The 70048-nt window shown below is 44.0% G+C and overlaps 6 protein-coding genes and 1 non-coding gene across 11 annotated transcripts in view; 5 read left to right on the plus strand and 2 right to left on the minus strand.

Annotated features, from left to right (window-relative positions):
* The first annotated feature begins 6361 nt into the window (after positions 1-6361).
* On the plus strand, positions 6362-15787 carry sytl4 (synaptotagmin-like 4). Its single transcript, XM_084469570.1, is given in 19 exon segments — positions 6362-6412; positions 7565-7689; positions 7875-8054; positions 9014-9229; positions 9505-9614; positions 9967-10108; positions 10219-10359; positions 10461-10599; positions 10902-10992; positions 11190-11275; positions 11372-11449; positions 11771-11949; positions 12734-12836; positions 13780-13941; positions 14285-14419; positions 14422-14431; positions 14434-14593; positions 14751-14959; positions 15268-15787. Coding segments are annotated over 17 exon segments (2253 nt in total). The 5' UTR covers positions 6362-6412; positions 7565-7689; positions 7875-7935; the 3' UTR covers positions 15441-15787.
* Positions 15788-15887: 100 nt separating this feature from the next.
* Positions 15888-22211, minus strand: srpx2 (sushi-repeat containing protein X-linked 2). Its single transcript, XM_084469571.1, has 10 exons — positions 22076-22211; positions 20336-20425; positions 19989-20180; positions 18924-19100; positions 18393-18516; positions 18182-18303; positions 17542-17721; positions 16954-17087; positions 16711-16832; positions 15888-16313 (listed from the first exon to the last, which is right to left on the minus strand). Exons 1-10 carry the CDS (start codon positions 22125-22127, stop codon positions 16133-16135), a joined length of 1374 nt encoding a protein of 457 aa, XP_084325697.1. The 5' UTR covers positions 22128-22211; the 3' UTR covers positions 15888-16132.
* Positions 22212-22842: 631 nt separating this feature from the next.
* tspan6 (tetraspanin 6) lies at positions 22843-26553 on the plus strand. Its single transcript, XM_084469990.1, has 8 exons — positions 22843-23045; positions 23869-24057; positions 24161-24235; positions 24332-24427; positions 24694-24846; positions 25042-25125; positions 25778-25859; positions 26172-26553. Exons 1-7 carry the CDS (start codon positions 22959-22961, stop codon positions 25844-25846), a joined length of 753 nt encoding a protein of 250 aa, XP_084326116.1. The 5' UTR covers positions 22843-22958; the 3' UTR covers positions 25847-25859; positions 26172-26553.
* An 897-nt stretch (positions 26554-27450) lies between these two features.
* Positions 27451-29356, plus strand: mid1ip1l (MID1 interacting protein 1, like). The gene is made up of 2 exons (XM_084469911.1): positions 27451-27611; positions 28046-29356. Exon 2 carries the CDS (start codon positions 28142-28144, stop codon positions 28646-28648), a length of 507 nt encoding a protein of 168 aa, XP_084326037.1. The 5' UTR covers positions 27451-27611; positions 28046-28141; the 3' UTR covers positions 28649-29356.
* A 10392-nt stretch (positions 29357-39748) lies between these two features.
* bcorl1 (BCL6 corepressor-like 1) lies at positions 39749-57466 on the minus strand. Of its 2 annotated transcripts, none has more exons than XM_084468974.1 (12): positions 57383-57466; positions 51497-51582; positions 48782-51391; positions 48442-48553; positions 47365-47871; positions 46067-46251; positions 45528-45794; positions 45236-45402; positions 44366-44511; positions 43106-43183; positions 41578-41749; positions 39749-41184 (listed from the first exon to the last, which is right to left on the minus strand). In XM_084468974.1, exons 1-12 carry the CDS (start codon positions 57414-57416, stop codon positions 40767-40769), a joined length of 4782 nt encoding a protein of 1593 aa, XP_084325100.1. In that variant the 5' UTR covers positions 57417-57466; the 3' UTR covers positions 39749-40766. The 2 variants fall into 2 exon arrangements, with proteins under 2 accessions (XP_084325100.1, XP_084325101.1); XM_084468975.1 differs by lacking the exon at positions 57383-57466 and adding an exon at positions 54046-54141.
* Positions 57467-65561: 8095 nt separating this feature from the next.
* On the plus strand, positions 65562-65634 carry AC3HAE_019442 (transfer RNA valine (anticodon UAC)). Its single transcript has one exon. It is a non-coding gene; the product is annotated as a tRNA-Val (tRNA).
* A 625-nt stretch (positions 65635-66259) lies between these two features.
* The window catches only part of cstf2 (cleavage stimulation factor, 3' pre-RNA, subunit 2), an 11390-nt gene continuing 7601 nt past the window's right edge, over positions 66260-70048 (plus strand). For 2 of the 4 annotated variants that reach the window (XM_084469903.1, XM_084469905.1), the window contains exons 1-7: positions 66260-66526; positions 66734-66812; positions 67250-67419; positions 68162-68298; positions 68756-68875; positions 69372-69485; positions 69640-69742. In XM_084469903.1, the coding sequence (XP_084326029.1) occupies positions 66445-66526; positions 66734-66812; positions 67250-67419; positions 68162-68298; positions 68756-68875; positions 69372-69485; positions 69640-69742 (805 nt within the window). In that variant the 5' untranslated portion in view covers positions 66260-66444. The remainder of the gene's footprint in view (positions 66527-66733; positions 66813-67249; positions 67420-68161; positions 68299-68755; positions 68876-69371; positions 69486-69639; positions 69743-70048) is intronic. The other 2 variants (XM_084469904.1, XM_084469906.1) reach the window with 1 other exon arrangement.

Here is a 70048-nt window from a genome sequence, read left to right on the forward strand (position 1 = left end):
GTTTGTGAATGTTAAAAGTTTTCTCATACTTTGCTAAAATATAAACGCTTTTACAAATATATCACGTTGAACGTCTCGAGAAGACAGACAATTATGCCTACATCACCTACAGGGCTCCAGACTAACTTTTTGACAGGTAGCACTGGTGCCACCTAGCTTTTCATTTAGTAGCACCAAAACAAATTAGGTAGCACCATATTTTTCTTTGTAAAGCGTGTTATTAATACATGACCTTATGTTTATGAAAGATTGACAAATAAATAGATAAAGAATAAAAATAAAGATAGATAAACGCCTTAAATTAAGCACATAACATGGAATATTTATATTTACACACACACACACACACACACACACACACACACACACACACACACACACACACACTTCTGTGTGTTTTTATAAGATACCTGGGCATGATGGCATTAAATAATTTAATTCTAACGGAAATTATAATTAACCTATAGAGCATTTTTCCATATAGTTATTATCATTTGGCTATATGAGACACACCCCTTACCTTCTGCATGGCCATGTTCAACCACAATATGGCCAATAAGAATATTGGTTTTCCATCTTCAACGATACGGGCATATATAATCTCGCACTCTTTGGTGGATTTGTCAGTGGAACCATCAAGCATGAACGAGAGGTAGGGGGCGGATGCGACTTTGTCAGACTTTGTCACTCAAGGGACTTTGTCCCTTGAGTGTGTCTGCTATAACTCCCACAAATTGTGCACACGCAGTGTCGTTGGAATATGTGGGGTTGACGTTCAGTCCGTTATTCTTCATTATTTTGTGAACGGGAGTTCCTCTTTAGTAATGATATTACAGATATATATTCCTCTCTTGTAAGTTGTCGCACTTGCCTTGATAGCATGGTAATGACGATTGATTAATGTTTGGTCTGTAAGATGGCGTACACAAAACACGTGACTACCTTTGAACCAATCCACGACAGAATTGTCCTGAACGTTCTAAACAGAGTTGGCGGAACTCTCTCTATATACGGCTCTGGCCCTGGGAAGCACTTGTGCTGAGGGATAGTGGATGTCACATATTCTACTCTGGCCACCTGTGATCGGTTCTTTTAAGCAATCTTACACAAGATGGCGTTCTTGAATGTCATTGGTACGCAAAGCACAGCCGTAGGAACGAGGCGCTTGCACCGAGTTCCGAAGTCCTGTGCTTCAAGTACCAATAATGACATTCAAGAACACCATTGAGTGTAAGATTGCAAATCAATAACACAAACTATCTTCATTATCAACAATATTGTAAAATGTTTTCATATTGTGGGTTAATTTGCCCTCAAATTCAAGCTTTCTGCCCGAGTTCATCTCCATCAGAAAATAGTTCCTATAGTAAAAGCGCCTCGTTCTTACTGCACAAGTGAAACAATGTAACAGTTGAACGTTGTTATGGAAACTAGGCTCATGAAAGTAGTTTCAGCTAGTTAGCGTAGCGATACTTTCTGTAATTAGGCACATTATTTTTGTCCGTTCTTTCACCAGGCATTTAAACACACTCTAGAATGGGAATTGACCAATCAGAGTGCTTGCTTAAACTTGTGTGTTATTGAATACCACATTAAGTCAGCTTTACAAATTTTCTCATTTTTCCCATGGACAGCACCAGATAGGCTTGAATGACGGGGATATGGATCAGTATACACCGGAATGGTCCTTCAACAACAAAGCTAAAATGACAGACAACTTCATATTGGATATGACAATCCAATTTGAGATGCCTGGCTCCCTACAAGACATGTAGTATGTGATGTGAGTGAATTGAAAATCATATTTCTTAATGTTCTCAAACAGGAAACTGATCCAGATGACGTAGCTGCCAAGGGAGTCACTGTGGGAATTCTGTATGTCCTGTGTGGCTGAAGCCTCATCCCCCAAGATCCAAAACATGGCACTCATCTTAGAGGAATCCATAGTAGTAAAGGACCTTCCGGATACTCCCATGGCCTACCTTCTCGGCCTCCTTTATGCACTCAATATTTCCTATCCGGAGGACCTTAAGTACACCTTTGAAACACGTGTTCCTGGATAATGGCCCAAAATGCTCTGTGTGCGATCTCTAAAGAAAAAGCTTTGTCTTGTCTAAACGTTGCAAAAAGAAAAGTGAAATAAAGAAACAGGTTTTCCCTCTTGGAGTCAGCTCTGATTAGCAGCTGTGAAATTTGACAAGTTCACATGATTGTTTTGTGTTGTTTTCTCAGACTAATTGCTGGTTAATAACTCAAAAGTTTGTAAAATGTGTGTTACACCCATTTGTAAGTTATGTAGTTATTGCTAATAAGGCAACGTGAAATTTGACATTGATTTATTTTATTTATATTTTTCTACATTGTTACATTGCTACATTGATTGTTCTAGCAAAATGTTAATGCAGAATGTATTTTCAAGTTAGACCTGAGAAGCCATACGTGTCAAGACAGCTGTGAATAACATGTTATGTGAATTTTAACAGAACTTTTTCATGTTAATTCTCTTGATGCCCATAGTCATCTCTGACCAGCAGCTGGCAAACTAATGTTTTAAGTGTTTATCACACATTTTATTGTCTTAAATTGTATTTTAGATGCATCTGAGCAGGGATTATTGTTCTAGCATAAGTGTAACTGCAGAATGTTTTTCAAGTTATACCTGAATATTTGGCCATATTGTTGAATTTGAAATTCACACTTTGATCACTGACTAGCAGCTGTGAATGACATGTCATGTGAAATTTAACACTGAACTTTTTCATGTTAATTCTCTTGATGCCCATAGTCATCTCTGACCAGCAGCTGGCAAACTAATGTTTTAAGTGTTTATCAAGTGAAGAATGGGGAGATCGCACACTAGGACTGAGAAGTTCCAAAAGTATTTTAAAACAACAATTACAGGACACATAAACAAGGGGAAACGTTTCGGGTCTAGCCCTTCATCCGTGTTCCTTGTACGTGATGCGTCACAGGGCGCAGCGGCCTTTTATAGGCTTGCCTGCCAATCACCTAATCACCCCAAGACACATGAGTGTGTTTGGGGTCACAGTGTATCCAAATCACCAAAGTTACACCACAGGTACTATAATATCACAATTATATACAAACATGTACAGGAGATATAACATTTGTATACAGAAACATATAGTCACATTTTAATAGTGATACCATATTTAAATTAAAAAATATATATATTTATAAAACATAACAATATTTAGAAAAAGGTACACATCACCCTTATCAAAAGCAATATCATCATAGCACGTAAGGTTATCTTGCGTCCATGTTGGCCTAGTCCATTATTCAACCAACTATTCTAATTACAACAGTTACAGCGAACATGTTAAGGTAAATTCATCATTGATACCACATAGGCGGTCTCCTAAGACCAGTTCAGACCAAAGATTCGCGATGCAACGAGACTCTTTAGGGACGTCGCAGGGGAAAAGTTGCAGCAGTGTGAACTGGTCGTCGCAAGGCGGCTGATGCCGTTGCAAGGAGTCCCCAAAGATTGAACATGTCAAATCGCCAGGTCCAGTTTTAGAACGCAACGATGTGGCTATTTCTCTTCAGCTAATCAGGACACAGCACAACAATTTAGGCTTATTGAATACAAGTTGTAGATGCTAACGGTATTATTTTTGGTTTTACACCGCACTTATTTAACATGCCCTGCAAATGTATAAATCAGTGTTCGAATTACGTGGGAGCCAGAGGGAACCGAGCTTCCAAAAAGGCAAAGTCAAAAAACTGAGGGGTCTCATATCTGAAGGTGTCTGCCATATTTGGCATTGTAATTTCATCTTAAACAACACTCATCCATCCCCGTGCAGTCTCTTACCATTAAAGATGTTAGATTAAAATATAGGCTAGCCTACTATACGTCACGTAGACTGACTCATTTCACGGATTCCTGTGAGACCGGGTTGCCTTAATTACATCGGTCGCATTTGTCAGGTGAAAACTAAATGTCAAGGGAAAGAGGCGGTGGTTGAAAAAAGTATTTCGATCGCTTATTAAGTTCACTCGTGGCGTGTAATGATTTATTCGTTTCCCTGTATCATTTCCTTAATTTAGAAGACAGTTAAAAAATAATAATAAAAAAATAATTATTTTAAAAAATGATATAAAAAAAAGGTAAAAAAAATTATAAAAAAAAAATAGCTCTTTTTTTTTGGACCTGCGCGCGCATGTCCAAAAAAAGATGCGCGTGCGCATGTCCAAAAAAAAGATGCGCGCGCAGATCCAAAAAAAGATGTGCGTGCGCATGTCCAAAAAAAAGATGCGCGCGCAGATCCAAAAAAAAAGATGCGTGCGCAGGTCCAAACAAAGATGCGCGTGCGCATGTCAAAAAAAAAGATGCGCGCGCAGATCAAAAAAAAAAGATGCGTGCGCAGGTCCAAAAAAAGATGCGCGTGCGCATGTCAAAAAAAAAGATGCGCGCGCAGATCAAAAAAAAAAGATGCGCGCGCAGGTCCAAAAAAAAACATTTGTGCGCAGGTCCAATTTTTTTTAATATTTTTTTTTTTATATAATTTTTTTTTTATAATTTTTTTTTATATAATTTTTTTTTTTTATAATTTTTTTTTATATAATTTTTTTTTTATAAGTTTTTTTTCAGAATTTTTTTTTTATATTATTTTTTTTTTCATAATTCTTTTTTATATCTTTTTTTTATATATTTTTTTGTTCATATTTTTTTAATATGACTCCCACGTAATTCGATTTATACATTTCAGAGCTGCCAACTTGCACGGTTTCACCGTGTGACACACGTTTTTGCCTGCTCACACACGCCACACACACCCCCCCGTCAATCCCGATCGTCGGTCCGTCCGTTACCCCCGTCAACAATCACCGATCGCCCCCCCCCCCCTCCCCACAGTCAACATTTACACCCGCGGAGATTCTACAGAATCTCACGCCAGTAATGTAATGCATTACTGAACTGGTCGTAGGAGACCATTCGGGAACAGCTGCTATCAGCTGTTCTTTCCCAAATCATTTAACCAATCATTTAGGCCTACCCTAAAACTAGATTTTGTTTTGGAAGCCTGGAATACTTTCTCGAATGTATTATTGTTATTATTATTATTATTATTATTATTATTATTATTATTTTAACGCATGGCATAGCTTACTATACTTCATTCATGTTCATTCATGCAGCCCTATGGAAAAAAAAATGTTTCCACAATCCACACGCTATTTCTATGCAGTTTCACACGTATGCATAATCTTTGACATCATAATATTTAACATGCAAGTGTAGTGGTGCCTGGTTGCTGCGGGGGAAAATCAGCTTTGCGCCGGGTGCAAACTAGCAACGACACATGCGTCGGTGTAGAAAGTCAATTGCGCCGGGCGCAAGATAGGGCCCTTCTTCTGTTTGGCGCACATGGCTAATTTGCATACGCGCACAGGACTGTCGGACTGGCAGCATTACGGGGGCGCGATTACGGGCTGGCGGAGTTACATTTAAAAAACGCGTTCAAGTAAAAATAAATAAGAAAAGCGGAATCAATTTGTGGCTCGTTGGCCAATCTGTGGCGCAGCGCCACACATTGGGGGGGGGGGGAGCGATCAGGATTGTTATTGTTGTTGGATGTGTGGCGTGTGTGTAAGCAGGCAAAAGCGTGTGTCACACGGTGAACCCGTGAGAGTTACGGTGAACCCAGCTCTGCTTCAACTTTAAAAATAATAATAATCGTTCATACTCCGCGTACCACTAGAGAACGCTCGCGTACCACCAGTGGTACGCGTACCACCGTTTGAGAACCACTGCTATAGCCTATAGATATATAGCACCTGTGTAGTTTTTTCTTTCTTGTTATGGTACATCTGTGTGGCGTTGTGTAACAACCATTTGCAGAATTCACTGTAAAAAATAAAACTTCATCATGCTTCCACTGGTCGGCAGCAGAGGTCAATCGTCAGGTATACGGCCATAGGCCCATGTGTCTATACTCGGGGATTAATCATTTCTGATTTCTTGATTTCTTTTTTTTCCGAAAAGGTTCCTTTCGCACCCTTCTTTGGGTAAAAAAAAAAAAAAAAAGAAATCAGTATTATGTTGAAATGTTAAAACATTTTTAATTTCAGTTATGAAATGTCCTGGAAAGGGCGGGTCCTCTGTCCTCAGCAATTCTTCCTTGACAGCCTAAAAACACACCTCTGTGGGTCAGGTTTCCCCCTCATCTTTCACTAGGAGCCTGTTTCTCAAGCCAATGAAATGCACCTGTCATGGAAACTAGTCTGCCTACTGGCTGGCTGCCTCGCCTGCAGCCAACTATGCACTAACTTTCCTATCTTCCGGCTTATAAAGTCAACATCGCAGGCACGCTATGTTTTAAAGCATTCCCAGAGGCGTAAGGGGTCTGCAGCCCAACTAGTTGATTGGATCGTTTGGGAGGTAACATATTTGTCTAATTCAACTCTAACTTTTATTACTTTTAATGTGTTTCGCTTCATAGTTGACTTATGATGTCGCACATGTCAGGAGAGGGAAATCCACTCGCGGAGAGGAACTTACCTTTTAACAGGTGTAGTTATACGGAAACAAAGTGTTTTTGTGTTGATGTATAGGCATACATACGCTTTTTACATTTCTCCTTATGTGTCTAATGTGTGTTTTGGACTGACTGGCTTTGTGACTTAGACTATACGTATGCCTTAAAAGTCACAACACGGTTCTTTACTGGGCTGCACTAGCATGTATTCATTTTGAATTTGACCTTTTGGGTTTTCTTTTATTTCTGTATAGTTTTTGAGTCACATTGTCATTCACATTGCATATGTAAAGACGTTTTCTGAAGCTGATGAAACGTAGCTGTGCTACATTGGACTACCTGCAATTTTCTAATAACCTGTTTAATTTACAATTACCGTCGGGTTACAATTTCCTTTTGTTAATCCCCTGAAACGCGACTGTTCCTCTGCCGCCTGCTTAAAGTAGCCTGTTAGACTCGAGGATAATAAGACGGTAAAAGTCGGTATTTTTTACTGGATTTCTGTATAATTACTAAATGAGCTACTGCTTTCTCAAAGAAGCGTAGTGTAATTTCATGAATATATGACAGACTTGACATCGTCATTAACTGATGATTCAGTGGGCTCCACCCGTCTGTTTGTGTCTGAGGGTGGGAACCCTCCTGCGATGCAGAGGCGATCATGTGTTGGTCATGTTTTCGTGTCTACCATGGTCGGTTACCCTCTCACCCTTGAGGTCCCTGTGGGATTTCCAAGACAGATGACGGCCTGTCTTCTTAATCGAATGCAATGTTAAACTAACATTGACCAGTTTCTTCACGTTCAAACCCAATGGTAAAATGTTGCTTCACATGACATAGCCTACTAATGTGCCTTTTTTTGTTTACTCACATGTCATCTGGATTGTTTGACTCTTTTTGAACCTTGAACATTATAACAAGGCTAACTCTAGTTCCTTCAGTCCATGTATTGAATCATAATCTAATGTGGTTTATTTGATGTTATGCAAGGGTAGATATACTAATGGGCCTATTACATTCACTCATCTCTTTTTGTTTTAATGAACACTATCCAGCAGTGCCATCTGCGCTTCACCGCATGGAAGAGGAGGGGACGGTTGCGGTCCTCTACCAGCTATTGTCCTGGTATTGACCAGCTAGCAGTCTATTCAAGTAGCACAGCTCTGGTAGACCTGCCATAGTGAGTTGTTTACTATCCAAATGTCTTGAAACACCATTGATGGACACATTTTGGTACTCTGATGTTGGCATCGATGATGTTTGTGAAAAAGGTCAGCCTATTGTGATTGAATAACCACAAAATAAATGACTTGGGTTTCAGAATGTGTTTTCTTTTTTTCTGATCCAAGATCAACATTTACTCAGTTTCAAGGAAACGGTCCTGGAACCGGGCAGTTTTCCACGAAGGACCCATGAAGTAGTCAGCATGCCCGAGGTGGAAGAAATGATTAACCTGGCCTACCTCACGGAGGCCGAGCGGGAGCTGATCGTGGCGGTTCTGCACCGTGACGCCGAGCTGAGGAAGAATGAAGAGCAACGCATTCGGTGAGGGGAACCAGAAATCATCTAGCATGGGACCCACAATCATCTAGTATGGGAACCAGAAATCATCTAGTATGGGACCCACAATCATCTAGTATGGGAACCACAATCATCTACCATGGGACCCACAATCATCTACCATGGGACCCACAATCATCTAGTATGGGACCCACAATCATCTAGTATGGGAACCCACAATCATCTAGCATGGGACCCACAATCATCTAGTAGAGGAACCACAATCATCTAGTAGAGGAACCAAAATCATCTAGTAGAGGAACCAAAATCATCTGGTAGAGGAACCAAAATCCTAGAGCATGGGAACCAAAATCATCTGGTTTAGGTCCTCAATTATCTTTTATAGGAAAGAAAATCTTCTAGTATAGAAACAAAATCATTGAGTATAGGCCTGCAGATTATCTAGTACAGGAACCCAATTCATCTAGTAATTAAATAATTTTAAATTATTGTTAATTTGTCTTTTTCAGATAATACAATTCCACGTACCACCTGCAGTATGAAAAACACATCTAGTGTAGTCCCTTGAATTGTATAATGTACTGTCAAACCCTTCCTTTTGCTTTGAACTTAAAGCTTTTACTGAATTCTGCTATAGAGAAATCAAGACATTAAAAGCACGTCACTGAATCCCACTGCATTACGGACACTAACTAAAGGGAACGATGAGTAGTATCCAGCATACTTTATAATCAATGCTTTCATTTATGTGGCGGTTGTTTCATGAAACCAACTCTAAATAACATCATATTGGTTAACAAACATTATTGCCCAACAGCAATTTGGTGCTGATAAGGGTCTGTGTTTTAACCTTGTGCTAACTTATCACGATGAACAAATAGGTTTGATAGCGGCACTGCCGTAGCATGCAGCATAAACAACAACGACAGTCGTCCCTTTGACTTAAAGTCAAACTGAAATTCAGTTTCTGCTCTCCATCGCAGGAAGCTGAAGTCGGACCTGCAGGACACCAAGAGGAAGGGGGCCAAGCGTGGCAGTGGAAGGTACAGTCAGCGCAGCTGCGGTCGCTGCCAGCAGTCCTTTAGTAGGCTGTCTCTCGGCTCCAGCCAGTGCAGGGCATGTAAACACAATGTGTGCCCAAAATGCCGCTCACCGCGCGCCGACGGATCCTGCCTGTGCACTGTGTGTGCCAAAGAAGAGTAAGCAAGATTCCTTCCTTCACATTCCACCGCACTAACTCTCGCTCAGCTTACAAACCCTGCCGAATAACAATGCTGTGAATCAGCAATTGATGTTCCGATTCTGTTTCATTTGGCTACAGTGACTCCCAAGCATGAAATCTGCCTGATGCGGAAATTGTCTCCTAATCCGTCCATCTCTTGCTAAATTCTTTCAATTCAAATTCTTGCTGACTGCGTTGATGTGCTCCACATGGCATTCTGTTGGTTGGGCTGATGCTTTTGTATTTCTTCAGGGACCTGAAGAAATGCACAGGCGACTGGTTCTATGACCAGAGGGTGAACCGCTTCTCCACCATGCAGGGCCATGAACTAGTGAGGAGCTCTCTGAAGAGGCCACCAGCCAGTGAGTACTGGAACAGGAAGGCATGGGGAGCCCGGCCTTAGATGAGGAAATGGCAGGGCTTTTTCAAGATTGTTATCTTGTTTTTTGTGGAAACTGGAATGGAAAAACCCAAAAGAAATATACAGTATATCATAATACAATTGTGTCTTTAGTAACCAAACAAGAAGATAACCTAGATATGCAGTGACCTACGCCATTTCCTTAACACTGTTTGGGGCGAGTGCCGTCACACATTTTTCGCCAATCAGAAAAAAAGTTATTGGTTAACCTCACCCCCCCCCCCTGCCATAGTTGTATATACAGCCATTACCGTGGGGGGAACCAACATGTGTGCACGTCTTCCGTTTGTTAGTGAAGAAGCGCCAGACGGCCGGGGAGCTTCTATTGAGGACCACCTCAGAAGAAGCTCCACTGAAGACCCTCCCCCTCATCCCTGTCCCACACCCGCGGCAGCCCCCCCGGCAGAAGCCTCCGCCGGCTGCCGACCGAGAAGAGTAAGACGTCGCCCCGCTTCCCGACACCCTACCGCACCCCATTGATTATCCGCTTCCGATCAGAATTGTGACTCCATACACAACCCCCCCGACTCTCTCCCCCGACACAGCCCACCTGTGTGTGCCCCTCGGGACAGCACGCCGCCCGCTAGCGTGCCACAGAGCCGGGACGCCGATTCCGCCGACGGAGCCAGTCTGTCGAGCAGGAAGGCCGGGGCGCTGTCGGCTAGCACAACCCCAGAACCGACGAGGTGACGGGGACCACGCGACGTGCCTCCCGAAACCGCCGCGCCCGGTCTGCGTGCCAAACGTGACGCTAACTGGATGTTTGTGGTGCTCCTCCGTCTCACAGGAGAACCAAGGCCAAGTCCAGTTCAGCCGGGTCCAGTGTCTCCAGTGGGAATGTGTCGGCCAAGGCGGACAGCTTCAGCAGTCACGGCTCTTTGTCTGACGCAGCTGCGCGAGATTCTGCCACTGGTTCCTTGGATACGGTCTGTTTCCTGGGCCTCGGGGGGAGGGGGGGGGGGTGGGGGGAACAATTGATGATCTTGAAACATTGTCTCATACTGGAGCACCGGTCGCTGATACACTTACCAATATACAAGTATAGTATACTATACAAGTCCAATATGGGTCCTACTCCCTTGGAGACCACTAGTAGTTACTGGCAGTGTAGGTGAACCCCACTGTGCGATCCCAGACAATACCTTGAGGTTTAAGCAGTTCATAAGATCTCTATGCTTTATTTATGTATATATCCCCCCCCACCCCCCCCCCCCCATACATCTCTAAGGCCTCAGAGGAGAAGCAGGCCGGTCAGAGCCCCGACACCTCAGAGGGCGAGGGCATGTTTAAGAAGAGCATACGGCGAAGAAACGCTCCTGGTAAGAACGTTTTGTAAGTGGAGAGACTAATGCAAAGTACTCCGGTCCAACGGCGTGCGTGTGTGTGTGTGTGTGTGTGTGTGTGTGTGTGTGTGTGTGTGTGTGTGTGTGTGTGTGTGTGTGTGTGTGTGTGTGTGTGTGTGTGTGTGTGTGTGTGTGTGTGTGTGTGTGTGTGTGTGTGTGTGTGTGTGTTACAGTGCATGCCTCCGCCCTGGACCTCCGTGAGGAAGTGCATTCAGTCATGGGCCACAGGAGCCGTTCTGTCCCAGGTCTCGACATACAGGTGACCCATTCCCCCTTTTCCCCGTGACGCTCGCTTTTACGTTTTCGAGGGAACTCGACCCGGGTTTTAACAAACCACTCGATGTCGATGCTACAGGATGAGGAAGACGAGGACATCGACAGCTTGGTCATCCTGCACAAAAAGGCCGTTTCCTCCAGTCGCCGCAGCTCATCGGTGCGTTTCCTCAACATCGCTTAGTATCACACGACCAAAGGACTTGAACACTCTCGCAAAACCCCCTGATTTGGGCTTGCTGACGATGCACACGTTACAAGCGTTTACCGTTAATCTTTCAGCAGCATTTACAGCTAAAATGTCTGATACATTAAGATAGCATTGAGTTAAACCTGTACTAGAGTGTTGACACACAGTAGTGTGTCGTAACCAATACAGACTTGCTACACCCACACAAGCATACCATCAAAATTGACTTTAAACATTAGGCAGAATATTGATTCTGGTCTTGTTACAAGCAGTTTACCGTTCATCTTCCAGGGCACGCTGGGAAGCACCATGAGCATTTACAGCGACACGGGGGACTACGACTTGGTGGACGTGAGCGGGGAGATTGTGTATACGGTCAGCTACGACGAACACACGCAGAGCCTGATCGTCTTCATCAAGGAGTGCCACGACCTGGCCTACGGTGACGCGGCCCGGAGCCAATGCAACCCGTAAATGAGAGGGAGGGAGGGTGGGAGGGAGGGGTGTGGGGGTGGGGTGGGGGGAGGGTTATGGTAACACACCTGTGCGGAGCCCTGGCTTGACCGGAGATAAAGTCAATCCAAGGTCAAAGCGATTAACCTGAAGGTGATACAATTGACCTTTTGCTCATTGAGCTGCCGTTTATACGTAGGGCTGTACAGTCATTAAGGAGTAGGAACGGGTTAGGCATCTGGCTTAAGGATGCCTATAGGTAGACTGCAGCCATTGGGATATGAACCCAGAACCTTTTGGCTAGGTGTCAAATACCCCAACCCAACTAGACTATCATTTGCAACATTGTCGTTTTCTCTGAATAGTAGGGAAACCTAAATTGCTAGCTTCCCTTATCTTATCTTTCCTCTTGACCCAGGCCATATAAAACCAATGCAGTATACTAAATATAGATGGCATGCGCTACTGTCACACACTCCTATGCATTCAGACAGACTTTGGCCTGTTGATGATTCGCCTCTGCAGCCGTAGCTGTACGTGCAGAGCAAACACAGTAACTAGCTACGGATGTGAACATCAAATATAAATCTTTGTTTACCTCAAACCACACTCTCCGTGTGCAAGGATCACCACGATCTTAGATAACATGGCTTCCAATGTTTACAAAGCTTTGCAATAAAAATAACGTGCGTGTCTCGCCATTATATCTGGTTAACGAAATGGTACATTTTTACAGCAGTATTTGCTCAGGATGACTGACAATTTGAAAATGAATCAACTTTTTTTTCCTGTGTCTCTCAGGTATGTCAAGTGTTATCTTCTACCCGAAAAGTCTCGCCAGAGCAAAAGGAAAACCGTCATCAAGCGAAATACCAACAATCCGGTCTACAATGAGACGCTTAAGGTGTGTACTTTTTAGATGGCTGTCTTGATTAGCATAGAAAAGCTGACTGGAAGACGGATGTATATCATTGACTGTATTTGTCTCTGAAGTAAATGAGTTTTGACTTTTGATTCGTTAAAACATATTATTACATAGGATGATATTGGGAAATTTAAAAGAATAATCGTATTGCTTACTTGTCTTTCTGCTAAGTACTGTGCTAAAATGTATGATACATTAAGATAGCATTGAGTTAAACCTGTACTAGAGTGTTGACACACAGTAGTCAACACTAGGATGTCGGCATTTCACACCAGTTGAGTGGGCGTGTTGATGACGCATCGGTCTACGTTTGCATGTCATTGAGTGGCACCCGCACCCTAATCTATGCTAATTATTACTAAATGCTAATTACCTTATATGTGAATGAGCAGTAGCTGCTCATTCACATATAAGGTAATTAGCATTTCCGCCAGAGAAAATACTACCTCAGGGGTCCAATGTCAGGATATGTCATTCACATATACGGGCACGTCGGTAGAATAGACGGAGAATAGATGGTTGTACGTCCATGTGTGAAAGCAGTGTCGGCGTCATACCCAATACAGACTTGCTACACCCACACAAGCATACCATCAATGTTGACTTTAAACATTAGGCAAAATATTGATTCTGGTCTTTTTATTTGTCCATTTAAATCATGTTGCACAGGCCTACATATTGTTTCAACATTTGAATGTAGTCATAATTTTTGGTTATTAATAATTGGTAATCTTGAGTGGATTGGATCTTAAACAGTTTTGGATTGGATCTAAACATTTTGCGTACTCCAAACATAAATGTAGGATTGAATTTAAGGATCTTTTTTCCAGCACTGGACGTTCCACCCCTACGTCCTTAACCTCTCCCTCTTCCCTCCATATCCCCTATATCTCTCATCCTATGCCCCTTCCCTCTCCGCCAGTACTCCATCAGTCGCCAGCAGCTGACGAACCAAACCCTGGCCATCGCCGTCTGGCACAACGGCCGCCTGAGCCGAAACGCCTTCCTGGGCGAGGTGATGATCACCCTGGACGTACGTGACCTGGACTCTCCCCAGGAAGAATGCGTTGTCCTCATGGCCAAGGTATGGCACCACCGTCCCAACACCCAGATGGTGGACGGGAGTTCATTTTTTGCGGGTCAAGAATATTTCAGACTTCAGGCTTTGTGGTTTCTCTCCCAAAGGCCAAAATGTTCTGGCTGCGTTTGAACACTTATGTCTACAGCTTACACTCAGGCATGGTTACGCGACTAAGGGTTTCTTATTTGAGTTTCTTGTCTTTAAACTCTACTCCGCCCTTTTTCAGGCGGTGTCTTGTCGACAAGCGGGCTGATCTTAAACCATGTCAATATTGATAGATAGAGATAATTGATGTGGCATGTTGTGTGGGCGTGTGTGTGTGTATTCTGTGGTTTATTTTATTCAGACAGCCTCTCCCGAGCTAGCCTCTGCCTTTGCACAGTACAAGGGGGAGTTGGTTGTCTCCTTGAAGTATGTTACATCCAGAAAGCCTGCAAAAGCCGAGCGACTCCCAGGTAAGACTACATTATGCGTGGCGATATGATGTATAAAAGAAACAAAAACAAATTCTAAAGGTTTGTTTTTATGTTGAATTTCTCCACTTAGGCAAGAAAGCCCATGCAGTGGACGAAGGGGAACTCCATGTCCTAATCAAAGAGGCCAAGAGTTTGGTGGCAATGAAAGCTGGAGCTACCTCCGACTCCTTTGTGAAAGGGTGAGTGTCAAACTGAAAATAACGAGATTCATAAAGGAAGCAAGATAAAAAAACACGATGTGGGAATGTGTTGAATGTCCCTTGTGCTCGCTCACATTTCCCCTCACATTTCCCCTCACATTCTCAACACTCCCTTTTTGCCATTCCACACTCTCAGGCACCTGTTGCCCGCCAACGTCAAGTCGACCAAGAGGAAGACGCCGGTGGTGAAGAAGAACCTGAACCCTCACTTCGACCACACGTTTGTGTACAAGGAGCTGAGCCTGGGGCAGCTGAGGGACATGTGTCTGGAGCTCACTGTCTGGGACAGGGAGTCCGTGGCCAGCAACGAGTTCATGGGAGGCGTGCGCCTGAGCACGGGCGTAGGTACGCGAGTGCCAGGGAACTGCTCTACCGCCTTAAGCGTGTTCCCCTTTCGCATGGTTTATGGTCCCTGTTTGTTTTTGGAAACTCCTTCCGCAAATACACTCTGAACTGTAGCCAGCTAAAGCTTTGTTGCAAATGCATAGGCCTTTAAAGCGCACGTTTCAGTCCTGACTGTTGAATTAAACATTTTGTATAGGAATGTTGAATTGTAGGTTATTCGCTGCTGCTGTCCTGATTTACAAAAGGGACATATGGACAGCTTTTGATATATATACTCATTTTGTATTGTTCGTCTTTTCCACTGCCAGGCAATCCAACAGTTGGGAAGGACGGAGTAGGAATGGACTCGGTGGGTGAGGAGGTGAGTGTGTGGGAGAAGATGATGCAGTACCCTGACTCCTGGGCAGAGGGCACTCTTCCTCTGCGCTCCACCATGGGTAAAACCCCCAAAAAAGGGCTCCAAACTTTGTTCTCGCACTGAGAGGAAAGGGACCGTTTTCAAATGGATCATCTCGAGACCAATTCCCTGTGATCATAAAGCTAACAACACCATCTAGAGTGTCTCCTGAACACAACTATGCATCACCTCACTCTCATTGAATTACAAATATTTACACAGCTCCGCATGCTCCACCTATATTTTTGGCACTGCTCAGTGACCTAGCCAATAGGTGTGAGCATATTCAGATTATACGCATCATAACTGTATACCCACCTTTGGATGATTTTGTTTTTAATCTGGAACAATGTATTGATCCATCCCTATTTATGACACAGTGATACTAGTTTATGTATGTACCTCCATGTAAAATAAATATATATTTTTAATGGCTGTGTAAAGTCTTAATGTTATCCCTGGACCTAATATGTAAATGTTTTGAAGTATAGCACAATAAAGTTGAAATACAATAAAACTGCTAGGATAGATTCCAATTATGGGTGATATTTTATTTATTTTGAAATGTAATTTAAAGGTTTGTCTGCATTGCCTGGCACTCAAATAAATATAAAGAATCTGTGATCATGATTTCACATGGGTAACATGGTTACATTCTACCTTAACCACATTATATTCTGTAATCTAACAACATTTTCTTTCCTCCGTCTCTGGTCTCAGTCCGCTAGTTTTGATCAGTTTATCGTCACGACAACCAGAGGGGCCGCCCTATCGGGTTAGACACAGAAGTCTCGGTACAGTTCCAGCCTATCCCGTTCGTCCTCGTCCAGCAGGAAGTCATCGATATAGGAGAAGAGTTCGTCCGAGGACATGGGGCTGACGAACCTCTCGCGGTCCACCCCGTTTTTGTCCAGAATCAGCATACTGAAGTAGGACCGGGAGATCCTGAAGGCTTGTCTGCACGGGAATGACACCAAAATAAGAGTCCCTTAGCTCTAGAGAACTGTTCATTACACACACACACACACACACACACACCAAACCCATTCGGTATACACAGTTCGGCCTGTGCCTTCAGATGCATTCAGCTTTGACTCTTGTCTGGTCTCAAATGAGCCACAGCACATCAAGGTCTGTTATCTTCATTCATGATTATGCGCTATAAAAATGTGTTTTGCGTTTAATAGCGTTTGAGCATACGACTCACAAGACACTGCAATGTTGATTTACGGATGAAACCAAGGCTTTTCCACTGGGTTTGAAAATCGACATGCGCTGAATGTGGATATGGACTTGCTGTAGTATCATAGGATCGGCCATGTGACATGGAGCCTCAAGGCAGGGGCCTGGTTACCTGAGGCCCTCAATGACTTCTGTATGAAGTGGTTTTGCTTTAATCCGGCCACGCTCGCGAGGGGCCGAACCCAGGAGCTCGATCACGGTCACATGACGCAGGTCCAAGCCACAGCGGGATTTCTGAAAGTGAATTGCAAAGATAAACAGAGTACCGCAGCTCTGCGTGGGTCTGACAAAACTAGGAATATTTAATATTGAACTGCGACCGTATCCGATGAGATATCTGCGCACTACTCCTCACCTGTATCATGAGGTTCTGCAGCCGGTATTCTTGGTTCGTCAAACTAGGTGTGGAGATAATCAGCAACCTCCTCTTTTCATAGAATTGATCCAAGAGAGCAGAGACTGTCTTTACATTCGACTTGAACTCGATCTCTATGGAATATAATACACTAGTTAGCATATTCATTCAATGTACAGACACTAACACTAAAGGTGTGTGTGTGTGTGTGTGTGTGTGTGTTACTCCTATAGATATTATTGTCCATCAATTCATATCAGGACTTTGCAATATGGAAAACTATGCAAAAGTGTTACACCAAATACCGTCCAAACATTCCAACTAATGGTCTGATTTATATTGAAATATAGTCATTTAACATAGAATATCAGATTGAAACTTTTTAAATTAATCTTTGCTCTTATTTTATCACAAAGAGCAAATATTCTAATCCTATTCCATTGAGAATACAAAACAATATCCCCGGCATTTCTATACCACTGAAAGACGATAGATAGTAACGCTGAATTGCTGCCCGACCCCTACCCCCCCCCCACCCTGATGCAGAACGCGTGTTTCATCCACGCCTTGGGGCAGTCCGACACTCACGTTTACACTCTGCAGGGGCTCCGCTCCAGCTGTTGTTAAACTGGCACACACGGCTCGACGTCCCTGTCCTCTCATAGCCTCCATCGCAGTGGTACTCACACACCGCCCCGTAGTTATTGTTGTCCGAGGAGCAGGACAGGTAACTATGCAGGGGTGGCTTTAGGACCTCACATCTTCTGACTGAGCAGGAGCATAGGGGAGGGGGGGGGAGTTCAGATTTTAACTAATACAGCAATAAAGGGTTAACCACATTAATGATTTTTACATGCACACATCACTTTAAATTGCAAATATATGAACAGGTTGTAATTTCACCTGAAACATGAGACCTTCCTTGACTCTCGTTTGTTTTCTGTTATATTTGACCTTGGATGTTTTTGTTAATGAAAAATGAAGGAAGTGAGTCTAAATCAGGATCATGTCAAAACTAAACTTTATGATTGTTTGTCTCAACCACGGAGCTCGGGGCAGGCTGCAGCTAATTTAACGGCCAAAGGGGGCAGTAATGAGAAGGGACTGATATTTCTCAATTTTATTATATTTATTTCCCTCTATCAGATTATATGTTGATGAATCCAGGCAAATTCAAATTAAGAGCAATAAATACGATAATTTTATGTAAAGTAAGTAACTGCCTTACCCACAACTCGAACGATAAACTTGCACCCGGCCCTGTTCCTTGCTTGATCGTACACTTTATACCGGACAAGGGTGCCCCCTTCTTTAAAGGCTGTGTTGGGCTCTTGGCCGACCAATGTCACCCTGCAGAGAGAAACAATGGCACACACAAACAATGGAACTTTCTATTCAAAGAGCAGACCGGAAGCTAAAAGAACAAAGTGTTGACATACTCAAGTGCTTTATCAGCCGTGTCCGTGGCAACGGGGGGGTCCCAGGCAACCTTGGCAGTGAGTGCTCCCGGGTCGGCGAACTTGGCTCTGGACAAAGGACACCTGATCTTTGGGGGATCATCATCTGAAGAAAGAAATCAACTAAACAGAGTAAACAACCGTGCAATACCACAGGGGAGAGAGAGAGAGAGAGAAATGATTGACCTTTTCCATGGGCATGAGTTAATTACCAAGGATTTATTTTCGTTTGAAGAGGACTGTGCAGTCAAAGATAATCTGTGGTGTTGGAGGCAGTCCAAAGACGGAGAGGAAGGAAGCATATGAAGGGTTGGGGTGGAGATGAGTGTGTTTGCTGTGTGGGTAGAGACAGGATGTTGGGGGAGCTTGGCAACACATGGATCCCTAAAGACCATCTTATTGCAGAGAAAGATTTAATTTAAGTATGTTTCATTACGTGGGAATTAAGACTTGCTCTAAGAAAAACACTTTAGAAATCCCAGAGAAAGTCAACTGAATAAACTCGACGCGTACCTGTACACACGGGTTCAATGTTGCTCCAAGACCCGTCTGGCTGGCAGGTGCGCGAGTGCTGTCCAATGATACGGTAGCCCACTGCGCAGGTGTAGTCACACCTGGAGTCCACCACGAAACCGTGTGTGCAAGTGTACCTGCCGTGCGGGTTCAGGTGCAGCACATTGCAGCGTTTCTCTACAGAAGACACACACAAGGGAGGGGGCAGGTACTCTTGTGATTGATTACACACTTTAACCTATTTGATGCACAAATAGGTTTTATTCTTCACATAAACATTAAAGACAGCTGTCATACCGTTAAAAAAACAATAACATTGTTCACTTCAATTTTGATTTAAAAAAATGTAATTCCTCCTATGGTTAGCATCCTGTGGTTAGCATCATTCCTATAAGAGTCATCAGAATCTCAAGGAAGTCCGGTGCATTTTATTTGTGTAGCCATAAATCAGTTACAGTCTCAAAGGATTTCAAAGACCCACTGAGTAATCCAACTGACTAAGCCCTCTGAAGGTAGGATACACTCAACAAATACAGTGGCGATAAATAAACCTGGAGAAGGAACAAAGAAGAGGCATCCTTCCTTCCAGCCTGGGATGTTTAGAACCAAGTGCAGTAGTTGTAGCGTGAAAATCCAGACCCACATCTAGAAAGCTGTAGGGTCTAGCAACGAGTAATGAAAATGGCCCAACTCGAGGGGCAGCACCAAGCATGCATTTGAAAATATCACTGCACCCAATTGGATAACACTACGACCAATCAAAAGAATACAAGGGGTGACGTATCCAGACCAGCGGATCTAACCAATAGATAAGACTCTTGGCGTATCCGGTCGGTAAAACAGCAACGCTTTTGGCCCGCCTATATCAGATACACCAATGTGATTGGTTAATGTTCGGATCCAGGGGATTCGGGGAGTAAGTATATTGCTCGTTCCCAGAGTGACTTGCTGAGCAAATTCAAATTGTGCTCTCGCGAGAACTCTGAATTTCCAGGGTACAATAGGTGCTGAATGGCCCTCTAATGGCACCGTAAGACAAAGAAGAAAGGAGGATTGGGGACGTACGTCTGCAGTAGGCTGTGCCGGACCAGCGGCGGTTGGCCAGGCAGAGAACCGAGGACTTGCCCATGAGCTTGTAGCCGCGGTCGCAGGTCATCTCGCAGCGGGTGCCCAGCGTGCTTCGGTAGCTTCTTCCCCGAGGGGAGACGCAGCTCAGCTCCCCGTTGGCCAGGCTCGGAGAATGACACCAGTTTGGATCTGAGGCCACAAAACACATTGAGTGTCTGAGACGCTGAAGAAAGAAGGTTGAACACACAATGATGAAAAATGTGTGTGTGTGTGTGTGTGTGTGTGTGTGTGTGTGTGTGTGTGTGTGTGTGTGTGTGTGTGTGTGTGTGTGTGCGCTTACACACCGTTGTAGTCCAGTCTCGGGCCTTCTTCAATTGGTTCTTCCTCTGACACCAGCTCATAGTTGCTGTACATTTCCTCCGTTCCAGCTGACACTATAATGGCACACCATCAAGCTTATGTTCAGTTTAATTACTCTCAGTTCAAAAGGCTCAAAAGTGTTTCCCCTCCAGCTCCATGCTGCTTTGCACTGATCGTTTGCGTGTGTTGTTTCTGTTTGGAGCAGCTCAGTAACATTCCACTCCTGAGTCACCTGGACTTGCGATCAGTAAAGCAGACAGTAAGCCCGCAAAAACTCCCTGGGGGCTGAAAAATCGAATGCAAAATTATGGATGTCTTAAGAGAGGCCAAAATGTCTCAAAGTTGGCTTTTTCAGTCATGTGTTGAGTGCAGACTGAAAAGACACAAGAACATTAAAACCAGTTGGATAAAGTTTAAAAAAAAAAAAAAAAAAAAAAGTTCCATTAAAGTTTATTAAAGCAATCTTTTTTTGGCACTTTCAATGCTGATTCATGCAGATCCTATGATCTTTTGTGTCATAAATGTGATCCTTTTTCACCCATGTAATGTGAATTACTTTTCTAACCATAAGTTAGAGCAAAAACAAATACAAATTTGCTCAGACTATAAAAACATGTTGAAACTGCTGCCCTCCTGCTGTGTTGGCTGAACTATGCCCACGTAAGCAGGATCTTTCCGGATGTGAATACAACTTTCCATACAGTAAGACTTTCGCTTGCCATTTGTGGCTAATGCTCATAGTCACTCTCTGTCTCACTGGGATAATAAACTATGTTTAGAAGACAGGGGAATATTCCCACCCCCCATCTTCACAAAGCAAGCATCACATTAACGTGATGCTTGCTTTGACTCAACCTCTTTCATCTGGCACAAGGACAGCATCTAGGAGCCCGAGTACATTATTGCATTTTTCTGGAGTTGCTCATATGGAACCTGGAACACATTTTAGTCTACGGTAGTTTGGCTGCTTTTCCACTTTTCAGCAATTTCACAGGGTGAAATGTTCCATTCAGTGAAAGCTTCTTCTCATTTTCCCCACAAATACTTTAACAGAAAAGGAGTTCCAGAGGAGAGGAGTGAACACAACTTGTTACCAATATACATGATGGTCTGAACATATTCGGCAAGCCATGTTTAATGTGGTTCTACAACTGAGTTATAAGACTATAATGCAAAAAAAAAATGTGTGTGTGTGTGGGGGGGGGGGGGGGGGGGAGATAGCTTTGCCGCAGGAGGCATTGGAGACTCAGTAATAGGCTGGAAGTGCCACTGTAATTACAAAAACATCTTCTGACACAGGAAAGACACCTGAATACACACACACAAACAGGAGGCCATAGAGTAAGCTGTGGTCTATCTGGTATTGTTTGTTTGAGCCTATGGTCAGAGAGTTGTGAAGTGTCCTTGAGTGATGAGATGGATGATCATCATAACAGGAACCCAGCCCATCTGTGTTTAATTAAGCGTTATTGTTTGTGGAGATGCAACTGTTTCTGATTCACAGAGAACTATCTGGTATCTAGCCCGCTCCCAGCAAGCCTTTTTACAAACAAAACAAAAATAATCTATTCATGCAGTCAAGTATCACCTTTAGAGAAAATAGTTTAAATGGTAGGTTACACCAAAAGAGAAGAAACAAAGCATTTCTTAAGAAAGTACATATTTCTTCAAAAAATCGAGGTCCGATTTTCTTAGCTGCTTTGTTCGGATCCATAACTACTCACCTGTGACGTAGAAAATCAATATTACAACGACGCCGTGTAATGTAAGTGCCATGGTGAAACTTGGTCGTCCCAAGTAAAAGTTAGTTGGATCTCCGGGGATAAATCCCTAGCATGTCATTCGGCCGTTCCCTTTAAATACAATCTAGTGGGGAATACCAAAGGACCCAGCAAGCAGCGTGTTCCGAGTTTCCCCCAACTATCCCACTCATCTTACAAAATATAGAAACTGCCACTAGGTGGCACTTTATTACTTCTTGGTCAATACCTCCCAGACGGCGCCCGAACCAGTTCCCAGACTCAGATGGAGGAATCACAGCTGGAGCTAGTGACGCGTGTTTTTTTTCTGAAATCCTGAGTGTGTAAACCTATATTTTACAAGCCACCTTAAAAATGTATTAATCGTCGACACACACACACACACACTCACTCACTCACTCACTCACTCACTCACTCACTCACTCACTCACTCACTCACTCACTCACTCACTCACTCACTCACTCTCTCTCTCTCTCTCTCTCTCTCTCTCTCTCTCTCTCTCTCTCTCTCTCTCTCTCTCTCTCTCTCTCTCTCTCTCTCTCTCTCTCTCTCTCTCTCACACACACACACACACACACACACACAGATGCATGCATAAACACAAGCTACGCTAAACAAACGGGGACTTCACATCCATAATTAATCGTTACGGTTGTTGATTTGTTTTGAAACACTGATCGGCGCTCTAGAACCATCCTAGGGACTCTCCCCACTCCCTCAGGAAAGTGAAATGTGGGTTAGTGACGACACTTCCCCCACTCCTAGGATTCATCCTGCAAGTTTTTTTCCCCAATAGGACGGAGCAAAGTTTTCTCTTGTCTTCCACGTATCGGGAAAAGAGCCAACATGTCCCCACCGTCGAGACGGCTTCAGACAAAGCCCGTGATTACCTGCCTCAAGACCTTCCTTATTTCCTACAGTCTTATATTCTGGGTGAGTTTGTGTGGATATATATAACCGCAGGTCATATACGCTAAGGTAACAATGGGCTAAAGCGACGATGTCCACGTAGCATGGATCCTTCTACAGCCCGCATATATCAGGATATCAGGATTTTTCACCCATACGAAGGGGTCGATTGGAAAGGCTTTTGTCATGAGAGATTGAAATCGCAACTTCTTTGTTGTTGAGAAGCGCTTGTTTGAAGTTCACAAACGCAACAACATACGGTGCAGGACCGTCTAGCCACTCGGCGACGCAAATAGTTGCACTTTCAATTCCACGAATACTTTTTCTAAAACGTACAACGTTTGACATTGAATGCGTGCAAGACAAATAACCACTGATCAAACAACACTCAGATTTGGACTACAAGAACTAAATGTTGCCCATATTTTAGAAGCAGGAGTTTTAAACGCATGGATATTGTCTATGGTAACAACCCGTTGTTGTCCTATGTGGACATTAATCATAATGTCACTGGTCTAAGTGGGTCCAAAGTTCAGGTTTATTTGACAATTTATCGGTTGGGTGAGCTGATGACTATCGCAGCCTAATGCAGAGACGGAGAGGCTGGTGTGTTCAGTCTCTGCGGGTGTGCGGCCTAAAGTGGTAAAAGTGCAGGATGGACGTGTAAATCTCAGTATAGCGACTAAATATCTTAAGTTCAGATACAGCGAAGGTTACGTTGCCTCATGGCAGATGTTACTGTGTGTGTGTGTGTGTGTGTGTGTGTGTGTGTGTGTAAACGTTTTTCTTTAAAAGCCCTTTTGTATCTACTGAGAATTTGTGCTGACTTATCTGCTATTGCTTCCAGGCCACAGGCGTGATCTTGCTGGCCGTCGGCGTGTGGGGGAAAGTCAGCCTAGAAAACTACTTGGTGCTGGCTGCTGACCAGAGCACTAACGCTCCATATGTCCTCATCGGGACCGGAGCCTGCATTATTGTCTTTGGGTTGTTCGGTTGCTTTGCGACATGCCGAGGAAGCCCATGGATGCTCAAACTGGTCAGTGGTGTGCATGTTTCATAAGATATTATATCATATCCTTCAAGTGTCCTTTGAACGTCTCTTGCAGTGAACTAATCTTTCGGTGTTTGTGTTTCGTCAGTATGCCATGTTCCTGACCTTGGTGTTCTTGGCTGAGCTCGTGGCTGGAATCTCAGGCTTCATCTTTAGACACGAGGTGAGAAATGGACTCCAACCCACATTGAGCATGACAATTAAAATGGCCACATTTCTTTTCAATTCACATGAATGTCATAATTTTTGCTTCCCCCAGCTCAAACACATACTGGACAAGGCCTTTACCACTGCTGTGACGCAGTACAACACCACAGACAGCCAGCACAACACCCTGGACACCATTCAGAGTACTGTAAGTAGTAAACACTGGCGCTGCTCTCAGCTGGTTCTAAAATCAGGTAAACCTAGGAACTCGGGTCTCCTCCTATGGGACGAACGCTAATGGTCCTTTTCCTCTCGGAGTTCTCTTTTATCTTTACTCAAGTTTCCATACAGGTAACACATTTCAATAAAGCCTAAATCTCTTGCACCCTGTTTTAATTTGGTCCAGTTTTTGGTCCACATCATTGCGGATGTCTTACTTGTTTTCTGTCTCCTGTCACTCCTTTCCCCGTGAAGTTGGGTTGCTGTGGCGTCAATACATTCATGGACTGGAACGGCACGGCCTACTTCAAAGAGAACGGCATTCCAAACAGCTGCTGTAAGATCAAGCCCTGCAGCCCGGAGAGCCTCAAAGATCTCAAACGGGCCGCGACAGAGGTGTACGAGCAGGTACGGTTTGAGTGTGGTCCCACTCCCACTCGGAAAGTCTGGTGCTCAGTTGGTGTTGGTGAACTTAAAGCGTGGATTGGATTTTGCGTGATGGAAGGTGTCGTTTTGTTGACACTAAGAGTGTTGATGTGCTTGGGTCTTGGCTGTGTGGTCTTGAATTGTGTTATATGTGCTGCATTGTCTTGATTTATCTAGGGCTGTTTCTCTGTGGTGTCCACTAAAATGGAAGCTAATCTGGGAATCATCGCCGGCGTCTCCTTTGGAATCGCATTCTTCCAGGTACAAAAGCGGACTCAAAAGATGACCTATTGCTGCCTTTGTCGGGTCTATTTTAGATGTGTAGCCCTTAATCACATTTACAGTCTCCAAAAGCACCCCAGGCCTCACTCTACACCCCCCCTACCCTAAAGTTAAGGACAGACTCTCTAATTATCAGGAGAGAGACATTGAGAAGGAACACAGAAACGGGTTCCCTCCTCCCAGAGAGGGTTAGGAGTTAGCAATCTGTGCCATAAAGGGGCAGATGTAATGGCAACAGAACAAGCAGTTTAATTAAAGGTGACATATTATACCACCAGGTGTGAGTGTGATTAGCCATTACAAGCCGTTTTGAAAATGTGCCTCTTCTGACATCACAAGTGGGCGTGTCCACCTAGATGTATGACGGATAGAGGAGCAACATCTGCTACAGTCTACTGGGTAGGCTGGTAGACTGATCTATCCAGGACACATCTAGGTGGACACGCCCACTTGTGATGTCAGAAGAGGCACATTTTCAAAACGGCTTGTAACGGCTAATCACACTCACATCTGGTGGTATAATATGTCACCTTTTAAAATGAAGATGAGCCCTGAGTCCATGTCCTTTGCTGTGTTCTGAGGGGCTCCGTGTGTGGGTCTACATGCTGAGTGTATGGTTTTATTCCCACAGCTCATTGGAATGTTCCTGGCCTGCTGCTTGTCCCGATACATCACCAACAACCAGTACGAGATGGTCTAGGAACGCAACACGGGTAAAATGCTATGGTGTATGCGGACGATTTATAGGCATGTTCATAAATGCTCAACTCAATTGTGTTTCACTGTGAGGCCTCATGTAAAGTGTGTAATGAAGTTTTGATAAAGCTGTATTCAACCCTATATCTAAGATACCTCCCTTATATTAATTGCATACTTCAGTGGAACACTTAATTGATGAAATTGCATGTCTCTATTTAAGGAGGCCTAATTTGTCTAATATTTAATTAGTCAAGTGTTCCATGAAATACCAAAGCCCAACTAACCATATCCTTCTCGCTCTCTGTCCCGCTCTCTCTGTGTTACAGATGTGCACCAGCAGGGGAAAAGACTTCAATGTTTTTCTCATAATTTTATTATTGTATGTTCACTTATATTGTTTTAGGGACAAAAGTAACACTTGCTGCTTATTTTATTTTACGTCACAGATGCCAACCAAGCAGAAGGGAACTGCTGTGAATTGATAAGGGATATTTGCTGCTTTTCTGAAAGGCTAAAAGAAAAAGGGAGCCAACTAATTTTGTAGTAAATATAATGTTTGATATAAGTTACCGTTTCATTCCATCGTACCCTGCCAATTGGTAAACATTTCAAATTTTCTCAACAATTGTGTTGATGTGCTGCCTACAATGTCTTGTTATTTTGCTATATTTAGTCTGTGATTATGCTATTAAAAAAACCTGATATACATTGAAGCAAAACCATCTAAATTTTTTAGTGATTTGTGAGTATTAATTTGTCATAAATAACGGCCTGTTAAGCCCTTTGACACTAACTCTGATTAAGGACTATAAAAAAGTTAAGTTAAATTGAAATGCTTGTACATAGGATATTAGTCAATTAAATTACTTGTTGGCTGCAGTTAAAAAAAAAAAAAAAAAAAGGATTTTACTGGTACGGAATTTAATGGGAGAGTGGTGTCAGGTCTGTTGAGACATGGCTCAAATATGAAGCAATATAATATTTCAATTTGATGCTGCTAAGCTTTTAGCAGTTTATTATCAGAGTTCCTTTAAAATTGACCTATTACGTTATAGCTGTATAGCAAGACCATGAATATAACAAATATGTGCTGTGCGATGCTGCATTGCATATGATGCATTTTGAGAGGTTTATTTATTACATTATTATTCACGTGAAAACGACGATATTTCTTTCCTACCTCTATTTCTAAACCATGCTGAATTTTAACAAAAATCCCAAAACAATCTCAGGCATGATTTCATTCTGAACACCAGGTGGCAGTACTGTACTGCACAAACAATTGCGTGCACAACTTGTGCGTCGTCTTTAGAAAGTAATGTGTTTTTTTGTTATTCTTTATTTCTTTATGGCAAAATAATTATAGTGACCACAAAAAAAGTCCACACGGCCTGAACTGGTCCTTTATAAGGAAGTGTATTATACGATGCATATAATTGCGGAAACGCCAATGGTAATGCCTTTGATGGACATTGCTAAAGTATTCTGCGATTGGATCGCTTGGTATCAGGCGCCCCAAGAGCCCGCCTTCGACCCAGTCCTGTCCAATAGGCTCGGTTACAGGGTGCAGAGATGGGGACTAGTTGTTCTAACCCGGCGTAGTCTCTATAAAAGCCCTTTTCCGCTCTCAGCTAGTCGGGGGAATTTTCACCTTTCTTCCCGGCAGGTGATGTGCAGAGGAGCTCGAGAAGTCCTCGAGTTGTATATGAACAAAGCACCACCATCACCATCAAGAAGTCACCTCCTCGGTCTACCTCCTAATTCAGGTCAGTTTATAAATACAGCCTATTCACAACAGCTCATCCTATTGTGTTGCACTCGTGTTAAACCTATGTTAACAAACGATATTAACTACTCGTTGCGTTTTTTTATGTGGTTGGAATAATTCCGATTTCTTCTAATCGTAAATATCGAACGTTACTAGTTGTTCAACCCCTCATAACTGCATCCAGTTATTCCGTTACCGCGACATACCGCGTCTAGATGTGAACGTCCTGTGCGACGCGCCCTGCAGCCTTGCTGCACTCGGTCTTGTGTCGGGTTACCTTATGATGGATGCACTGTACAAACAACATAGTTCTATTCTACCATATTGACTATCTGTTCTTGTCTACATGCACGCGTTGTGGTAGCGTCGGTGCAGCCCTAGGCCTACGATTCATGATGTTTTTTCTCGTCTGCTTTTTTTTGAATTAATCAGAAATTGGATCATAGCACCACGGGTAATTCGACGTTTCTTCATTGACGCCACCTGCCTCCTATTCTATCACCAAGCGAACTCGAAACACCCTTCAAGATGATGCAAATAATCAACGACCCGGCCAGCAACAAGCACTCCCTCATCAATATGATGAACCGTTTCATCGCGGCCGCCAACAACATGGATGAAACTATCATGGTGCCGAGCTTGTTGCGGGATATGCCGCTGGAGGAACGAGCCGAAGCTGCAGAGATCGAACCCAACAACAACCAGCACCTTCAGCAGAAGCCCTGCCCCAACAAGCAACGGGATATGTACGAGCACTACCTCCTCCTCAAGTCGATAAAGAACGACATGGAGTGGGGGCTCCTGAAGCGGGAGCTGAGCAGCGGGGCCAGCTTCCTCGAGATGGCCGTCAAACAGGAAGAGCAGAAACCGGTGACCGGGGATCTGCCCAACGGGGACAACAACTCGGACTTGGAGGAACAGTTCCACTTCCACCTCCGCGGACTGTTTGGTGTCCTGTCGAAGCTCACCGTGCAAGCGGACCACCTCACAAATCGCTACAAAAGAGAGATCGGGGGTGGGAATTTCATGAGATAGGTGCCGCTTAAGTTAAACCAGACTGCACACTTCGTTATGACAGGCTTGTTTTCAAAGAGAACGTGGCCGCCACCTCTACTAAAATAACTGCAATGGACAGCGATCTGACCAGGGCCTTTTATTTCCCATTCCTTTCAAAGTATGCTCCATGCTACCCCTTTCCCCAAAGTCAGCCAGCTCAACTAAACTTATTTTAAACACCTGCTGTACATTACCCTGAGCCTTTAGGATCTTTTTAAACAGGATTATTTGCATCGTCTTGAGGGTATAGGCACTTGGTTGTAATGCATAATCTACCCCTAGTCTTGCATTACAAGTTTGGCTGGGAATTGGGTCAACGGGGCACTGGATGGGACTGACCTGTAGGAGCATTTTGACTGCTGGCTATTCTGACATGCAAAAAAAAAAAGTGAGTTAAATTCTGGCCTTGAGGTCCTTGTCTGAAGATATCTATTTCAACATTTCCAACACCGTAATTGTAACATTATGTGCCTTGAATTTTTCTATGCTATATTCATGCCCTCTCCATTCGATTCCTATCTGGTCCCCCTTTTCAGAAATTGGTTTAACAGTTGTAACCGGTGTTGTTATGGTAACCACTCATTTGTTTTGTCCTTTTGAATATTTCATTTTTTTATAAATATATATATATATATCTATATTGCATTATTGCAGTCCAAATGAATAAAGAATTGGAAATAAACATCATTTTATTTGTGTACTTTGTTACAAAATGTGTCCTTATGTTATACCTCTAGAAGTACTAGCATGGCGTGACTCCCTCAGGCAGGCCTGAACATGAAGCTACATTCAACTGTTGCTTCATACCTTATGAGTAGTGTTCAACTGAGTGTAATCTGTCCGGGATCCCTTAGGTGTGCCCTAACCGGCAGGGCTTTTGCCAAGCTGGGAGCAATGGGGCTACGTGGTGAGGGTGGGCCTGTGAAGACCCTGACATTTCAAAGGGAACTTAATTCAGTATCTGCTTCAGGTCGTAATACATAATCTGGACTTTGTCAAGTTTTAAGTGCTTTTAACCAGGGCCTCTTGCAAAAACTAATTGCATGGCTTTTAAATTATATGGCACCATATTTTATTTTCCTCTTCTGGTAATTAACTACATTGTGGCCCACGTGCCAGGTATAAAGGTTAGGTAGCACCGTTGAATCAGGTTAGATATTTTAAAGTCAGACTATAAAAATTATTCTCAAAGGGTTACATTCAAATGCTTTTAAAACAATCATACATTAACTCACTAGATTACACCATACGTACAATATTGTTTTGTACAACATTGCGCTATGGGACACCGCTTGAATACGTTATCTTTAGCTAATGTGAGGTAATTTTCTCACTGACAAATTGATCCATCACTCTCAATACCCCGCCCCTTAGCAACAGTTCCACCAACGGTGGCCAATCCAGTTCTCTCTCTTGCACTCTCTCACCCCCCTTCTTTCATATCCACAGCAATGTTGTAAACAAGCATTTAAAAAAACGATCACACGATAACAGCAGTCACCATTGGAAAAACGATGCTGCTTTGACAAAACACCGAACGTGCTGGGACTGGGGATAAGATAATTTAATATAAAAATAATTGTACAAGCTTTATCATGTTGGCTGGCAGGGCCTCGTTTCTTTCTGTTCAGATGTCCGCAGAAATGCTGCCAAATCAAAATGCCAGTAATTTCAGGCTGTTTTGGCAAATGGGGTTAAGCACACTGTGCGTAACAACTTTTCAACGTTTGAATTAAATAAAAAAAAAATTGAATAAATAAAAACAACGTATCATCTAAACCATGGGATTAATACGACTTTACAATAAATAAAATATTTTACAATAGTTTTTTTAACATTCTTTTTATTTCAGTTTGGATATTACATCTTGAACATATCTGGGACATTTTTTCTTCTTTTTTTTTTACATTGAATGTAGTAACTGACATAAAATAAAAAAGACAAAAATGAACAGTGCAAATTATAATGAAACAGTCTGACAGACAAACAAAGACAAAACAAAACAAAAACAAAAAAAGGTACCAATAACACATTTAAGGGCCCACTGATTAAAAACTGTTCGTTAACTAATCGCAACCTTATGCCGTGAAATATACTTATTCTCTACTTATTCTAAGGTAAGTGTGGTGTGTGTCTTGACATAGTCCAGAAAAGGTCCCCATATTTTATTGTAGTTTGTTGCTGATCCTTTCAAAGAATATCTTATTTTTTCAAGTTTAAGGAAGTAAAGAACGTCCTTGACCCAATGTGTTAATGTTGGGGGTTTACAGTCCTTCCATTTGATCAAAATCAGCCGCCTGGCCAGGAGCGATAGGAAAGCAACACTATTTGATTGCGCCCTAGTTAGACCCAAATTATCAGGTACAACCCCAAATAACCCAACCAAAGGGCATGGTGAGATTGGCTGTCCCAGGAAGCCTGATATTGTGTCAAAGATGGATGACCAATAATGAGCTAGCTTTGTGCAAGACCAGAACATGTGGGTATGTGATGCTGGATTGCACTTGGATCGATCACATAATGGGTCTATATCAGAAAACCGTTTTGACAGTCTGAGTTTAGTCCAATGGGCGCGATGCAAAACCTTGAATTGTAGCAACCCATGTCTGGCACAGATTGATGAACTATGAACTCTGCCCAAGACAGTCTCCCAAGATTCTTCACAAATTGGCTCCCCAAGTTCACCTTCCATTGAGATTTTAAGCCAGAAATGTTTGAGGGTGAAAGTGCCATTAGTGTACTATAAGTGGCTGATATAATACCCTTGAATGATAAAGGCTTATCTAATATATGGTCATAGGGGGAATATTTTACAATTGTATCATTTATTTGTATAATTACATGTTTGATTTCCATCATTTCATTTTATTAATGAGATATGGATTTTGCATGTATGCAGGATTCCCATTGTAGTTAACCACAGGGAAGTGTAGACAGACATGGTTACTTTACAGCACAAGCCAGTGCCCTCAGGTCACATTCACCTCTTGGGAAAGGGGATCACAAAGGATATAGTCACTCTGCCCTCGAGATTACAGCTAACCTAATGTGCCAATTAAAACATCAACTATTTTTGCAGTTGTTCTGCAATCGGGCCTACAAGTGTGAAGCAACAAAGTCTTCTGGCTTCATTCAATTCTAATACAGAAATTGTAATTTTGTGCTTACGAGAAACCACCTTCTTGAGTCATGACTATGGACATCTCTAGCAAATACAATGATCACAGTCAGTTAAACCATATTGCAACAGGAAAAAATACCTCCCACTAATGTACAAAAATGAGTGGTATATTTCCAAAGTGGATGTAGTGAGTCGTTTTTTCTCGAGGAAGATTTCGCCACAATTGATGAGAGAAGGAAATGCTGTGTGAGTAGGAGGTTAGTGTTTAGAGCGTGGGACCTCGGTGACTCACAGAGCCTGGGGAGGACTGCATGGGAAGGCATTTGGTGTTGAAAGGTCCTCCTTGGTTCCCCCCTGTGGCTGGCACGGCCCAAGGTCCAGGCCTCGGCCATCCCGAGGTGGCGTGATCACGCAAACAGATGATTGGGCAGTGGATGGCATTGGCGGCCGGATTTAGCAACGGCTGTATCATTGGCGATGGCATGTTTATATGGGAATGGAGCCGCAAATGCAGGCCAGGTCCGACAGACTCATGTTTATTGGACCAGTCTGGAAAGTGTACCTGATTACAGGTCGATAGACACTAGGGGTGAGATGGTCTGTTTATTGTTGCTGTGTTATCTTTTTGGCAAGGTGCTGTAACTTAACATACCGATATGTTTTGCTTCCCCAGCCACAACCTGTTGAAACGAATCAACTCCTGCCCTTCACCTCGTTGCCTGTCGTTTGAGAAACCTGAGATGATCTAATTGTCAAATAAGCCTCTTACAATTGAAATAGCTTATGTCCTGTGCTGCGTCGCAACGCGGGTTTGGAGTTACTAGGCATCGCCATTGTGAGGAAAGATCATCCAGTGGGTCCGTGGGGTTCGGCCTACATCACAGAGCATGCCTGGACTCACAATATGTGGCTTTGTGCTGCAGACGTAATGAGCACCAGCATGCTCCATCAACTGATTAGCATTTTCCCAACAGACATCTGTTAAAGCGCTGAGGAGCAACGGGGTCGACCAGAAGACTCTAGGCGAGAAACTTCTACAGTTTGCCCTCCCAAAATAAAGAGGACATCTCCTCAGGGAGTTTCTGAAAGCTTACCTTTATGTACTTTGAGTTATAGTCCTGTTTTCTGGCCAAGTATGCTCGAAGCAGAAAACAGGAAGAAAAGTTTGGGTTAATGTCAAAACCCTTAAAACAAACATGAAGTAGAATAAGTATACTTGCAAACAGAAATTAATCTAATGCATGCATCGATTGCCGTGTCAATGCAATGGCCAATAGCCGTAGACAGCAACACATGCAGGCGTGCACATCAAACTCTCTATTAGACTTTGTATTTGACATGACAAGCCAGGAAATTATCCCAGCGAAGGAAGTAACTATGACACAACAAGCACACGTTGAGACAGACAGTCACAACAATATCAGTATCAGCCCAGTGGCTCCCATGACCCTCCCATTTCCTCATAACTGCTACTTCTACGGGCTGCTCTGGAGACAGCTTGTGGTGTCTGGAACAGTATGTTCCTTTTGGCGTAGATGTTTCCCTCCAAGCTTCCATCAACACGGCCTCAGACCCCTCCCACTGCCTCCCCACCACCCCTTGATTGGGAGAATCACTCCTTCATGTGGTGCAAAACATAAACCAAAGGCACTGGTGGCGATATAGCTACTGTTTGAACCGAGCACAGACACCCAAGTTGTCGTGAAACATGACACCTCTGCAGCTCTCCAGTTGCAACCTTGCAAAGTGGCCGATTTTATTTGCCAGGCAAAAGAATGATGAGGATGTGCGTATACAAATAAAAAAAGATATAAGTCCTTGCAATGAATGCCAACAGGGAATCTTGGAGTTCACGCACGCCGACACTGCCAGAGTGTATGTGGTGCGGCGAACATGCAGGACTGCAATGTAAGCGGTTATGTAAGAGCCAAGTGGGCGTGGAGCCCAGCTGGTGCTCCATGCAGCCTGACACAGGCAGCCTCTCAAGAGACAGAGGACCCCGCTGCCAACGCTCACACACTGGTTCCTTACATGCACCCAGCCCCAGCCCGACTCTGCGCCTCTCCCCACCTCTTCTGGGTCTGTTATACGGCTCACCAGTGCTTTGTGCGCGTCACCAACGTGTGCACTCGGGATTTACTCCCTGGTGTGTATAATCCAATAGGCTATGCTGTGTGTGTGTGTGTGTGTGTGTGTGTGTGTGTGTGTGTGTCTGTGTGGTGTATATCGGTGTGTGGGCAAGACCAATGACAAATACATGTGGACAATCATGCACATTTCTGGTCAGAGACAGAAAGATGTGTTTCTACTGGACATTAAGAGTGTTGTCTCTGTAATCGATACTGCTTTTAAATACATAGAATTGTGTCTAGTCTAAGGAATTGTTGTGCTCTTAATGGAGGCAAAGTTTGACATACTCATGATCAAATACTCGTGATCAAATCCTCTGTTCCCACAGGGAGATAAAAGACGGGAGCTCTCTACAGCTCACTGGCTACATCCAAACCCTGTTTGCTGCTCAATCCACAAACAACCACAAAACAAACAGAAAATAAAGGGCTGTGTATGTGTATGCATGGCTGTCTGCACGCGCGTGTGTGTGTGCGTGCGTGTGCGTGCATGTGTGTTTATTTATAGTTGGGAGTGTGTGTGTGTGTATAGGGTGGGACTTGTGATTATGTCTTTCAGCCTTTTTATGCATGGACAAGTGCATGTCCACTGTTAAACTACGGGAACCCCACAGTATGGAATAAGGACTGAACACTCAGTCAAGCCATAGGTAAAAGCACAGGACGTAGGTGAGCGCGGATTAGGAGATGAGATGCTTATACAACAGATTATAGCGCTTATTAGTTCTAATTCTAGTACTAATCTCTGACTTTCCGTGCAAGGCTTTTCAGCTTGTTAGGTGTCATAGCGCCTATATTTGACATTAGCACACCTACGTAGCCCCTGCTATGTTTCCGACGATTGCTTAAGGTCGAACAAAGCGATAGATGGCAAAGCATTGCACGCTCTATTCAAATATAGGGTTTATAATTTGCGCCACAAAGACGTGCTGTGCGTGACACAGCGCTATTCAAACTAAGGGTTATGCTCGCTTTGAATAGGAGTGGAGTGTAAAGTGGGGCCTCGGCCCAGGCTTCCTGATGTTAATAAGTTACTGCTACCTCAACAAGTATAAAAAGCAGTGAATATAAAGCCTGATACGATGAATGTAACCCTGTGAGTTAGCCAGCTTGTGAGATAGCCAACCATTCCAAAGTGGCCGTAAAAACATTAATCAACATTTTACTACATCTTTCTGCCCTAATCCCGGAGTCATATGAATAGGGCTGCAACTATTCTTATTCTTTCTTTAACTTTTATTTATCAACATTGTCAATTAATCGCTTAGTCTATAAAAAATCATAAATATCAGCAAATTCCTACCCAAGCTACTAGAGTCCAAAGAGATGTCTTAAATGTGTTTTCTTTACCTGACAAGCAGCCAAGAACAAAAAAAAACTGTTCCTTTTATGGTACATGATTCATGAACCAAATAATTGATTTGAACTGCAACATTAAGCAACAAACGTTTGTTTGCACTTGTACTGATAAATGACTGGACTGATTATCGAATAACAAGATACGATAAGTAATATTGTGTTCCACTTATCATTGCTGCCCTACTTCATTCTTTTTGGCATACCCTGATACTTAGTGTCTCCAGAACAGGACCGCTCTGTCCCCGGACAGGGTCGAGGTGACACTGATTGAGATGCCGGTCTGCTTCCCCACTCAGGGATATGGTGAGCTAGAGCTGCTACTTAATAGGGAACGAGAAAGCACGTTGTTATGTAAGCCAACGTAGGAAAAGAATGGAGGCTCTTTGGAAACTGAGAAGACGAGGAGAGACAGGGCACATAAAGGGAGAGGGGAGGAGTGGATAGACTGAGAGAAAATGGCTCTAGGGGCTTGTTGAATTGTATTCAAGGGCTAATGTATTAACTCTGATCTAAAGTTAAATGTAATGCACTTGAAATCTTGTCTTTGTGTGGAATAGGTAAATATTGTGGCTGAATACTAGACTGGGGGTCATTTAACCCAAACAACTCAAACAAACACCAAGGCTAAAATCCTTTTTTTTTTTTTCTTGTCAACAGGATCTACATGTCAATACAATGCATGACTCTCCTAGCTCCCCCTTTTCATGTTGTAGGTCTTGTAGAGACTTGCCCTCGTTTCGGACCAATCACAATCCACTGTCCCACAACGGAAGACCAATGTGCTGCACGGGATCACAGGGGCTTGGTGAGCGGACTCACGGCTGGATTCTATTCGGCCTGTGACGTCAGGCTGGAGTTTAGAGGACCTCAATTTGGCCTCTGTCGGGGTGACAGACAAAGAAACGCACACACTGCCATTTATTTTTTGTAATCTAAACTTCAACCAAAACTTTCAAATACGTTGTTGCATGATTTGCGAAAAACATTCGGCACACAAAGCTCACTAATGTAGTTTTTTTTAAACTAGTGTAAACATTTATACCTACACACAAGGCTACTTTTATAGGCGTGCAGACAGGCGAGTATATACGGATGCGCACGCACCCAAAGCACTCCTGGCTACTTGCGCGATAACGGCCGTGCTGCTGCTGCGCTGGCTGAACGCTGGTAACCCCGCATGGTCTGCCTGTCACAAGCAAGCCACAGTGTTTAGACACCATCTGGCCAGTGGGGCTCTGTGTAAGGGGAAGTCACATTTCTCACGATACAATGCCACCAACCGAGTAACCCATCATTGATTTGTATGTGTTGAAAAGTAAAGCAACAGATAACGTATGGATATTTCGGTGTTATTTTCCACATCGTAATGATATGCTTATCTATGCAGGGCTTCCGTCAGTTTAATTATATATAGCCTAATGTTGTGCGGTTGATCGCGTTTTTTTGTTTTTGTTACAATTAAGCATACGCCAGGTTGAGGTTCTTGACAAAGGTTACGTTGGTTTATGCGATCATATGTCTCAATTATGTCACACATACGGTCTGAATTCAGAATATTTAAACAAGGCGGCAACTCATGCTAGTACCCACTCATTGTGTAGTTTAAGTAGGAAGGGAAAATATTGATTTCACTTCAGCGCTTTCAGTTTCAGATGTGGATTTCCGGTCCCTGGCGCCCTCTAGTGAACAATCTCTCTGTGATATCTCAGCCAGCGGAGGGCTCCCAGTTTCTGTGTTCTGTTTGTCAATTGTGTAAGACCTTTTGACCCGCCCTGCAAATGGTACTGTTTGCATCCCGCAAGCTCTCTCTCTCACTCACTCACACAGTTGGATATAAACATTGATAGCACATGTGTAGACCTACCATTTACAATTTAACAATAGATCACGATATGAATGAACAACATAAATATCCCATTGGAGTCAAAGCCAACAGCTTGTGGTTGTTCATGGTGGATTAGGCCAACACGCATTATTTATGAAGAAACCTGTGTTGCGATGTTTGTTGCAGATAGATAGAAACAAGTTACTTCTAATGTAGCATAGCTGGACTATGCTACATTAATAAAGTCACAAAGTGCTGAGGCTGTCAGGACATCAACACCTCTTGCAAACTGTGATCCCCATCTCTCATGAGTGGAGGCCAGGTGTCTCCAGTTCCCAGCAGTAAATCCCATCTGGAGTGGAATGGTGCTCAATATTTAAATTATTCTTCTTCCCTCAATACTGCAGTGTGAGCCCTTCGCTGATGAAGAACGCAATCTAGATCCTTGATTTCGATGTAGGTATTGGTACCAGATCATGTTGGTATTTGCTTTAGTAGGGACTGACAATTGTATTTGATTAATATCAAATATCAACATTAAAGATTGTTTTAACAGGATTGTAGTAAGGATAATTTTGCGCCCCTTTTGTATACGACTGCAAAAGCCCTGATCAGAAATATAATTTATGTTAGTGTACAGATTCCTAGCTGTAGCCCATATCAGCCAGCAAAGGGGACTCATTTTAGACTGATACTGTTGAACACATTAACAATCATCAGGCATGCAAACTGGTTTGGGGTGAAAAAGGTGAGAATGATGCATGAGCCAAGGAAAACACAGACCCACTAGGGGGTTCCAGGGTTATTCTCCGGGGAGTAAAAAAAAAAAATATATATATATATATATATATATATATATATTTTAAAATTCTATAATAAAAAAAAGTATATAAAAAAATGCGATTAAAAAAATTATATAAAAAAAATATATATATATATAATTTAAATTTTTAATTTATAATTTTTTTAAAATATTTTTTTGGATTTATAATTTAAAAAAAAAATATATATATATATATATATATATATAATCCCCAGAGTTTATTTTTTTGGCGTCCTCCTTGGTCTGTTGTTGTTCTGGGATGCACTAGCTTTATTTGCACTCAGTGGCCCATCCTTGTCGGAGGCCTTCTGTACCTGTGAGGTAGAATGGAGTGGGTCCGATTTTTCTGTCTCTCATTCACTCCCGTCTCTCACTCAAACACTACTGACCTATACCAATAATATATTTCTGCTCCTTTCTCCCGTCATAAGAACATTGCTGTATGTAACCGTGGCTATCTGTTGCGTGGCTTTCCCACTAAGATAGCTTTCTTTATAAAACATAAGTATTCATTTTTAGTGTTTCTCGTGTCACAGAAACCACAGTGAATCCTGTGTTTCTGTGCCCCGCTGTGGTGTCGACAGCACAGAGCTCCGGTACCGTTACAGGACAGCAGTGGTTTCTTTCAGCTTGTGTTGTAGGCCTATTCCAATTTTAGCGAAAACAAACATAACATTAGCTTGAAAGAAAAAAAAACTGTTTAAGGATGCTTATCTTTACGTGAACTTTGGGATGACTCGTCTGCCAATGATTTCAAGTTTGTTGTGTTTTAACCGGCGATTGTTGCGCCAAACTGTTTACAAATGGACACTTGCTTGCGACGCAGCAAGCGCCTGCTAGTTGACCTGCCGGGCGGGACGATCAGTACTTCCCCACATAAAGGGCTTAGTTCTGATTGGATCGCTTCCCAAATCGTCCCGCTTACATTTTCGTCTCGTTTTTATTCGAAAAGTGTCAAAAGATTTCGTCGTAGTTTTTGTCATCCTAAATTGATTTTTATTTAGTTATCGTCTCGTTTTCGTCAGACTGTAGACCCCCCCCAATGTTTTCTCAATGGATCTCCACGAATCACACAAGTGGCCAATTTTGTTTAAAAAAAACGGCGAATTTGGCCGAAAGGTGACTAGTTTGCATGCCTGAATCATGCTCTATTCCTGTCAATTTCGTACAAAAGGAGTCAAATAAAAGTTTCTTTATTGTTCTCCCACAGGTTGCTTGGAGGCTTGGTGTATCCCATTCACTATACTTTGATTTTCCTTTCGATCACATTATCTTAAATATCTCTTCTTTACTTCATGACCTCCAACAAAAAACTGCATTGATTGTCAACACAAAACTTTAGCACCAGTACATTAAAACTGTACTTTTGCTTTGCTGAAATACTGTTTTTTTTTTCCAATCAGGAAGAGAAAAAGAAAAAAAAAACAGAATCAAGGAATCCTAATTAGTACAATTCAAAGAAATGAAGCACCAACCATATACAAAACAAAATGTCATAGATAGTTCTGTCCCATACACAAAAGGTCAAATATATTAATGACTATTAAATTAAGCACAGACAAACAAAACAAACCAACAGTGTAAATAAAAACACGCAGCAAGGAGAGTTCCAGAAGATCACATGGACGGAGGGCGGGTCAGGGTTCAGGGGTCAGGGGTGCAGTTTACAAGGCTTTAGGGTGGAGGGGGGGGGGCTGTGGAACGGGACCGGGCGGAGGCCTCGGCACTGAGAGCGAGCGGAGGGCGTAGCTACAAAAAATGTTCATCTTCGCAAATCTGTAAACAAGTTCACATTCTCAAGTATCCCCCCCCCCCCCCCCCCCTTAAAAAAATGTACAAATAAAATCCAGAACAAAGAACCCCAAAGAAATTAAAATCACTTCGTAGCCGAGCCTTGGAAATTTGATTTGTGTGAAATGGTCACACACCAAAAAAGAAAAAAAAAATATATAGAAATGGTTCCTCCGGAAATGTTTTGTACATCTCCTCCTCTGGATAAGAACACCACATGTGTGTTTCCGTGGTAATGAGGGTAGGGGTAAAGCTGTGTGTGAGAGAGAGGGGGAGAGAGAGAGGGAGAGAGGGAGAGAGAGAGAGAGAGAGCGAGGGGCGAAGGGTCCGTTTAAAGGAGAATACAATGTGCCGTGGGGTCGGACCACTGCATGTAGTCCGGGTGTCCCGAGGTCCACAGAGGGACCATCTGGACCGTACCGGGTCAGGCCTGCCCTGACCCGGTAAGCCAGCCCTAAGCTTCTTAGTCGTAGTTCACCGAGAAAAAAATAAATAAAAAATGACTTGGATTATCTCTCCCCTCGAAGAAAAAAAAAAAAAGGAGAAGATATTATTTGTTTTCCCCTCAGGAACAAACTCAAAACCAAAAAGTTCTGAAGGTCGTCCCAACCTCTCGCCACGAGAATACAATTATAATTATAATTCAATTATGTTCAATCCAAAAAAGTGTTCAATAATTCATTTGTAATCAAATTGACCTATAGATAGGAACCTGATAGCTGTTATATTTATATTTCTGAGCACCAAGCGTCGTCACTTCCGTCAGTTCCTGTGGTGTTTTCTTCTTTTCTTTGACCACCAGATGATTGACAAGAGGTCAAGAGGTCAGAGAGACTGGTCCTAGCGAGAGTTTAAGAGTTTAGAGTTTAGACCCACAAATCATCCACAAGCCTTGCCAAAAAAAAAGAAAAAAGGGCTTCTCTCTTACAACTGTACTCTCCCGAGGTACAGGGAGGGCAAGAGGGAGGACGCAAGGTGAAGCTTTAAGCACGACAAGGTCATGTGAGCGTACCGTGCAGAAGGCCGGGCCGGGCCGGGGGGGGGGGGGGCTATCGACCACGAGGCCTGCCGATACAAGCGCGCTCCACCTCCATGCCCTGCTCCTCCTCCTTCTCCTCCGGCAGGATGTGGATGGAGGAGCCCAGCAGTCTCTGGAGCTCGGGCACACAGCGCACCAGCTCCACCTGCCCTTCCTCATCATCACCACCACCACCACCACCACCTTCCTCGTCCCCCTTCTCGTCCTGCTCCATCTCCTCCTCCTCCTCCTCGTCCTCGTCCCGCTCCGTCCGTTTCCCCCGGTGGGGCGCGGCCAGGGCGCCGCTCACCTGGCTGACCGCCACCTGTCTCCAGAGCTCCGCCCCCGCCAGGCTCACCACCTCCAGGTGGGGGTAGCGGGAGCGGAAGATGCGCGTGGACATCTTCAGCCGCCGCAGGACGTCCGCCAGCAGGAACCAGTTGCAGTAGCTGGAGGAGGAGGAAGAGGAAGAGGAGGACCAACGTTAGAGGAGGGGAAATATAAGAATTAAGGTCAGATCTTGGATCTGATTGCAAGGCATTTTAAGGCAGCGTTCTACTTCTTGTGAGTCGTGACCGCCTAGTGGTGTTTCCAGTCAATTATACATCCATTTCGAACCATTTCGTGTGTTTTCTTGTTCTAATGTTTTGTTATTTTTATTATTATTTTTTTAAACTATTTAGAAGTCAAATTCTGAATTTCTCTAGTGGCAAGCCGATGACTGCTCGGCGACTGCACTGCTCTAGGACGGTGGTGCCGCAGACGTGCTGCTGCTGCTTATACGCAGTCCCCTCCAGGGTCCTCTGTAGGTCTACAGCGGCCCCCCGTGACCCCGGACTCACCCTTGGGTCAGCGACACCTGGACGTGGTAGCAGGGCAGCAGCGGCTCCGAGGAGAACTCAAACAGCAGGCCGTCTCTGTCGGGGTCCCCGTCGGCCGGACCCCTCCCCTGCTCCTCCTGCTCCCCGTTCTTCTCCGACAGCAGGAACTCCCAGCACGGCTCCTGCTCGCTCTCTGTGAGGAGGTGAAGAGAGGGTGAGAGAGGGCGAGAGAGAGAGAGAGAGAGAAAGAGAAAGAGAAAGAGAAAGAGAGAGAGAGAGACTTGTTACATGTATTCAGAAAAAACAGAGACGCTTCTCTGGAATGGAGTAAGATCTCCCTCTAGTGGGGGCCTTATTTACATAAACAATGCAGGAGTCCTAGCCTCCACTGGGGCTGTCGTTTCGCTGACCCTTTAATAGAATGTGCTGCCTTTAGCTTCTGATATTTAACAATTATTCGCCAAAGGCGAAGTGAATAGTGTTAGCACTATTCACGGAGTCTGAAGTGAATAATTGTTTTAGTATATACTACACGTGAACACTTTGAACAAAATTTATTTGTTTTAATTAGCGGTTTATTTGTGTTTATTAGCGCGACGAGACGACCGTGACGCGCAACATTTTGCGATGAAAACAATATCCCATGTTTGCGATCTCAATCATGGGATATTGCCCAATATCCTCAGATAGCAAACCAATCAAATTGCGCCATCTTACGAGGTTCACGTGTAGCATATACTAATGTAGGTTATGTGTACGTTTACAAGTCTTCGCAAAGCAGATGATTCAACCACATATACTGTACATGTATTTTCATTCGGAGGAGAAATATTGGTCAGTGTTACTATTTAAAGAGTAACAGTAGCCGTTAAGAGCCTAATGGATTCTCTGTTGCCACACTGTGGGACCATGGGTTGCCCCGGGACATCTTAACCACTGCCTCAACAGTCTGTAAAGCATCTCCATCCTGACCCCTAACTATTAAATAACTAAATATAAAAAAAAATCATGTTCAATGACAGTTGACTTACATCACTTAAAAGGATTAGTTAGGCGGTTCAACTACATGTGCAAATATTATCTGTGTTCTTGTTCTTTTAGACAGTTTGGCAATCACAAGTTGGCACTGTTTGCACACTTTTGATGCCTGGAGGTCTGCATTCAAACATTAACAATTCAATTAATTAACATTGCTTTGCTCCTCAACTGTTATTATTATTATTTTTTTTTTAATCTTCACAAAAGGGAAAATATAGGACGGGGGGGGGGGGGCTCTCATCTCCAAGTGTCTAACCATCTTAGAATTAATTACTGCTACATTTTGTGCCAGAAAACTGATGAAGGAATCACTCCCAAATCGAATAACCTAAAGCAGCTTCCCAAATAACAGCCCCTCAGATACTCAGTGAAAAGTCGTATTCAGGCCAAGGGGAAACACAACACTAAAAATAGACCAAGCTACCTGTCCAAAGATACATCACAAGGCAAACTGCACTCGGATGGAGAAATTTCAACATGCCGGATCTGCAAAAGGAAAAAGGTGTCTCACCAAACAGGGAACTGCTGTGGAAGTCCCACAGCAGGCAGGGGTCATGCTCGCTCCGTCCTTCCAAATCGGTGAAGTATTCTGGAGAACAAAGGGGGAAATGTCTTGTGTTACATCATACCCAGAAGGCTATGGCGTATACCCAAGTCCCGGAAGTGTGACCACTTCCCAGATGCTTTCAGATGTACGAGGAAAACCGTATTAGGAGTTGTGTGGGAAAACATTTGACCGCATTACATGGCATGAAAGCCAATCCAAGCCCTGACTAATTTCCAAGATAAATTTGTCACCTACATGATCATTTGCATGCCTACTTAGTTAAGGCAAACAAACACAAAACTCTGGTTAACCATGTTTGTATATTTAATATCCTCTATTTTCCATTCCTCTGCAGTTCCCTAAAAAGCAAATTGAATTACCATCCTAACTCAGCAGATTAGAATCCAAAGTAGAGATGGTGAGTAGGTGATTCTATATACTTTGAAAATAGATGTTATTAAACTGCTGCTGATTGTAGTTATTCGAATGCTGAGGGGGCAACCAAAATCCCATAACAACTGGTCACACAACACACAGACTAATACCCAGTGGGACTGTTAACCAGCATATTATACTTCAGGTAAATCATATACGGTAGAAGGTTAGCGAGCTGCAATGTCCCAGGTCTGAACAAGCCCAGAAAGTAGCAACCAGGTATTAACGTGAGGTATACACAGCCACAACATCAACATGCATCACATTTTATAGAGACTGTAAGCAACGCAACATTAAAATAATCGCTGATTAACCCTTCCTCGGTGACCGGGCAAGAAAAATAATAAAGGCTGATGGTAATTGCCTTGCTGTGTTATGAAGAATGAGTACAGCTGCACAGTAGTTTCTCTCTGTGTGGATTCTCTACATGTAGAGAGTGTGCTTATTTTAAAGTCAAGGTAAAAACTCTCTAAACTGATACTTCCAGGATCCCTCTCCCCTATGAAGATGACACAGAAGACAATGGAAATCTATTGATTAAGATGTAGAAAATTTGGAAAATTCCTGTTCAATTAACAATTGTTACTATTATTGATCGGTCCTGGAGTTTATTATCATAATGAATGTGCATATTGAATTGAAACAAACAACTTGACATTTTTCTAATTCAATTCATTAATTTATGTGAATCTACAGATATATTTGGTATAATTCTACCAAACATCTATCCATGCATGGATTATTCAAACTAGATCAGGCTATATATATTCACTGTGAAGATGATTTTACCTGTAAGGAAGGTCTTCATGTTGGGACTGTGGGCCAGCTTGACAGCTGTGTGTCCGGAGTAGGTGGCCAACGTGGGGTCTGCTCCGTGATTGAGCAGCAGCCACACTATTGGCAGGTTATCACTGGCCACTGCATCGTGAATGGGCCTTAGAAGCAACACAGACATTGGATTGGTCTACATTTACATCAATCATAGATTACTTAGTATTAGTAGTATTTGCAAAGTAAATATAATTAATAAAACAAGTGTACTTTGAAAGCTGCCACACTAACTGGCTAAGTAATAACACAATTTATGATTAAACCAAAATTAATAATCTGTCTCCATAGACCCATTTCACAGAGGCATCATCGTAGAACAACCTTTTATGTACTGGGGCAAAGGTAGGTAACTTATCTCCACTCATTTAGTCTCCTGGTCTGGTAGAATACCACCCTGGTACGTAAAAGTAGCAGACCCATAATTACTGTTATGAGCTACACTCTTGTTTCTCTGAAGATGACACCTCTGTGGAAAGGTCTATTATCAACCAAGTAAACATTCTTAGCCAGACTACAGTTTAAGACTACAACACGAGTCGAACGGGACAGATGTTTTATGAAACCTTTTCACTGAGCAGCCATGTGAAACACATTTCTCGTCTGTTTGCACCCTAACCACTCTTCCCCACAGTACACAACGGGGATACATGGAAATGATGGGATGGATGAGGTATGATATTCTCTACCAACACAAATGCTGCGACGAAGATCGTGATACAACGGGGGGGAGAAAAGACACAGAGAGACCAAGAGACGTGACGTGCTGTTGCAGTCTGAGGCTCTGGTGTTTGGGCCGACGGGGGGGAGGGGGGGGGGGGTGTGTCTCACCGCGTTCCATCCTGGGCGCTGCAGTTGACATCGGCGCCGTGCTTCAGCAGGATCTGGACGATCTGAGTCCATCCCCGCGACGACGCCTCGTGGAGGGCCGTGTAGCCGGCGTTGTCACGGCGATTGACCTCCCGGATGTCCTTCTCCAGACAGTAAAGGACGACGTCCTGAGGGGAGGCGCGGAGGCACGGCCGTCAGAGCACGGTGACATTCAGCCGTTGGTCATTAGTCACCTGCCGGCTAGCGATCATTCATATAGGGGGACGTGGAAGATGGGGGACCAAGCGCTCACCTGGTAGCCCAATCTGGCAGCCCGCTGGAGCAAGGTCTCCCCGGCGTTCTTGTTGACGATCAGTCGACGCACCTCCGGGGGGACGGGCTTCCTGGGCGGGGACTCGGGCCCGCTGCCCCAGCCCGCGGAGCTCTTCTTACTGGCCGGTGGGGACAGCGGGCTCTTCGGCGTGGCGGCCGGGGGACTGGTCAGTTTCTTCGCGGCGTTTTCCTCGTCGGGCGGCAACGAAGCGGAACGTTTCCCCAGGCCGCCGCGCTTGGGCTTAGCCTGTGATTAGGACGTGACAGTTATGAGGAAGCCGTGTTTATGGGTGTCGCGCGTTGTGCCGTGCTGAGCAAACACCGGAGCAATTTGCTCTATGCTCCAGGAACCAGAGACATAAAAACCAGCAGCCATTAGGATAAATCACCTGGCATTAGCCTATAAACCCACAAGGGGGCAGTATTAGCTAATCAATCTGACAGCGCCATTCCCCCTCAACTAAGTACTGCACTGTAAATATTAGGCGGCTTTATGGGGAAAACGGGCAAACATCTTACCTTGGGCTCCTCATTGTCGGTGTGTTTGCTTTTGAACTTCCTCTTTCCTGACGGCTTGTCGCTGCCCTCGGGGGACACTTCGCTCTCGTGGTAGCCGCCGGACCCCGAGCGGGTAAACAGGGCCCCTTGGAGGGCCAGGGCAGGACTGGAGGCCCCGTGACTTGGGGATAAACCGCTCTGTAAATCTACAGTTAAAAAAAAATGAGTCAGAGGTTGAGCCTCCGCCGCTGTTTTGAGATCAAGCAAAGGACGAGTAAATAAAATCAATTAACAGCAACTGTGATCAAAAGCAAGCGTGAGATATGGCTGTCATTACCGTTAAAAGATACCTCATGCTAAGATAAAGAATCCAGCTGTGGCACAATGTGTGGCACATTTTCCCTTAATGTCAGGAAAATGTGCTCATCACTATTAATGATTAAAAAAAAAAAAAACTCAGCTCACAAGTTTTTTAATGGCAAAGTTTAGAGTGTGTAAATGTTTCACTGCATCGGATGTTATCATCACACAATCGTTCTTTTAGTGTGTATCTGCCTCCTCCTCCTACACCCTCTGGACTGTGTTTGTCTCTTTTTCTCACGTCTGTGCTTTCCTTTCAGTTTTGTCTTATCTTTCACTATATTTGACTGCTGCCATGTTGGCCAGGCCTTGCTCGAAAAATAGGTCATTTGATCTCAAGCAATTCTTGCCTGGTAATTTAAAAAAAATAAATAATCAACTTAACCATCATATAAAAAATATATATTTCCCTATCACACTTTTTCTACTGCACTGTTTAAGCTGCTGAAGAAAATTTGAGAGGTGTAAAAAGAGAGAGCAGAAGATATTTTGAAACCATACAATCCCTCCGTTCTGTGTTTAGTATTGCTAGTATTGTATTTACACCCTGGGAATGACAGGCGAGATGGATTCTCCGAACCAATTACAGGAAGAGATGGCCTGATTGGTTAGAAATGAGTATTTCACTCACTAGCTGACGGATGGCTATACAAATTCTAACAAACAGTCCAATTATAAATCTTGAATCTTAGGCACCTTGAAGCAATCACAAGCGATATTTGGTAAGGAAGGTATGATAGCGGAATCGGTTTGTAAGGGTGGATTGTGAGGACCAAGGCAAAGCGCTTTGGGTGGGCCTTCACTGGAAAGCAACTGAAACTCCCCCGCAACAAAAGGGAGGCATCAATGACCAGAGTGCCAGACAGACTGAACCTGTGAGTAGGCGGTCCTCCTCATTAGTATCTGCAATTGAAAAACGGTGCACGGAGGACGACGATAAAGGCGACGGCTCGACATACCGTCTGTCTTCCCGTCGTTTGGCGTCGGGCTTTGGGGCCCTTGGTCCTCCAGCCGGTCCTTCTCCACAATGTACTCCCCGCTCTGGTACTTCCTGCTGCGGCAGCGCCGGCGCTTCTTGTGGGCCGGCGTGTCCCCCCCCGGCGGGGCGGGGGCCGCCGGCGTCTTGACCTTGGCCGGCTTCGTGTCCCTGGGCAGCGGGTTGCTGCGCGGGCGGCCCCTGGGTCGGCGTGCCGGCTGCGTGGGCGTGGGAGCGGCGGGCGGCGGCGGGGAAGGAGCAGGTGGAGGAGGAGACGGAGAAGGGGGGCTTCGAAGGGAGGCTGTAGGGGGCGGCGGTGAGGGGGATGCAAAACCCCAGGGGTCCTCCGGCGGAGCCTCATCGCACCGCCGTCGACCCCGTCTCAGTCTTGGAGAGCAGCTCTCGGGAGATTTGGCGGTCTTACTGGACGTGCTGAGACTACGCGGGGAGGCAGTGGGGTCTAGACTCCGAGGGCTGCTCAGCCCACCGTCTATTAACGGTCAGGAAGCACAAGTCACCGGTTACACTCAGGGAACACCGTGCAAGGAAAACAATTAATCACATTAAATATATAAAAATGTATAAAAATCGGTTTCCTTCACGTTGTGCATGCACACGACTCCACCACCCAGGGAAATGAACGGGAACTAATACAAACACACACTTGATGTAGGCCTTTATACTTCCAATCTAATCTGACCCTTGAGGTCACCAATACTATACCAAAGATAAGGGCAATTTGACGCATCGTTTCCAAATTCACTTCAAAAGTTACATTACACCTTTTCTTAACCTGTATTTACCCAGGGTACGCCGGCCGAACATTACATGTTCCCTCTCAGCGGCCCTCCTGCTATGTGCGTTAAGACCAAGGGTGTGTGCTCAGGCTTGCTTATTCAGAGTGCTGTATGTACACGTACACACACACACACACACACACACACACACACACACACACACACACACACACACACACACACACACACACACACACACACACACACACACACACACACACACACACACACACACACACACACACACACAAATTAGGACTGGCCTGGTGTTCTGAGAGTTGCCTGTTCCCCTTTGTGGACGGAGCTCCTGTTGTTGGGCAACTCCTCTTTATTGTGCGAAGGAGGTTCGTCTGCCGATGCACACGGCTTCTTTTGCTGAAACACACAGGGGATAACCCTAACTTTAGACCATTATGAATTAAACATTTCAGCATTTTTATTTGCTTATCACAGACAAGGATTCAAAAATGAATAGGAATTCATAAAAAAAATGTGTTGAATTGATTATTATTCATTCATTGGTGTAACGCATCAAGCAAAGAACCAACACACTGTGCCAGATCAAACATGTACTTTGATAACTGGACTAGACGGATGGGTTACCTTTTTGAGGCCGGGCGCTTTCAGTGGAGTGCTTTCCTTGTCCTGCCTCTTCTTCGCGGTCACGGTGGCCTTCTTTGATGGCTCCGGCGGCGATTTCTCCTTTGCAGGCTTTTTAGTGCCGGCTGCCTTTTGTTTGCTGACGGATGATTTGGACTTGGTGGGTGACTTCTCTTTGGTCCCGTTTGTTTTGTTGTCGACCTCGCCAGTGCCTTTTAGACACTGGCCGGTCAGGATGGAGTGAACGACTCCCTGAAACGTTGCATTGCGCGGCTCGTCCGGCGGCGTCCCGCTTTGGTCCTTCAGTAACTCTCCCTCCAAGACCTGGGCCAGTTTACTCTCCCTCCTGCTGCCGTTGATGGAGCCGCTGCCCCTGAAGGCAGCCGGTTTAGTGCAGACCTGTTGTTCCTGAACTCCCTGACTCTGAACTTGCGGCTCTGTACCGGTGTCTCTGCGCTCGCTGGCCTTTGCTCTCCCCACGCGGTTGGCGGTCGGCACCGGGACCTCTTGATGCGGCGTGCCGGACTGCTTCCGGTCTTTGCTCTCCGTGGGCCAGGGTGGTGGATATTCAACAGTCTGTTTGGACTGCGTGTCCTGGCCCCCGGTGAGAGGATTCTGGACGTCTGCCTTTTTGACGGCAACGGGTGAGGCTTGGGCAAAACCGTCAGCGACAAATGCGTTTGTTTCCAGGGCTTTCTGCTTCACTATGGACTCCAGGTTAGATAACGGGGACTTCACTCGGTCCCACTTGTTGTCTTCCACTTTCAGAGGGCTGTGACTGCCACTCTGGTATGTGGAAACCTCCGAGCTCCCAGTGCCCTTGGTCTTTGGGGGTCCTTGGGGGACCATTTTTTGAACGGATGCCGCCTGGTTGGGGAGGATGGCTGGCTGCTGCCATGCTGGCTTGACGATGGAGGAGGAGGAGAACGCCGCGGGGGTTTTGCCCGTCGCCACGCCCTGACGAACGGTAGCGGAGCCCACGAGGGCGGCGATCGGGGCTACTTTTGACGGGCTTTTCTTGGGGAGAGCTGTGCTGGTGCGGTTGGCGTGCTTAGCGCTGTGGGGATGCGGGTTCCCTTTCATGAGAAAGGATGGCTTCTTGCCCTTCGAGGCCAGATGTTCCCCTTGGTCAACGATGGATATAAATTCCTGCTTTGCAAAATTCTGAAATTCGTCAACAAAAGTGCCCTTTCCATCTTTACCCCTCAAGGTAGAAGCCAGTATAGGGCTGGCGACTCCAACATAAGTCCCTGGGATACTTTTAATGGAGTCTGGTGAGGGCCCCTTCCCCCACGAGGACTTGGGCTCCACGACAGGGTGACCCGGCTGCCTGTTTGTTTGTCTTTGATGAGAGCCATTTCGCTGCATGTTTGGTAAAACCGGGTATTGCACGGCTGAGCTGTAAATAGTTGTATTACCCCTCTTATTATTACTGTTATTATTATTAGGAGCGTCCCTCTGGTCTGACTCGCTGTGCTGATGCTCCTTCGCACTGACGGCGCTTAAAGGTTCGTTGATACACTTTGGACGTTTCGACTTGGCCGACAAATCGAGGGGCACGTCCGGCTGCTCGGCGGGGCAGCCGTCGGCGTGGTCCTCTAAAGCAGACGTGGGGTTGGGCTTCAGGCAGCCCATGGAGGTTTGGTCCTCCGTGTTGCTTTTCTCCACGTGGTTGAGGAGCCGGCTCTGAGTGGTGATGGTGGCCAGCGACGGGGCACAGCAGATGGCGGCGGTGGGAGACAACGTGAAGCGGGCCGGCGGGGCCGTGCCGGGAGGCTGGTGCTTGAGAGGCAGCGCCGTGGTGGGCAGGGGCGACGCCACCGCAGAGGCCAAGGCCTTGTGCTCCGCTGTGGATTTACCGCTTTTATTCGACGCAAGGGTTGCTTTGAGCTTGGGCGCCACCGCGCCGGGTTTCTTCTCCGGGTGCGGAGTCCGTCCATGCGAAAAGGGATACGGGTAGGTCCTCGGTAGAAGTGTCCCGCCAGAACAGGGGGTTTGAGGCGGGACTTCCTGTTGAAACTGACCGGCGGCGGCTTCTCGCAGCGCTGCGATCTGACCCAGTGCGGGCGGAAGAGTGATTTTACAAAGGGGAGAGGGGAGGTTGGTGGCTGGGACAAAAGCGACCGGCTGGCCTGGTTTGAAAAAACTCATCACAGACTGCGTTTTCGTCTGCGATTTCTTACTTGACGTCGCATTAGCGTAGGCGGCGTTGAGAGACTCCACCGGTCGGACCCTGGCTCCGCCGACCCATTGAGAGGCGGGAAACCCCCCCGCCCCGTCAGAGTTGATTTTGGCTACGTCCTGCCTCTTCTCCGCTGGTTTGTCCGTGGCGGCGAGTGCAGGTCCAGGCGTTGGTGCATTGCCGGGCTGCTGAGGCGGAGTCACCTCTGGGTTATGATTGTAGATGTGAGTGTCCACACAGTTCTTCTTGGCTACGGTACAGTCCTTGGCCGCAGGGTTCCGGTTCTGCTGACTGAGGACGACATCTCCTCGGAGCTCCGGGGGCAGCGTCTGAGGAGGATTCCCCACCATGCTTGGAGACGCTTTATTTGGAGCACTGACCTCTCTGCTCACCGTGCCTCCATCCCCTACATTCATTAGCGTAGGATCCACCTGGGTATTGGGAGGACGTGGTGAGCTTGCTGTTAATTAAATGTGAGAGTGTAATAAAACACTGAACTCGAAATCTGTGTCAGATGGAAAAAAAACAAACCTTACCTGCATAGGTGTTTCTTTAACACAACATCTCACAGGAGGAGGTTGTGGGCCACTTAATACAGGCTTCTTTGAAATGCGTTGGTATTCTGTGAAGTAAATGTGGGAAATTGTTAAAAAAATATATATATATAAATATATAATTAGTTTTTATTGACCTTTAACAAGACTTTCTTATTATTTTCAGCCACTAATAGGTCCAGGTTCAAACAAGAGAAGTGGATTGTTGGTGAACAGAGGAAAACTTCCCGCTAAGTTCCTGTGTTCAAACGCCAGATATTGTACAATTTCCTCAAACTAAAGCAATGATTCAGAGAAGTAAGGTTTTGCCAGCTGAATTGAGGAACACAGTTGTTCTGTTGTGTCTTATCAGTGTATTCAGGCATAAAAAGGCAGAGCTGTTTCTGTTGAATCTCAAAGTGGTTTTACTCAACCAACACAAGCTCATTAAACAGACAGGAAAGGGGGTATAAATAGTGACCTCCCAAATGACATTGATCCTATAATTCTCAATCACAGGTAGGCTAGTTTAGGTGAGTTAGCTGCCGATTAGGTCATGCACAGGTAAACTGACAGGTATCCCAACTACCAGGGGAAGTATTGGTCAAATAATGAGATTCGGATTTGTAATAATTTAGATTATGCAGATACTTTAATAAAAGTATGCTTGTAGTTAGCAGGATCGTATTGTTCGCAGGATATACATTGCTGACCAGTTGGCAAGTGCCACAATGTGCTTGCTGCTAGAAACAAATAATATATAAGAAGGACACAAACGTGACCACAACAATTCAAAGCGTCTGGTTGTCATGCATCTTCTAAGCCATATTTTAGTTTGGCATCCTTCTGTGACACTGCATAAGTCACGGCATAAATTACTGCACAAGTTAACCAGAAACAAATCTGTAACTTTCTCAAGAAAAGCAATTAAAATAATATCTCATTTAAAAAAACAATCAACATTGCCAGGGAAACATTTGAGAATAACTTTTCTCGGTCTATACGGCCTCCGATATAGATAGAACAGCAGATCTTCCGAAATCACATGAGATTCAAACGTGTTTACAGGGGATGTAGACGGAACAGGGACAATCCACAGCGTTGAATGAATGACATCCCCGGCACAACATCTCCGCTGGAATCCGCGAACACGGAGTGAAATGGGCACAGCGATGCAGTGCAAGGAGGGTCTGCATTCATTACCGTGTGACATCGTGTTGCTTACAGCTAGTTTGTCTTTGTGCTGCAGATACGCCGTCTATCCCCGCTACATCACTTGAATACGCTTACATTTTAGACCCATGTGTGGGAGCAATAGCCTGCACACAATGCGCACTTCATAACCTCAAAACTCAAAAACAAAGTCAACGCCAGTCGGGTAAACACCAACTATGACACAGATTTAAACCCTCATATCTAAACCCCTATCCATCCGGCCAGCTCCCTGTCCATCTCCCAGCACAAAGGAGACATGTCCCAATGACACGATCGCACGATAAAGTGAAAGATATTAGCAATGTGAGCCAGACCGATATAAATAAGACGTCTATAAATAGTTCGTTTTGTGTCGATATCGCCTCGAAGAAACTCTGGAGATCCCCGGGTCGGGCTCGCTCGTTCGCGGGAGATGGCGAACGAGTCGATCTGCGCGGGGACGACAATTGCCTCTCAGGTGATTGCTCCATCTACAGCCAAAACACGAGCACGCTGAAATGGCTGTCGTGTTGCCTGGAGCCCCGATCGGGGTCTCACTTCAATGTATTTTCTTTCTGTTTTTCAATTGAAGGCTTGTGCTTTTGGTCCGGAGGCAAAAGCACTGACATGAGCATTTCCCCATCGAGTCGCCTGGGCTGCGTCGTTCATTCGCACTGGCAGGGCACAATGTGGTAACGCCGCCGCCGTGTCCGTCACAGCGTTGCCGATAACGTAGCCCTGTCGACATCCACCCAACCCTCCCCCCCCCAAAAAAAATCAGGTAACATTCACATCAAACTCTAATGATTAGCAAACAATGCATACGGATTGGCCCGTCCGTATACAGAACCAGTAACGTGCTTTACAAAACATCCCAGATCAATTGAACCAAGCAATGGCAACGCTACAGATCGGGCCATTGACTTCACTGAGTTGGTAACAAATGTTTGGATTAAGAAGTGCCCCACTGGACAACTAGCCCGTGGGGTGGACAACAGCAAACTTACAGGCCAGCGCTGAAAGGGGCGCCACTCGTGAACGAGATGGCAAACAATATTAAACTCCGATGTCCAATAACACAAATGTTCAGATCCCTGCGCAGCAAAGTCTCGGCGAAGCCTCCGCATTACTCACAGTGGTTTACATGTTTAGACAGGCTACTGTATTTATCCCTGACCGACCGACACCAAGTGTTCAGTCTAGTATCGGCCCTAAAGGAAACCACTTCAGCGCTGCGAGGCACTGGCGAGTTGGACCCGAACGGATTGTGATCGTCCCCAGACTCTCCAAATACTGAATAATTCTAAAGGTAATTAGCAAGAAAGATAATATGTCAAATGACAGAAACAGTTACGAACCCGTTCGTACAAATGGCATAAAAACATCACATGGCTCGGCTCAAATAAAGGTCCAACGTCTGGCACCGCTGCTCGTTGCTGTCCACTAATCTCGACGATTTTCGGTTCTAAAAGTCCGGGGGGGTTCGTCAAGACAGTCCAGTACAGTATCTCCAGTCTCTAGTCTGGTGGGAAAGAGGGGTAGAAGGTGGACATCGCGCATGGGATGTGTAGTGTTCCGCTATCCACGCCCAGCCTCGCGTAGTGGCGAGCTGGGAGGAGTAAGGACTGCAGGTACCGGCATGCAGTTCGAGCTCCAGCCGCTCAAGGGGAAAGAGGGATCGCAACCAAGAGTGTAACGGTGCGCTAAACTGAAAAGGGTTATCGAAGTAACGAAGTGATAAATTGTATTCTTAAACGAAAATAATCACAGAGTGCCAGAGGATGAGTGTCTCCGTGAGGAAGGGAAGCAAGTCAGTGAATACGTTAGAACAGGGTCGATGGTTGCTAGAGGAGAATGCGAAACACATAAAGAGTGGGAGAGGTATGGGTCTTCTGTTGTTGCGGAATTAACACGAGGAAGCGACATCCCGGGTGTTTGGGGCACTTGCGCGTAGTAAACAGCAATGATATTCGTTTAGTTTTACGGAGCACAATAGTCGGGCGGCTCTCTTTGAATTTCACAATGAGAGGCTAATGCCTAAAGCACTGGGCTTACACTGAAGCCCCCAGTATTGTTATTGCCATATATGTCAGATAATGAGGCCTACTAATAGATAAGGTGTCTCCTGTGTTGACCTCCACAACTGACGTTTACCTGAGTGTTTTTGTTTACAACAAAGCCTTTTATAAATACCCATTTGTTTCGCCTCTTCTTCCATAAGCTCGTATCAAGTGTCTAACAAGCAACATTGGCTATTTGCTCCCTGTGTGGAGATTCGTTTCCCCCCCGCAAAATTTCCTCTGAATCTTCAGTAACTCCAGCATAAACCATTAGTGATTGGATTCTGGGCCTTTCATATCCACAAAGCATTGAATTCATGCCCTTTTATTTCTTAGCACATGCAGGTTTTTCTAGGTCAGGTTCTGGTCCTTTTATAAGCAGAACTGCATCAACTTTTGCAGTGCAGTGCAATGTGTCACATTTAGCAGTTACTTTCATTATGTCACTGTGTTAAGTGCAGGTTTTCCATCTCTGGCCTAGATTTAAGTATGGTTAACACCTGTCTGTAAGTGGTCACTTCTCCCTGTAACTCATTGCCATACGGTCAAAATACAGGACCAAATTCTGATCAAAATGTTATTGACACAATGAAACGATATAGTATCAAGCCACGATTGATATAATCAATAAATAACACAGGGTGTCGAGTTGATTCCATCTGGAGGCACAGTCTGTTGAGAATCATAAAGTGGTTTAGTCCACCAACATATTTAGGCTATCTGATCATTTGAAAGGGGGAGGGGGGACTTGGAGGAAACAGGAGTTGGTTTGAACAAATACAACAGAAACAAAATACAAGAGCTAAACTATAAATAAAGGAACGCTATGCCTACTAGATCGTATAACGTTGTTCTATACATTTAAGTCAAATCTGTATAAAACATGGCACACATATACATACGTATAATAAATCGATTTCCTGGCAGAAATAATAATCAGCAGTGTAGGCTGATATGCATAGGCATACGCTGCAGCAGCACTACAGTATGGGTTAAATCTGATTGAACCCGAAATGTCCAAGGTAATGTCCATCATTACCGATGTAACAATGGCATTTTAAAATCGCATTAGTTCACACACAAACAGAAACAACAGAAACATTGAAACAATCCGGTGGTAAATAAATAACCAGGGCGTTCTTGATCATTGACAAAACCAACAAGTAATAGGCCTACAACATATAACATATTTGTCACTTCCCGGGTCAGAACTTTAATTTGGACCGATTAAACGATCAGCCTATAAGGTCCAAGTTTGTATCGTGAGATAGCCTACGTGAGATGATCAGAGTTTAGGGATTGGCCTACAAGCAGCCCTCAATGAGAAAGACCCCTGGTCGGACATCTACACGTGCCTACAGCGGGCAGCCTACAGCAGGCCTATCAACAAAACAACTCCAATCCAACCAACCACGAAACAAGCAACTCAAACACGCGAATAAATACATGTGCGATACCTTAAGACATGTGCTTTTCTGTTCAACATATCCCCCGTGTCTAAGTCTCCTAAACCATGCGTTGTTCCGGAGCTCAAACTCCGGGAGATAAGACCGGTCATGGCAGCGGGTCCCCCCACCGCCCTTCGCCAGGTGACAGTGGGGCAAGTGTAAGACGGTTTAGCGGTCACAACTCTCCACCGCAGCCCCATGGCACCACATCGGCCCGTGAAGCGCCAGAGAGCGGAGTAGTCCGTTGACACATCGCGTTGTGTCCGTGCTGGGGTAACCCGGGGACCTCAGTGACCGCGCCGACAGCTATCCCGCTAGTGACCGGCCCGCTCGCTAACACACTCCCCACTCGCGAACCAACGCTGACCCATAGCTCGACCAAGAGCGGAGCTTTGAAACCATGGGAATCCAAAAAAAAAAAAAAAGGTGTTTCACAAAACACAACACCGATGTGTTCATAGGAAGGACGGTCACATGTGCGACCGCCAACTGTGACAATAAGGAAGACACTCGTTCGCTACGAGGGGCCTTCGGATGTTTCAGGAATGCCCTCAAAAAGTGGGCAGAAATAGTCATCTTTCGTTCGGGTCGTCTGAGAGATTATCGACCTGATTAGGCCGCCATGGTCCACGGCTACGAGGATGTCCCGTCTGAGTTCGCGGTCCACCTGGTCAAAATTCAATGTTGGGAGGGGGGCTACGCATGAAGTAAAAGTCCGAGTCGTTATAGCCGACTACCTTAGACGTTATTAATTAATTATTCTACAGTAAACGACGAATAAGGAGGAAATCAAGGGCCGATCGCTCATGTGAATGTGAAACGGTGTGACGGTATGGAGTGGTACAAGGTTGAAATGCAAGCGCGGGGCTGAACTGTATCGGTTCGTGTCAGCGTTTTGGCGAACTGACTGCAATATCATGTATGTCATCTTTGGAACTTGGGTTATCCGTAGCTACATGTGACACGATCCCGCACAACACACAACACAAGTGGTGGAATAAGGCACGACCCAAACAAGTCTATCCACTGAAAACCACGTACAACTCAAAAAATACATATATCGATGTCAAAGTTTGTCAAGAGTTTACTTGCCCTCAATGGCGTTGTGCAATGCCCCCCCTTTAATGCCCCCTGCTCGCCCGTAACGCCTTTGTTATTAGTAATCGCATGGTATTGCACCGTCTTACCTTGCGCTCCAAGCTGCCTACAGTCAGAAAGCATGCATTCAGCGCAACAAGCTATTGTTCTCTATTGTGGTGGATCCGTGCGGGCCCAGGGGTGTGATTTTGAAGTAGAATGAATAGGAGTATGCAATTTTGGCTTGTCCTCGCGATCTTCGCTTATTGCCAGTTTTCGGGCTGCAGCAGCTGGAGATGCAAATCGCGCACCCTGGGTCCTAGCGCCGTGCTAAGCCCTACAGGTGAACAGCATGGATCGGAACTATTTATCAATAAGTGCGAGCGACCTTGAGACCGTCAAAAACAAACAAAAAAACAACTGCAATTGATCTACTGTGTTTGAACTATTTTACGTGTCTAAACACATCAAATGTTGTATTGTTGCTGCATCTGACTATTTGGCAATCCTACTCCAACAGAAATGCTTATGGATCCACATCTGAGAGAATTTATTCTCATTGGAATCAACTATGTCACCGTTTAATAATATATAATAATATAGTTTAATTAGTATAGCTGCAAATTAATTTGATAGGACAACTTCATCAGAAATGTTCTTGAAGTTGTATATGTGATTATATAAAACACATTCTTGTTGAGGGCATAGGCCTTTGTGGATGTATGAGCTTCATTTTTCCATTTACATTCATTCCCTTGAAGTTTCATCAATATTTAGCAACAAATCTAAAGTTGAGTTCTTCTGATATCAACGACCCGATGGGGAGTCGTACTGGCAGAGGTGTGTCCTGTAGGCCTAATGTGGTTCATCCACATGCAGCCCAAAGTTAACATAGGATACACTATTTTCCATGTCATAGCATTATACATGGACATAATGAGTCATTATTTTTAATCAAGCAGGGTCAAATCCTTATATTACACTTGGGCAAATATTTATGCTGAAGCTTTTGTTGAAAATTTGTGAGACTTAAAATAAGTTAAAAATAATGGAACCACATAATTGAATACTGAACCTTATTCCATATTTTCATTTTCACTATCAAGTCATCTATAAGACTTTGGATTGTTTTTATTAGCAGATAGGATTGGCATCTTGTAGGCATCATAAGCATGCCTTAATGTCGACATTGGGGTTTGAACCAAAAACCTTTCACCTGGGACTACACCTCTAATCACTTGACGAATCCGGCCCCTTCCACTTCTCTTTTTCCATGTCAATATGATAGAGAAAGTTGCTGTCTGTTTGCTGGTTAAAAGAGATCACCACAGATCACAGCACGGTGAACCACTCAGTTGTATGTTGCGGACCAGCGCCTTGCCGTGGAAAGAATTGCAAAAGACGCCAACCACTTCTTTGAGAACATGTTGTTGAAACCTCCTTTCCCAACGACTCAGTGCCTTAAGTAAGCCGGCCGAATATATGGAAACATTTTCATCATAATAAGGACTCAATTACACTATCTCTATATGTATAATCATAAGAGGCTTCAGCAATATCTCAGCCTTGCATTAAGTCGCTCATTTTATTTATTGCCATATACAACTATATACTACTATTTAAAAACAATATGGAATCATTTCCAAGCAGTCCTAGCGTGAAGCCCCACTCAAATACTGTGAGCCTTGTTTGTTGCTTTGTACAGCACACACATATTTGTAGCATGACAAATCGATCTGTAGCCTTCATGTAAACAGGGCGTACAGCTATACTCATACATATATAACCATGTTCATTAGGGACTGGTGCAATCTGTTGATGTAAATGATGCCTCTAAATTGCTATAGATAAAGCGTAAAGATTGATTAAATTACTTTCACCTCAGCTGTAACATTTAATTGGCCACTATTTATACCTCTGCCATTATGTTCCTTTGAAACAAAAGCAAGTAGTCTGTGTTATGAGTCATAACAACATTACTAATGAAGCCACAAATGTAGTAGAGGTGTAACAAAGCTACAGTCAATGAAAATAGGATTTACAAGGGATCAGATAAGCTTGTGTGCATTCTTTTGTGTGTAAAAGAAAGAAAAATGGTACAGAAAAAAATATATATTTTAAATGACGCATTCGATTTTTATAGCCTAGTCCATTTTTAACCAGCGTTTAAAGATGATTAGAATCAGTTATTTGTCCAAAATGCATGGTGACATTACATCAGTGCTCTTTAAAGTGGAAAAGGGGCGCAAAGGATGCACAGACAGACGGCTATCTTCCAGCATGGCTACGTAGCCAGCCAGGGGAGGACCTTACGCCATCTTATAGTGTCGGGCAGAGATGGCCCCCTGTGGCTCTCCTCAGAGCTCGGTGGTTGTATGAACCTGTTGCTGTGGTATAACTGCTCTGTTCTGTCACAGAGTCACGTACAGGAAGGCATGCCTAGCTGGGTGTCTAGCGGACTAACCTGCTGTGGGTATTGGGAAGCATTTCTGTGGATAAGTAGCCTCCTGATGAGGAGACTGTTTGGTCTCAATCAGCGCTCGGTTAGGGAGTTTCAATTCACGAGGAAAAAGGAGCGCAGTCGTCTGCCAAATAAAACTAATGAAATGGCGGCACCCCAAGGAAAGTCAAGCAACCAAAACTGTTTTTATCCGGTATAGACTGAATAACACTCTTATTAGGGTTTTCTCAGATTAGAACATTTAATGGTTAAGGGCTTAGGATCAATAAACCAATCACCAAACTTGATCCTAAGTCATTCACTTAAAGCCAATCAGCCGTGATGAATGTTATTATATGTGATTGTTTAGGCTAGTTATAGCTAATTATATCACCATGCAGGTCAGAGAACTGTGTGAATAACCAACTACTAGCCTTTTAATGCTGAAAGTGAACTCTATGTTATGTCACACAAACCAATAGTGTATAATGACGATAATAACGTTGTGACGATAGATGGTTAAAAAAATGCTGTTGTTATTTCTGCACAATTAAAACTCTAAATTCAAGGTAAGCTTGATATCGTTCAAATATTTAGGCAATAATTATGACCTTAGAAAATGTTCAGTTGCTCTATTAGAGATGGGCCACTATATATCACACTATTAAGAAATATCACAATATTATATTAGGATAACATAACACTCTTTCAATAAATAACAAGATTGAAGATTGAATATAATACATTTTCAACCTTCATACTGTGACGGAATTAGAGGCATACATTGTATGTATAAAATGATGTATCACAATATAAAGGTTAATTTTGTGGTACCATGGAAACCCACCCTAAAGTGCTGTCCATCCACGTTATTTACCTTTACTGCACTTGTTTCAACAGGACTATTTGATTAACTCTTGGCTGCCGACACACATCAAGTGTCCAGTCTGGACCGACTCGATTTAGATTTTTGCCTTCACTATGATCCCTGTGAGCCAAACCACATCCGGAGGTGTCAGGATCACACTCTGATGGGACTTCATATTGTGCGGCCAGCATCTGGCCACAATGTGGACGCATTTATGTAGCTTGATTCAAACCACAGCCAGAGTTCTCTTCTACCAATGGCCGAGACGCGTCAAACGAACTGCGTAGCCAAAACGCTTTGCAAATTTGAAAAACACAAGTGAATTAATGGAGAACACAACTGCAAAACGACACACCACAACTGCAAGGGCCACAAGACGAATGCAAAAGCCTCAACACAAATGCAAAAGCCACAACATAATGGAAGCGAGCGTCACCTGATGATGACCTAGACAATGAAACGGGCCAGTTAGAATTGCCCGCAGAATTGTATTATAAACTCATTGTATGGAATGTGGGTAAGGCTCATTCTAAAATAATTGACTTTCAAACATTACCTTCACTTGCGCCAGGCTTATCGACATCATACGAGAATTTGATGTTCTTGCCACACGAAATGCAGAATGCCATTTCAGAATGCAGGTTGAATTGTAATAAAACTTCTCAAAAGTGCAAGAACTTCTCTCTTCCACGTGTGTATGCAATAATAGTTCAGCTGGTTTTATTGTCAACATCCGTTGACGATCACTTCTGTTATTCGGTTGTGGCTTTTGCATTTGACTTGTGGCTTATGCATTTGTGTTGTTGCTTTTGCGTTTTCCATTAATGTGAGTATGTTTTTTTCAGTCCGTTCGACCCATCTCAGCCACCGTACTCTACCCCAGGCGATGCCATCCCATCTCACACACCAGAACGTTCAACTCCACAGCAGGATAAAGTTAGTCTCATATTCAATTTTCATTGAATATTTGATATTCGCCACCAGACACCATACCCCCCCCGAAACAAGACATTATTGTAATAATGCCACAACCTATTCTATTTAATGAATTTTAAATACAAACCGGTCTCCAGTCCAGGCAGCCCTTCTTCCATATCAGCTCTCATCAGCTCTGCTTTGCCTGTCTGGTGAGAGACATGACACTTTCAATGAAAAATAACAGAATAGCTTTTCCTACACCCAGCCAGCACCATTTTATTGCAAAGCTTTCATGATATTGAGTGTTTCCGGAGAGAGAGTTTGTGTTTAAAGTGGTAGCTCTGGACAACACGTCTACATACAAAATGTATGGTTAAATGACAACTGTAACAAATGTATTTGAGAGAACTGGTGAGCATGGGACACCTAAAAATCAAACAGATATGAGCATTAGCGATTAGCAAAGAAAGTGTTTAACATCAACCCCCAACCCCTGAGTTGAATGGTCAAAGCATTATTGCTTCATTCCAGTTTTGGAAAGGTAGGCGGATGGATTACTGGAACATATATGAACATCTACAGATTCATAGATGGGACACTTTGGCCTTATTGTATGGCTCTCTACCAGTTCTAGTCAGCGACTCACATTAGACCAATAAGTGCTCTTGTTCCAAATGCTCTATGTGAATAATGTGCGCCAATACCTTTTAAAAAACAATAGAATAAATGAACATGAAAAAAACATCTAATCTAAACTAAATATTTGAGCCCCCTCCACGCATCTTATCCTACATTTTTTATATGTGTCTAACTGTTGAAGTGTTCAATACTCCTTAATACTACCATTCTCCCCTCTTCTTGGTGTCAGATTGAGGTGTATCCTAAATGGATTGTTTTTCAGCCATGAAACATTAGTTTACCTAAACTGCAGTTGCTTGCTAGCGATGGGTTAAATTAGTTAAAGGTCCCATGACATGACACCAGGTGTGGTGTGAATAGCCGTTACAAGCCGTTATGGAAATCTGCCCCATATGACATCACAAGTGGGCGTGTCCACCTGGTGGCATGTCATGGGACCTTTAAAACCTGCAGAATGACAAATAAAGAATATTCTATAAAGAATATTATTATTGTTGGGGATGGCTTCACAATGTAAATTGTCATTACATATTTGTGTGGGTTTCAATGCATTGTAATAATGAAGGGCAAGGACAGATGTTTTGCAGAAAATATTCCAAAAGAAGATGAAAGAAGAAAAAACACCCTTAAATTCATGTTCAGGACTTGTTGAACTTGAGTCCTTTGTGTCTGACACAAAGGAAATGTTTGACAGTTAAAATGGTGAAACTGTACCTCAGAATTTGTTTCAGCAACAAAGAAAGCCTTGCACTCCTAACAGTATTATTAAGTATTGTAGGACTGTGAAGAAGTTGTGGCACACGCCAGTGGGTCTTTATAAAAGGATGAACCACGTGGTCTAGGATGAAGAATTAGCTTTATGCAGTAAAATTCAACAGACAAATGCAATGCTATAGATGGCTACATCTCAATTATCTGTAGGTAGTGGTGTCGTAAGCATTACTACAAAATTTATTGCATGAACAATCGTCTAAAGCCTTGTTATTTGTGCTTCATTCATAAATCATGAAAATTATTCTCTTCTTTTTTTCCTTGACCAGACAACCTGTAAATTCAGTGTAGAAAGCCTGGGGTCATCAAGGTCAAATTACAGCCTAACTTTGCAAGCAGCAGTAAGAATGTGGTGGCAGCAAAGTTATGTGGGCGCAATATTTCGCAGCACCACTACCACCAGTAGGGAATGGTTGCCTTGAGCCTGAAATGGCGGAAAGGAAGTGTAAAGCCCCTTTCACACATAGTTCCAGGTAAATTACTGGGATAACATTGCAGGCACTGTTAGTGATTTACACTGTTCACACATGCAGCTACATTTAGGAACATTTCTGTCTTGCGCCCATGGCATATCAATGCCGGAATATGGGCCAAGCAACACTGGGAGGAGCTCCCTTATTTAGGGACTGTTTCCAAAAATGATGGAAAAAGGGAACTTGTTTGCAAACGAAAATAATAAGAAGCTGTATTGCTATTACTATTGGATCAACAGGATGCATTTGTGTTGCAGGATAAGCATTGGCACCTCGCCGATTTCATAGATGTCCTCAGCTGAGTCTTGTTATCGGTATGCTTGCTATACGTGAAAGACAGTGTACGAATGTAACCACCTCCTGAGCAGGCATATTGCCGGTGCAGATTTCCCGGAATATCGATCCCTGTTCCAATCCACGCATGGCCCCATACAGGCAATCTTGTGGAACATTGCAGGGTAAGACTACATGTGTGAAAGGGGTTAGTGAACCCCCTGTCTCAGTTCACATTCACACACTATGAGATTTTAAAGGATACGTTTTGGGTTCACTTATCCCTCTCGATTGTTGTATGTTGCATGATCTACAGCCTCTATTACTAATTCTTTGCAGCATTCCCACGGTCAGTACATTTTTGAAAATACATTGATGAAAATGTTATAGACTTAATCTTTTTATATTTCACATTACAGTGTCACAGACTCACACAGAATTCATGTAAAAGCAGAATTGTTGGCAGTGTGCAGTGACGCTTAAGTAATTAGGAAAACATAATAAATCCTGACAGAAAGCAGGCAGCTAGCAATAATGTTTAAATTGGCTATAGATTATTAACATTTGGTGAATTTGTTTCCAATCCAGACATTTATTGTTTGGTAAAGCTATTTCCGCTGCATGAGTATAGAGTAGGCCTATTCTTTGAATGAAGAAAATATAATGTGTTATGATTTCAAGTACGAGTTAAACAACAAATAAAACTAATTATCAGGCAATAACAAACATATTGTCTGGCAGAAATGTTTTAAAATTAATACCGTAATCCGTAGTTGGTCAATTGTATTTGTTCCCAAAATAAACTATATTAGACAAAACACGGCAAAGGACCATGAGGAATTATACAAGCTAGAAAATACACGGTGGCCCTGCCTGAGCATGAACCCTCTGTGCCCAAGGCCATGCGGACTTTGCAGTGGCCCAAAACAGATTTTGTTTTGGGGTGGCTACATCACGAAGATCCAAATTGTGTTTAGCACTGTTGACAGCACGCGTCACATGGACCTTCATTACACATGGATTGGCTCTTTTCAAAATCATTACTGACACTTTTGCATGTGGGCCTCTGATCGGACATCTGGTCATGCCAGAGATCGAGGCTGAACAGAAATCTGAATTGAGCATTGCGCTGTAATGTAATGTGCCATAGAAATTATGAGTGATAATAGAGCTGCCCAGATCTTTACTCTGACCTCCAACCACACCAAACACAAGAATCCAACCCCAAGCAAATACTTGGCCTAAAATAACATTCTTCATCATTCTAATAGACAAGCCTTAACCTAACCATTTATAAACTTCAAATTTCGTGGATTTCAACCGTAACTCGCAAAATCGAACAAGTAGTATTGGCCCTAACAGCAGGTAGAGGTACCCCTGTCTCCCCCAGACTGGAGGATTTAGGAATAGACCACTCCTTAAAAAAAATGTTTTGCAGGAAATCATAACCAAACAAATCGATCTTAATGAGTGTAGTCTTTCAAGTGGGTATTGTCTGTGATTTCTGTTTGCTCAAATAGTGGAAGTTCAAACTAAATTGACCTCAGAGTCATAACGAGAAGTCATAACGAAAACAGCCTCTCCTCTGGCTGCCTCAGTCCAGCACCACCCTGTCCTGCCCGGCACAGCCCAGGCTTTGACCTAATGCTATCCTTAGGGATTTAATACAACTCTCAAGAAGATGAAGGAACGAACCTCTTCAATGAAAACCGACAACCTGATTTGAGTGAACACCTAACGTGCAGCAATGTAGCGCGCTTACACAACAAAAAAAACGCGACTCCACCCTATTCGGTCCGTAATGGCCGTTTTTTACACGGTCCGGCAGTACCTCGTAACGTAACGCGGCTCCGCACGGATCAACGTGCTGCCTTTATAAACACTGGAAACACTCGTTTTAAACAACTGGTTCCATAGTGTAGTGGTTATCACGTCTGCTTTACACGCAGAAGGTCCTGGGTTCGAGCCCCAGTGGAACCATTGATTTTTAGTTTATTCCGTTTTCCCGGTGAACATTAGTTTCAACACGTCTTCACACGTTTGCCAAAAACGATGACATTGTTTATTATTAAACCATGTAGACTATGTTTGACCATAGTCGGGTTATTACGTTACTTTATAACTAAACTGTAGCCTTACTGTCCCGACCCACACACGCGTGAACTTGTAATATGTAATATTTTGAGCACGACGTAATGAATTGACATATATTTCTTAAAAATACGGGATAGGAATACTGCAGCGTGTGTGATGAAAATACACTCGATGTATAGGTCTTTAAACTCACCTTGTGTCTCTACCTAATTAGCGTAGCTAGCAAGAAATGTGATTCATTTAGTCAATTAAATAACTTACCTGTTCTGTTGTTTTGTCACAAAGCTGAGGTTGTAGACACGTCTTGTGCCGGGCAGTTTGAGCAGTACAAGCAATTAAACCTGACTAGTTTAAAAAAGTATTCCAGTAGTTTAACGTTACAGTTTTTTATTATAAGAAGTCCGCAGGATTTATGGGTCAACAGAGGGAAACAGCGCCACCTAGTGTCGCATTAGACCTCATCACCACGTTGCCCTGACCACATTGTGCAATGCAACGGCACTGTTTTACATGTATCTCAACCCTGAAGCGTATTGTATTGTTGGTCATTCACTGATGGATTTAGCAGTATAGGTTTATAACTGTGCATTGCGTATTCTCAGCGTTTTGTCCTTGGTCGACAAATGTGAAAACGGAAATTGATTTGATTTGCAGCCTTCGCTTCCTCCTTGTGTTGCACTTGTTTTTGTCCCCAAAATGGCGAATCTAGCGGCTGCAGTTGCCGCCGCGGCGGCGAACAGAGACCCAGCCGTCGACCGCTCACTGCGTTCAGTGTTTGGTGAGTTTCTTTATGTAGCTTGGCGTATGATGCAGTCATTATCATTTTACTAAACATAAGCATTTGGCCAAGGGAGCATGCTACCGAGCATGCTAACGTTGTGCTGCTAGCTAACGAGGTACAGAGAGTGATGGAGTTAGTCAACAAGCATGATTAACTAAATATACACGAATATGAAATATAACGTTACACTTTTATTTTTTGTAGTTGGGAATATTCCTTATGAAGCTACGGAGGAGCAGCTTAAAGACATCTTCTCCGAAGTGGGACTTGTTGTCAGTTTTAGGTGAGTAATACAAAGGTGCGTGTGTGTGTGTGTGTGTGTGTGTGTGTGTGTGTGTGTGTGTGTGTGTGTGTGTGTGTGTGTGTGTGTGTGTGTGTGTGTGTGTGTGTGTGTGTGTGTGTGTGTGTGTGTGTGTGTGTGTGTGTGTGTGTGTGTGTGTTAAGATATAAAGATATAGATGTATAAACCTGATAGAAGTAGCCCTTACCTATATCGATTGCTTGCAGAACACCTTAATTGTCCTACCGGAAATAATAAGTCGTATGACAAACAGCACTCAGTTCCTCAGTCCAATTTGTACATGTGTGTTTTTACTGGGATATAAAAAAAGTGGTTTGACAGTGTAAAACAGTGTAAAAGGTGCTGGTTTGTGTGATCTGGCCCCTAAGACACAAGTCTCCTTGTGAGGAAGAAGTAACCTAAACTCTCTGTTGCTCTAGATTGGTGTACGACAGGGAAACGGGAAAGCCCAAGGGATATGGCTTTTGTGAATATCAGGACCAGGAGACGGCACTCAGCGCCATGCGGAACCTCAACGGGCGAGAGTTCAGTGGCCGGGCTCTCCGTGTCGACAACGCTGCCAGTGAAAAAAACAAAGAGGAGCTCAAAAGTAAGCATCAACTGTTTGTTCTGTCTGTTCATCTTCGGAATAAAGTGTGATTGAAACCCCTGTTTCTAATGCTTGCGGTATGAGTTTAAGTTTTAGTTTAAATAAAAAAAGGGGGTGTCTCAGGAAGGAGGGTTAGAATGTGTTATACACATTGTTGTTGTACCCAAGGCAACTTTGTGATACTATTTTAGTACTGTCGTTGTGGATGTGCATTATAATGAGCGTTGTTGTATATGAAACGCGCTAGGCGTTATACTATAGGTGTCCAGAAGCATAACTCTCTCGGACTCGGAACAACAAAATCAAACACTCTTCCAAGACGGAGCTGTGCATACTCACACACAAGTGTTATACTAAAAGTGTTGGCGAAGCAAAACCGTCTCTCGGACACCGCCAACATCAACCGCTGCCCAGACAGAGGTCCACAAACACCTCACCCCCAGTGTCCCTTACACGTGATGTCGAAGAGTTTAGTACGAGGCACTTTGACGTCACAAAATAATTATTAAAATAATAGTTACCTGCGTTTGGAGCAGAGTGGAACGTTCACAAACTAGTTTTTGAAAGACCGGCAAAAACTTACTCCAGTTTTCTTTTAATGACGGTCTTCATCACCTGGCATATGTTAGACTTACTACCACGTTTAAAAAGACGATTCAAACGATTTTGGTTTCCCCCTCCCCTTTATTACATTTTATCTAATCTTACCGGGACTTTTCCTCTTTGTTCCCTTCATGCTTAGGTTTGGGCACCGGTGCACCCGTCATTGAGTCCCCGTACGGGGACAATGTCCGGTGTGACGAGGCTCCAGAGTCTATCAGCAGGGCGGTGGCCAGTCTGCCCCCAGAGCAGATGTTTGAGCTCATGAAACAGATGAAGGTGCGCTTGTTTCATGTTGCGATAACGGATGGGCGAAAATAGCAGATGTGGAGTTCTTGCATTGTTTCACGTATGACATCGGATGCCCTTTATTTATTTTTAGAGCTCTGCTTTTAGTAAGCTGATGCAATGTTTTTATTTTTTACAGTAATCCCTTCATACACTGTAAATATCCCAGTTGACTTAATTATATTATTACTCAGAGATCTCAAATATGTGTGGCTGTGTACTTCCGCTTAACATTTTAGATGAGTCAATTCATCATTAATTAATAGACCTTATGAGACTATTTTTGTCATGTAGAGTTAAAGTCATAAAGCTGACTTGATTGATTTCAGACGCAGTCTCATTCCGAAGCCCAAAGCCTCACAGATGGTTTTATACGATTCAAATTACATTGCATGTTCATGGGGCGTTAACGTTTAGTCCTGCCCTCTAAACATCCACTATTCTTCAGCTTTGTGTCCAAAACAGTCCCCAAGAGGCGAGGAACATGCTGCTGCAGAACCCTCAGCTGGCCTACGCTTTGCTGCAGGCCCAGGTGGTCATGAGGATTGTGGATCCCGAGATTGCTTTGGTGAGAAGGATGGTCATCGTCGTGCTCTTTTGCTTTATTCCTGCCCTAGTCTGGAGGATGTAGTGTTTAATCGAATGCTACCTTCTTAGGGAAGCTTTGCTCACACAAAGCCCCTGCCTTAGTGCTCAATTTGGTTTAATTGGTTTGGCTTTTTTACGTCATATTTTGAATGTCTACATCCACACTTCTGCATATCAACTTATAAATGTAACTGTTAACACTGACTTCATTGGCCTCAGTGTTTATATCTATTCATGTTGCGTGTAACAGATTTTGTTATTGTTATTTTGCGCATGCGGGTCACACTGGAATCTGAAATGCATCATGTGAACAGCTCAACATTCACTCTGAGCACTAAATAGAATCAAGCTCTCAGGCTTGCAGTGGGACCAAAGCCATGGTGTTCTTGCTTGATGCGCTGTCCTAATGCAGCAGTAGATGGTTCCCATAGTGGAGGAGGACCCTTGTTTTGACCTGGTGACCATTGTTCCTACAGAAAATGCTCCACCGGCAGAACACAGTCGCGCCTCTGATCACCAACCAGGGACCTTCAGCAGCCATTCCTCCTGCAGCCCAGGTGGCCGCTCCGCTGCCCCAGCCACTGCCCATGGTGACGCCTCACTCTCTCTCATCCTCTAGCCCTACCTCCTCATTCCCTCTCTATTCACAGACAGGCAGTAGTTAACATGAGGTTCTGTCTTTCGTTCTCTTTTTCATGTTGTTTTTTTAATCATATTTTCGTTGTGTTTTTTTTTATTCCTCAGCAGACGGGCATGCATGTGAACGGGGCCCCTCAGATGATGCAGCCTCCCCCCATGGGTGGGGGCTCCGGGCCAGCCCCTGGACCAGGACCCGCGGGCCCACCAGGTAACCACCACGCTGTACTATATGTATTGGATATTGAGGACTTATGTTTGAGTGTATTGTTGTTATTAACCGTTTAACTATTTAAGCCTTTTTTGTATTCATGTCATGCCGACCAAGGTTAATAATTGAAAGAACCAGCTGTATAACTTAATATAGCAGTGAGTTTGTCTTCACTCTTGGGTTTGAGAAATTATAATAGTCAGGTAATTATCATTGATTCATTGGCTGGAGAACAGGAATGGGAACAATCTTCTTGAGAGTAAGGCCTCTTCCTTACTTAAACTTGTCTTCCTTGTGTAAAATGGT

The sequence above is a fragment of the Micromesistius poutassou genome, assembly GCF_964030765.1.
Source record: "Micromesistius poutassou genome assembly, chromosome: 6".
NCBI lineage: Eukaryota > Metazoa > Chordata > Actinopteri > Gadiformes > Gadidae > Micromesistius > Micromesistius poutassou.

What these genes read in the sequence shown, in the direction of transcription:
- srpx2 (XM_084469571.1), bottom strand. Translation starts at nt 22,127, where the DNA reads ATGGCACTTACATTACACGGCGTCGTTGTAATATTGATTTTCTACGTC. An exon ending in CATTGAACCCGTGTGTACAG is followed by an intron (nt 18,517 to 18,923) that starts GTACGCGTCGAG and finishes TTCTTTCTTCAG; the next exon opens with ATGATGATCCCCCAAAGATC. An exon ending in GAAGTCATTGAGGGCCTCAG is followed by an intron (nt 16,314 to 16,710) that starts GTAACCAGGCCC and finishes ATTCCCGTGCAG; the next exon opens with ACAAGCCTTCAGGATCTCCC.
- tspan6 (XM_084469990.1), top strand. Translation starts at nt 22,959, where the DNA reads ATGTCCCCACCGTCGAGACGGCTTCAGACAAAGCCCGTGATTACCTGC. An exon ending in GCTTCATCTTTAGACACGAG is followed by an intron (nt 24,236 to 24,331) that starts GTGAGAAATGGA and finishes TGCTTCCCCCAG; the next exon opens with CTCAAACACATACTGGACAA. An exon ending in TTGGAATCGCATTCTTCCAG is followed by an intron (nt 25,126 to 25,777) that starts GTACAAAAGCGG and finishes TTATTCCCACAG; the next exon opens with CTCATTGGAATGTTCCTGGC.
- mid1ip1l (XM_084469911.1), top strand. Translation starts at nt 28,142, where the DNA reads ATGATGCAAATAATCAACGACCCGGCCAGCAACAAGCACTCCCTCATC.
- bcorl1 (XM_084468974.1), bottom strand. Translation starts at nt 57,416, where the DNA reads ATGCTTTCTGACTGTAGGCAGCTTGGAGCGCAAG. An exon ending in AGCGCCCAGGATGGAACGCG is followed by an intron (nt 44,512 to 45,235) that starts GTGAGACACACC and finishes GTTGCTTCTAAG; the next exon opens with GCCCATTCACGATGCAGTGG. An exon ending in CAGGTGTCGCTGACCCAAGG is followed by an intron (nt 41,185 to 41,577) that starts GTGAGTCCGGGG and finishes CTCCTCCTCCAG; the next exon opens with CTACTGCAACTGGTTCCTGC.